The sequence below is a fragment of the Lampris incognitus genome, chromosome 6 (genome assembly GCF_029633865.1).
Source record: "Lampris incognitus isolate fLamInc1 chromosome 6, fLamInc1.hap2, whole genome shotgun sequence".
NCBI classification, from domain to species: domain Eukaryota; kingdom Metazoa; phylum Chordata; class Actinopteri; order Lampriformes; family Lampridae; genus Lampris; species Lampris incognitus.
In genome coordinates, this window is record NC_079216.1 from 57714671 (window position 1) to 57775618 (window position 60948).

Here is a 60948-nt window from a genome sequence, read left to right on the forward strand (position 1 = left end):
AAAAGGACCTTTTTTGTGCGTTTGTACGTGTCCTGTTGAAATGTCCTTGAGCAATACGCTATAATTCCTATGGCTCACTCATTGCAAAGCACCTTGGATAATCTATGGTCATGATCAAGGTGATGGTAGGTATCAATCAGTCTTTTCTCTCTAAACCCTGCTGTACTTGCATTGGGGCAGAAAATGGATCAAAGGCCATGACGTGGGAGCTCTTACTCCCTCTACACCAACATTACCCAATTTCCCCTCGGGGATGAATAAAGTATTCTGATTCTGATTTATTGGGCTGATAACATATTAGCTTAGCACTCCCCTTTCTAAGCAGTGGTTTCGAGGTAAAGGTATATATATTATTTAACTTAACGGACAAAGTTAAGGTTGACCAATAAAACGCTGTTGAAGTGACCGTTAAGCCAATATTACTGAAAACAAATTGCTTGGTGTCCCTCCATCCAATTTCCACACAGCCTCTCTGGGTCTAGGCAGGTTCAATTGGGCTGTGGTGCCGTGACTTCCATGCATGGCACTCACATCGATAACCTCAACACTTCCTGTTGTACTTGTACATCGATCAATATGTGATTCAACCGAAAGAGGCACAGCAGAGTCACAGTAGTGAAAAGCCACACCGTAATCCAGCCCCTTAAACATTTGTTCAGGAGAAAGCAAATTTTGGGCATGCAAACCAGAACCCAGAAATGCAAATGCAGATCACGTGAATGCAGTACCACGTCGCCAACATCTATCAAAAGGAAACGAAGAAAAACTAAGATGCAGCCGCATTGGTAATGTTTTTGGAACATGAGAGAATAACATAAACTATCACCACAGGACTGCATGTGTTAAAATCAAGACAGTAGGTTGAGTTTGATAGGTCTCTAATTTTGATTGTAGGTCAATTTTATTTTGGCTTGCAAATTTTTTTTTTATAAAACTTTGCAACGTTCATATGTGTTCTCAAATTTAGTTTGGCATCATAATTCTTTGTGAGTCAATGAAGTGACAAAATGTATTCCATATAATTGCTTTCTGACCTATGTCAAAGGGCCTATTCAAATGTTTTTGTATTTTTTCCAGTTGTGAATATACATAAAACAAGTGTGAAAGTCAGATATTTGTTTGGTCATACAATTTGCCTACAAATCTATAATGGGTTTGATCTACATTGTACAGCTAAAACTGCTTCAAAAATTACAAGTTTAATCAGTACTGTCAACATCCTATTACCTTACTTTATCTATTTGCAAAGACATTGTAAGATGGATAACCAAGGAGTCATATAACCCCTTTACCCAACCAGCAATTTACTATTTGGCCCTCCAGGCTAAGCCAAATACTGAGCATAATTGAGAGGATTAACATCTTGAGCATTTATCAGTTCCATGTCTGTTAAGACTTTATGACCAACTTGTGAGACAGCTCAACGCTAAAACAAATTTACACACCACTGGCTGAAAAGCTAGATCAGCAAACAAATCCCATAAGCTCTATTGATAGCAAAACAGCCAAACAAAAATGTTGAATCTCCTTGTTGAATTTCCTTTTCTGTGAGGCTTAAAATACTTTTCACTACGTGTTCTACTTACAGAGTCAGGCAAACTCGTGGATACCTTTTTTGTCTGTGTGTGCAGTGTAAGGGTACATTGAAAAGTGGGTTGAGCCTGGCCTAGCTAAATTGCTGGATGCCTACAGGGATCATAAGCAGCTCCTCTCAAAAGCAGGGAAATACACGTTTTTTACTTGATAGCCTAGTGTTAATTGTTCTTTACAATTTCACAATTACCTGCAAAATCCAAAAAGTTACAGTTTTGAACTATCTCTCAGTAATTTGTGTATCCATTGTGTTTCACCATAATGGGTTGGATATGCGTTGTCTTCAGCCATGGAAGAAGACGGATATGCGTATTACAGAAAAAAGGTTAATCGCTATAGTTTAATTTTTAGGATTTTGCATGTACTTGTGAAAATGTTGGTTCAGAAGAATTTTATGCTTGAGCAGCAGGTACAAAGTATTAATGGTTGGTTTCGGAGAAGGTGAATTTCTCTTCTTTTGAGAGGAGCTGCTAATTATCCCGGTAGGTATCCATCAACTGAGCTGAGCGAGGCTCAGCACAACATTCAGTGTACCGTCAAAGTGCCTGCACAAACAAAAAACAAGACTAGATTAAAAACTAGTGTACTATATGACTGAGCCGCAACTACATTTGTTAAACAGACTCAGAATCAGAAATACTTTATTAATCCCCGAGGGGAAATTGGATCCTATTACAGACACTCGTGCACTAGTAAAGAAAAAAAAACTACAATCACAATAACAAGACAATAGAAATAAATAGAAATAGAAGACAAAATAAGAAATAGAAAAAATAAAATAAACAATAAAAATAAAATAAATAAATAAACGTCTGTTTTAGCATGACTACATAAAAAACCCCTCTGTTTTGACATCTGTTCCGTGAACAGCTGATGATGTAATAGAAAACTGTTCACGTGGCCAACTAAACACTCGGCTGTCCGATTAATGGTGAAACTCCATCACTCACTCAGGCACTCACTCACGGACAACCACATATGTAGGGCTGGCCCCGCTGTTGCAGTTCAGCCAAAAGGGTATCCACAAGTTTGGCTGAATGTATGTAAGTAGGACACATGGTAAAAAACCCAGACACCGTTTAATGTCGCACCAACACAGAAAACCCCTTTAGCTGCAAAGGACCTTCTCTTTGGGACGGCATGGCTCAGGAGGTAGAGCGGGTCATCTAGGAAGGTTCCTGGTTCAATCCCTGGCTACTCCAGAGAGCGTATCGAAGTGTCCTTTAGCAAGACATTGAACCCCATTGAAGTCCTGATGAGCATGTTGGTACCTTGCATGGCAGCATCTAACATCAGTGTATAAATGTGTGTGTGAATGGATGAATGTGAGGCATACACTGTAAAGCACTTTGAGTGGTTGGTAGACTAGAAAAGCGCTGTATAAATTCAGTCCATTTAGATTTTGTGGAGTATTTGAGTATCTGAGTGTATCAGTTTAATATTATTTAAGAAACACAACAGATTTAGTTTAATCCGTCTTTATTTTAGTCTCCAGAATAAAAATGAGAAGTCATATAAAAACAAAAAAACCTAAAAGAGAAAGCTGTTACTTAAAAGATAGAGCAGCACAGAAGTTGGCTTATGCTGTATTCTCATGCTCTTTTAGCCCATCTCAATATAGAGACCATTCAGGAAAAAAAATTACCATAATTTTTCAAAGAGTATCTGATGAAATTAATGTCTGTATTGTCGGTATAATGTCTCTGTCTGTACTAACATCTGTTTTCATGATCTATGAAACATATGACTCATGCATCTGAATGGATGGAAACTGCAGTTAGCTCCAACACATGCCCACACTTTAAAATAAGAATGCACTGATGTACTGTGTTGATGTATCGAGGTACTGATTTTTCAGGTCCCTTATCATGCTGCAAGGTTTTTGCCTAAGACACCGACTACATCAAATCTCATGTCTCTTAAAGAACTTCATTCATCATCAGACATCATTTACTTGCAGATTTCTGAAAAGCCTTGGAAGTTTTTGAATTTAAAGAAAAAAAATGCATAAAAAAAAGCTATCAACTTTTGTTGTAAATGAAGTTTGTAGTAAAAGTGGTGATGGGCCAGCAGTGGCTCCATCCGCACAGTATATGTCCTCAGTTAAGAGTTCACAGCGCTCCGCATGCATTGGTTTCATAATTTTGCATAAGGAGTGAAACCAAGGAATTTACGATTGCATGTAAAATTTTCAGTATCAGTGAAATGTTCTAACATCAGAAATGCCATTTCCAGAACTTTTCAGACCACAGTACTCAAAATGGGTGTGAAAAGAGCATGTGAATACGGTTTAAGGCTTAAAGAACGCAACACACTGGAATGTTCATAATAGGGTGGGATCTAAAATACAATATTTAGACGCTCTTTCCTTTCTCCTCTGTCAAACAATGTACTTCTTACATCACTTGCTCTTACGGTAGTTATGACGGACTGGGTGGCTGACTGATATTTATAATTATACAAATAACTTACCGTGTCTACTATTATGACAGTATTTTGTAAAATAACAAAGAGTAATCCATTACAAGTTTAATTTATGAGCCTGCGATGACAAGAATAAGAACGTGAATGGGAAGAATAAGAATCTAAATATGCTGAATTTATAATTTTATATGATCTGAATGGGTAATCCTTTATTAATAAGGGTGTGAAGGAAGGAGGGGAATCCCATGACATCTAATTAGAGGATGGAAACTGAACATCCCATCACACAAGAGACAAAACATAATTAATAATTATAAAAATACACCACCAAGTATCAGCAGACAAAACGAGACATGTAGTAGTCACATCTGAGGGTTTAATAAAACAGAATGCTATGGTTGCGTACAGCTGTAGACCACTCAGCAGCATAAGTTCAAGTCATTGTCAAGGCAACTCAGATTTTTACGTTACACCATCAGCGTTTCAAAATCAGGATGTAAAAAAATACATGATTAAAACTCACAGATGCTGTTCAAATAAATGCCATACACTTTATAATATAAAATGTAAGTTAGGAAAATAGTAATTTCCATATGATTTCATGACATCAGTATCTACCATCTGACCACACAGAGGTGATCTGCAAAAGGCATAAAGTTCACAAGGGTTATGAACTAAAAGAGTCCTGATACAAAATAAATCAAGTGAGCCAAGACTAAACAAGTGTCTTTGCAGAAACACATAGATCCTTTGGAAATAGGGCACTAGAGAAAAGAGATCACTTCTTTATACACTTTAGGGACATGCCATGGGGGGCCAGTTGTTTACCCAAGTAGTTTGGTCATCTGCTTGCCTGTCTGGCACGCCGTTATTGTCCACGGCAACTAAACACTGCTGTTATTTCCCACCTCTAACTCCTTTTTTTTTCAATAGTAAACCTCCCATTTTGCACTCAGGGTAAGTAAAAGACTATTTTCATCCCTCATTGAGGTATTTTATTGTAAATTAAGGCAAAGTTACATCTGGCAACTGCAACAAATAAAAGTGACCTAACTGGATGGAGTGACAACTGATTTAAAACATTGGGAAACAGTCAACAGCTGTTAGGTATATTTGGGACAATGCATCATAATGATAAAGCTCCACTGGGTTATGCAGACGTCATATGAGGTGACTACTACTTTAATTGGGGTTATGTCCATATCTGGCAATAGTTTAAAGCGGATCGGCAACCTATGACATGCGTGCCACGGTGGCATGCGAGGCCATTAACATGGGCACATGGAGCATTCATTCATTCATTATCCAAACCGCTTATCCTTACCCAGGATCGCGGGGATGCTGGAGCCTATCCCAGCAGTCAGTGGGCGGCAGGCGGGGAGACACCCTGGACAGACCGCCAGACCATCACAGGGCCGACACACATTCACACCTAGGGACAATTTAGTACGGCCGGTTCACCTGACCTACATGTCTTTGGACTGAGGGAGGAAACCAGAGCACCTGGAGGAAATCCACACAGACATGGGGAGATCATTCAAACTCCACACAGAAAGGACCTGGGACGGCCTTGGGTTCGAACCCAGGACCTTCTTGCTGTGAGGCAACAGCTAACCACTGGGCCACCGTGCTGCCCGTATGGAGCAATTCAATAAACAAAAAAATTTTTTTGATATCCTTTTTTGATAAAAGCCTTTTAATATAAAATATAGCCTAATTGTGAACTAAGTGAACAATTCGATTTATAATAATATTGAAATGATTAGTCTCAAAATACACCGTTGTTTTTGACAGCAAGAGAGCGCGCACAATTGACGTCTTTCATCCCCCTCCTCCCCCTTTCTGATCCGCCCACGAGCGCAGAATTACAGCGGTAGTGAAAACGTAGCATAGCTAGCTGCTGCTACTACTACTACTTCCGGCGGCTCCCGTTAGGAGTCGCCACTGTGGCGATGCTAGCTAGCGTTCTTTTTTTGCTCTGTCAAGAACAACTGACGATGGCGGAAGCAGTATTGTCTAATGTTCCCTGTTCCAGCCGTCTTGGACAAATGAATTCGGATTTATTTCGCGAAAGGACCGAGCCGTGTGCACTCTCTGCTGCGAAAATGTTGGGTCGAACTTCGTGTAAAACGTCATTTTGAAACATCGCACAAGAAAACCGTCGAAGCTGCGGCTGATAAAGATGACTCGATCAAGAGGGCAGGCAGCGGCCCGGCGCGGGAAGAAAAGCCGCGCGTTTACAACCCGACGTGGCACCAAAGACCAAGCTACAGAGTTAGCTTCCCCGGTGGAGTGTATGGAGGAGACTTTCCTCAGCAGTTCGCAGGCCATGCTTGATGGGTTACCAAACATACACACACGGATCATCAACAGGGTCGAAGAAATGCCCTTTTCTGCAAGAACTGCTGGGAAGCGCATTACAGACGTGGCTGAAAACCTGACATAAGGCACCAGCAAACTTGCACCCAAAGATGCGTCGGTATTCAGCGTAGCTCTTGACGAGTGTGTGGATGTAAACGACGGTCTTAGTCTAGCTGTGGTTGCCAGAAATCGGGACAAACAAGGGTCGCACTAAATCGGTAAGATTGAATTAATTTTCTTTTGTGCCCGAGTAATTTTCATACATTTGTACAAATAGTGTGTGTGCGTGCGCGCGCATGGCGATCTTTTGGCATGCGGAATCTAGACGGGGGAGACAAGCAGCAGCAATAAATAGATAAATGCTCATTATGAAAATGAAATGGCACTTGGGTCTGTGATTTTTTTTTTTTTACTTTGTAAAGTGTAACAGGACTCCAAAAGGTTGCCGAGCCCTGGTTGGAGAACTGTAGAGTGGCCAAGCCGTGCTGCCACTTTTCAGGGCAAAATTAGTGTATCCGGTTATTTTCTTGCCCGGTGCGGGATTCGATACGGGGTGTACTGTACCACAAGGCGACGTCATTAAGCGCTCGACTAAAGGGGCAGACCTGTTAGCTAGGGGCTAACGTGTCTTATTAGTAGTTTACATTAGCTTGCAAGATGGCGGATGGGTTGCGCGCCAAAATCCCCATTATGGTTTCTCGTTTGAAAAAAAAAATCTTCCCAAACAAGATCCAGGCTTTACACGGGGTTAAGTTGCCTACCAACTTTGTTTTATGAGTCAAATATCCTTTCTAATGGTGGCGCTTTTATGAAATTTGAAGCACTAATTTACTCACAACAGCAATGTTGCTAATACAGTCATTAGCAGTCTGGGCCATTGACAAGCTACAATAAGACTCAAAAGTTAGCATATCGTTAGCAATAAGTTTCTTGAAAGTAAATTACCACCTCCAAATTCACGTGTGCTAAAAGCGCTATTAAAAATGCAACTTGATTGATTGATTGATTGATCACACGATATTCAACAGAGGGGGGAAAAAAGTTGATCGATGTTTTTTTGCTTTGTCAACCAGTTTGAGGCGACTTGTTTTTCAGATGTAAAAGTGGAATGTGGTTTGCGACAGTGTAACATCTGCCAGACTGGGCCACTGTGTTTAAAACGACTCAAAGTTAGTATAAAAAAAAAACGAGATCCACCTTGTGAAAAAACAAACTAAACGTGTGTCAAATTCAGAAGTCCAGGTCAGAAATTTTGGTGACATCCCAGATAGCAAAATTGCTGTGGCCCAGACCCGTCCCACACCGACACTTTCATCCGGCCCACATACCGCGTGGAATGATGGCACTTGGGCAGTCCGCTCCTGTTTGCCAGATCTGGGCCAGAACAAAGCCATAGCAATGCCGCATGTGCCACATATTTGAATGGACTATTTGTATATATTCTATTTATTTATTTTATTTTGCACCACTGGGGAGTTGCACTTAGTTTCGTTGTACAGCTGTGCAATGACAAATAAAGGCATTCATTCATTCATATTTGCCAAAGATGGCCCATATTTGTTTTGTGATATTTGTGCCATATTCACCATTTACCACACGGGCCACTTCAGGGTCACATCCAGATTACATGTTGCCAAGAGCACCGCATCTTTGCCAAAAAAAAAGCCCAAATTTGATTTGGCATATTTGGACCATATTTGCTATTATACATGTGGGCCACTTTAGGCTCACGTCCATTTTGTCAGGGCCAGAAGAAGGCCATCAGTGCCGCATCATTGCCTGAAGTGGCCCACATCCGGATGCTATCTGGGATCGCAGCAATAAAAGAATGCAACAAGAAGTGGTGGCATTCGGAATTCATCGAAAGAAAAAAGTGTTTTGCATTTTTATGCATGGTTGGCTGTGTAATTATTTGATATGTGTATCATCTACATTTCGCAATATAGCAAAGTATAAAAGTTAAGATCTTGGCCTTTTTTCTTTTGCCAGCCCATTTAGCTAGATAACGTCAACTTGCTCAAAAATGCTGTATGTAACAGCATCCATCAAAACAGTGTGAACATGTGACTAAGGAAGATGGACATTTCCAACTTCATATACGTGGAGTTCAGAGATGTCTTGGGTACTGGCAGACAGCAGGCACATGTTGTCACAGTCCTCTTACTCCTGTTTCTTAATTTGATTTTAAATGAAATGTGATGAAACAGTCTGCATGCTATTATTCTTTGAAATATCCCTTCTGTTCAAACTCTATTACAAATCCTATGAAATGTGGACAAAATAAATTGTAAGTGGAGACCATCATGTGACAGACTTGGAATGTAGATATACTCAGTTCCCATTTAGAAACTGAATTAAAAGAACAAAAACAAGAAACGTAATTCTGAGAAGTGTTTTGCAACTCAGTTTCTTAAATTTTTCAAATAAAGTCATGGATTATCGAGACTTTTATGGATAGGTCTCAAGAATCTGTCAGAATGTATTGAACATTTTGCCTCATAAGAGTTTACATTTCATTCACATTCACAGCACTTAATGGTGCTTATCAGCTATTTTTATTTATTCAAGAGTACTTCCTTATTAAGGCCAAGGTGGCCAGGTGTAGAAACAAGATTATTAATCCTTTAGGGAATCTATTCATTTGAAAGCGCAAATATGGACTTTGCCCTCCATGATCATGGAAAGAAATGGATGAAGTTTGGATGAAACCTTTATGAAGTAAAATGTTGGGAGCCCTGTTGTATTGGCCTGTGTTAATACACATATGGAGAAAATAAAAATGATACTAGAAAGAAGGTAAGAAAAAATAAAGAGAGCAACAAAATAATATACAGATGAACAAAAGAGTGGAAAAAAATGGAAGATTTATTTGAAAAGCACTTTTAATAAAATGCCCTGTAAAAAATTAGAGACTGATAGTAAACTTTGAAGTTTCCTAACAATAAATAAATAAAACCTCTACAGTTCTATTCAGATTAGTTTCCCACTGACTTCAGCAATGGCTGGAGTGTTAGAACGGTACTACTGCTAAAACATACATGACCACCCCTCATCAATGTTTCCACAGAAACCACACAGCCCCTCCAGGCTGCTCACACTGTCTCTATGGAAACCACATCACACCTCCATGGAAACAACATATGATATGTCATGGTAACATGTAGTTTTGGTCTGTTTCTAAGAGGGTCAACGTTAATAATACAGTAACACTACACAGTTTTAAATTCACAATGTGAAAACAAAATGAAAACAAAAAATGATAAGGCCTACCACTCTGTTAGTCAAACTGACTGCCTGTTCCCAATCACCACGGCCTGTAAATCATTGAAACTACATTGAAATGTCACACAGGACTGAATGAAAAAAGAAAGCAGGTGTTGCCCTGATTGTCTGTTGATTGACAGAGACTCTGAGTTCAGGACTAGAGATGTAAGCTTTGCCTTTTTGTGTCTAGGACACTAACAGAATCCAAAAAGTCATCCAGAGAAGCTGATTGATTCAGTAGCAATGACAACCCAAAGATGGACTAGCGATAATTTGGAATAACTACTAGCCCAGAGAACCCGAACGTATCCACTGCACCAAAAAAGAAGACACCTAACATAGCTGTGACTGCAATTCATTGGTCACACACACAATCACTTTGACCTACAGAAACGTCAGACTCCTCTTAGCACATCTATAATGTCGCCCTTATCTGCGTAGAACAGACAAAAGCACAGAATTCTGGGCTCGAGTCTTCCTTAACCGTTACTACAGTATGTACGCTACAACATTGGTTGTTTAAAAACGCATTTAGCCCAGTTGTCTAGTTTAACAAGTTCAATCTCAGCATTGGAGCTGGGCTCATTTAAACTTTTTTCTGGCCCCTGAGCTACACTGATCAGCCAAAACATTGAAACCACCTGCCTAATATTGTGTCGGTCCCCCTCGTGCCGCCAAAGCAGCTTTGACCCGTTGAGGCATGGACTCCACAAGACCTCTGAAGGTGTCCTCTGATATCTGGCGCCAAGACGTTAGCAGCAGATCCTTTAAGGCCTGTAAGTTGTGAGGTGAGGCCTCCATGGATTGGACCTGTTTTTCAGGCACATCCCACAGATGCTTGATCGGATTGAGATCTGGGGAATTTTGAGGCAAAGGCAACACCTTGAACTCTGTCATGTTCCTCAAACCATTTCTGAAGAATTTTTGCAGTGTGGCAGGGCACATTATCCTGCTAAAAGAGGCCACTGCCATCAGGGAATACCATCGCTATGAAGGGTTTACATGGTCTGAAACAATGTTTAGGTAGGTGGTACGTGTCAAAGTAACATCCACATGAATGCCAGGACCCAAGGTTTCCCAGCAGAATACTGCTCAGCAGATCACACTGCCTCTGCCAGCTTGCATTCTTCCCATAGTGTATCTTGGTGCAACCTCTTTCCCAGGTAAAGGATGCACACACACCCAGCCGTCCACATGATGTAAAAGACAACATCAGACTGGGCCACTTTCTTCCACTAGTCCATGGTCAAGTTCTGCTGCTCACGTGCCCATTGTAGGCACTTTCAGCGGTGGACAGGGGTCATGATGGGCACTCTGACTGGTCTACAGCTACACAGCCCCATACGCAGCAAGCTGTGATGCACTGTGTTCTGACACCTGTCTATCATAGCCAGCATTAACTTTTTCAGCAACTTGGGCTACAGTAGCTTTTGTGTGGGATCAGACCAGACAGGCTAGCCTTTGCCCCCCCCCCCCCCACACACACACACATCAAGGAGCCTTGGGCGCCCATGACTCTGTCACCAGTTCACCAGTTGTCCTTCCTTGGACCACTTTTGGTAGGTACTGACCACTGCATACCAGGAACACCCCACAAGACCTGCCGTTTTGTTGATGCTCTGACCCAGTTGTCAAGCCATCACAATTTGGCCCTCGTCAAGAGTCGCTCAGATCCTTACGCTTTCCCATTTTTCCTGCTTCCAACATATCAACTTCAGTAACTGACTGTTCACTTGCTGCCTAATATATCCCATCCCTTGACAGCTGCCATTGTAACGCGATCATCCTGTCAGTGGTTTTAATGTATTGGCTGATCGGTGTATAATTTAAGAGAAACCAATAATATAACTAAGTTGCATTGATTTCTTCCCGCATCCGAGTCCAATCATATTTAATGATATGACAACTGCATACAACCGCACGCAGGAAAATGTTGTGAAAGGAAGTCAAAAGCCAGTGAGTCTCTGCAGACTCTGGTGGCACAAGCCAATGCAGCATAACCTCTTCCAACAAAAATGTCCTCTTGACTACAAATCGGCCCAATTACATTTCAGCAGCAACTAAGTATAATGTCACTGCAAGGCTTTTCACCAATTTGAGTTCTTAACTTCTCAACATGAGATGACAAAGAAAAAAATCAAAACCATAACTGCAAAGGGAGGGCTCAAGAAAAATGTCAGCCCCATTTTTGATTCAGACTACTGAATGTGTCCTTTTTTTTTTTTTTTACTTGGAGAGTTGGACCTTCAGAAGAAAAACATTTTCAGTTCATAACGTACGTATATCACCATCCCCATTACATATGTTAACACATGAATGATTATCTTTCTTCCAGCTGTTTTTTATGTAGGAATACTGGTTTTGGGAGGTAAGACTCAACAAGGCTAATGGCAAGCTGATATATTTTGCAGACTGTCTGATTACGTCTTGGGAATAGAGACAAAAAAGTTTAAAAAAAAACTTGCCAACACACCAAGATCTCAATTACTCTCTAAAGCACAACAGTAAAGTAAAAGAACTGCACTCAGTCAACAAAAACAAAACAACCCCACCCAAAAAGAACCAAAAAAATAACCCTAAAGGAGTGTGTCCATAGCGTTTTTCTCTGGCAGAAAAGCGCTGTCATGGCTTGTGTGGTGAGAGAGAAAAAAACTGCTGCACGTGAATTTTGTTTCTATGACAATATGTCACCATCCTAACTGCCGTTGTATGATAGACTAGCATTGCCCCTTTGTGTTTTATTATCTGTTATTATTACTATTTGCGCGACACTTTTTCACCATGAGCACCAACTGGAGGATGCTTACCCTCATACTTTGTACGGATGAGCTTATAATGTGATGTCACTGCTCAATCTGTCAGCCGTAGAGCAAGGAGGATGTGGGTGAGGATGTTCATTAATTTCCATCGCTTTTTTTGCGCCACCTTCTGCCCCATTCTCCCACTCAGCCTTTCTCTCTTTTCTATACTTTTCCCTCAAGTATTTCCATTTTGATTAGCAAAGTTCACCTATAATCACATAATTGACAACGTAAAAAGAAGCAGATTGACATTAGCTAGGTAGCTAATTGAACGTTACGTTAACAGAGGGTCGACTACACAGCTAACAACAAACTTACAACGCGTAGGGTAATAAAAGCATAACACTCATCAGCAACATTCAGTGTCTGGTTGATCTGCTCCCACAAATGGGCTTTTCTGTCTTTACAGTGGTTTCTGTTTGACATGTCATAAAGCGCAGAATAGACAGACATGGCCCGAGCAAGCTTCTCCTCCATTTTCTTGTTTACTAGGGTGACGAGTCCTGCCCCATCTAATATATGATTGGTTGCCTGAAAAGGCGCAACAGTGACAACACCAGCACCTTTCTGAAAATTTCAGAGATTTTCAACTAGCAGCGCTTGGAGTGGCTGCACAAAAAAGTCGGAGCACTCTGAAAAATGACAATGGGTGCAGCGCTGTCCTCTAGGCGGCCGCATATGCTCTTTCCTCATTGGGGGGAAAAAAAGACGCTGGCGCTCAGAAAAAAATGCTTAATGGACACAAGCCTTTTAATCCTACCACAACAGAAAGGTAAGAGACAGTAGCATGGACATCTTTGTCCCCAGATACTACAATCAGCCAGTTGTCCCGATTAACCCAACCATTCAAATAACCCACGGCTGAATATCAGGCTACAGCTAGGTCCAAGAATCTCCAACTTGATTTGGAATCTTGAAATGCTGGGCACAAACACATGTTACCAAGTTTCTCTATCTTAAAAAATGTTAACCATTTCAAATTTCAGAGGGGCCAGACATTTCAAATGCAGGGCTTCCTTAATATTTAGTAAGCTCCTCTTGCATGTAAAAAAAATATATACGTTAAACAGAATTCTGTTCAACAGTGGTATCTGACAACGTTTGGTTAAAAAAAAGTTAAACGTAGATCCTCTGAGGCTTATAGAGAAAATCCAAGTTATGCTATTTTTTAAAAGACTGATTTGCATACGACCATATACCTTTAAGGTCAAGAATACCAGCTTTAGACAATTAACACCTACAAGGCTGCCTGGCTGGGAGTGAATTCATCTGAGTTATTTACACTTTAATTTGCCCAATAAGGCACAACTTGCTAAATGATGCAACAGAGCAACGATGACGGAGCACAATACCTTGAATCACACAAATACACACACACACACACAAACACAAAAGAAGAACTTCATAAAAACAAAAACGATTCACAGAAATCCTACGTCAAAAACAAAAATAATCATTGAGCACATGATCCTTGTCAAAGGGAAGTTTGGGTAAGTAAAGAACAGTAAAACTAGCAAACACTTAAAATAAACAGCTAAAAGTTGGATATAACCCAAAGAACCAAATGTTTGAAAGACGTTTGTAGTTTCAGCGCCTTTCTCTCAACGGCCCTTATCAACCCTTAACCACACCCTAATAGACAGGATGGCTCTGGGTCTCTCAGTGCGTGAGTGTCTGTTCATGTTTGTGTATATGAGTGTGTGTCTCTTTTGAAAATGAAGGTTGGGGAAGGGGGTTAAAAGGTCTAGTTGCATGAACTCTGATGTCAGAGGTCACTGGTGGTGCAATTTGATTGGCCACTGGCTGCAACAAAAAACATGGATTCTTTAGGATTCCTGTGGCACCACCTCCATCAGCTTCTGACACAAAGCCGTGGTTGAGACTGTAGACACAGAAAAATATGTTAGGGAGAATAATCTATTTTGCCATAAAATATTTTTGAGCAACTGGTGATTTAAAAAAAGGCACAAAAAAAGAAAGAAGAAGAACATGGTAATAGTCTGTATACAGTCATAAATTGTGGTTGCACAACTTACAGATAGCCTGAAGCAGCCACTTGGGCTTATTCTGCCACCAGACACCGAAGAAATAAACAGGAATTCCTGTACCAATGATGCCGAAGCCAATGGCACACTCTTTTGGAGTCTTCCAGATGGACACCACAATGAGGAAGAGGCAGGCCAGCACAAAACTCACAGGCAATAAGATGTTCACCTAGAGGGCGAAATCAGCAGGGTTTATTATTAATTGAAATATTTTTCCATTAATCATCATCATCATTAGAGGACCCAAGGGTTACTTATGACTGCCACTGGTTTGGTAAGCAGGGTACCTGTGGAAACTATGCTACTGTTGGTTGAAGGAGAAGGAGAGAGGGAAGGCATGTTCAGAGGCAGCGGGAGAGGAGAAAGGGTAGGAGTGTGGAGGTCAGAGTCATAACATTGAATGTTAGCACTATGACTGATAAGGGAGCAAGCTGGCTGAAATGATAGAGAGAAGGAAGGTAGATGTACTGTGTGTGCAAGAGACCAGGTGGAAGAAGAGTAAAGCCAGGAGCATCGGAGGTGGGTTCAAATTCTTCTACCATGGTGTGGATGGGAGGAGAAATGGGGTAGGGGTAATCCTGAAGGAAGAGTATGTCAAGAGTGTTGGAGGTGAAGAGAGTGATATACAGAGTGATGAGTATGAAGCTGGAAATCGAAAGTGTGATGATGAATATTATCAGCGCATATGCGCCGCACGTTGGGTGTGAGATGGAAGAGAAAGAAGAATTCTGGAATGAGTTGGATGAAGTGGTGGAGAGGGTACCCAAGGAGAAGAGAGTGGTGATTGGAGTGGACTTCAGTGGGCATGTTGGTGAATGGAACGGAGGTGATGAGATGATGGGTAGGTATGGTGACAAGGAGAGGAATGTGGAAGAACAGATGGTGGTGGATTTTGTAAAAAGGATGGAAATGGCTGTGGTGAATACGTATATCAAGAAGAGGGAGGAACACAGGGTGACGTATACGAGTGGACGAAGGTGCACACAGGTGGACTATATGTTATGCAGGATGTGCAATCTGAAAGACATTGGAGACTGCAAGGTGGTGACGGGAGAATATAGTTAGGCAGTACTGGATGGTGGTGTGTAGGATGACTTTGAAGATTAAGAACAGGAAGAGAGTAAAAGCAGAGCCAAGGATCAAATGGTGGAAGTTGAAGAAGGAAGACTTGTGTGGAGTTAAGGGAGGAGCTAAGACAGGCACTGGGTGGTAGTGAAGAGATGCCAGATGGGTAGGCAACTACTGCAGGGTGTGGGAGACAGTTATGAAGGTACTTGGTGTGTCATCTGGACAGAGGAAGGAAGACAAAGAGACTTGGTAGTGGAATGAGGACGTACAGGAAAGTATACAGAGGAAGAGGTTGGCAAAGAAGAAGTGGGTTAGTCAGAGGGATGAAGAAAGTAGACAGGAGTACAAGGAGATGCAGCGCAAAGTGAAGAGACAGCTGGTGAAGGCAAAGGCATCTGGTGAGTTGTATGAGAGGTTGGACACTAAGGAAGGAGAAAAGGACTTGTAACAATTGGCTAGACAGAGGAACTGAGCTGGGAATGATGTGCAGCAGTTTATGGTGATGAAGGACAGTGATGGAAATGTGTTGACAAGTGAGGAGAGTGTGTTGAGAAGGTGGAAGGAGTACTTTGAGGGGTTGATGAATATAGAAAATGAGAGCGAGAGAAGGTTGGATGATATGGGGATAGTGAAACAGGAAGCATGGTGGATTAGCAAGGATGAAGTGAGGGCAGCTATGACGAGTGGAAAAGTGGTTGGTCCAGATGATATACCTGTAGCGGCATGGAGATGTTTAAGAGAGATGGCAGTGGAGTTTTTAAATAGATTGTTAAACAAAATTTTGGAAAGTGAGAGGATGCCTGAGGAGTGGAGAAGAACTGGTACTGGTTTTCAAGAATAAGGGTGATTTGCAGAGCTGTATTAACTACAGAGGTATAAAGTTGATCAGCCACAGCATGACGTTATGGGAAAGAGTATCGGAAGCTAGGTTAAGAGGAGAGGTGATGAGCGAGCAGCAAAATGGTTCCATGCCAGGAAAGAGACCTTCAGATGCGATGTGTGCTTTGAGAGTGTTTATGGAGAAGTATAGAGGAGGTCAGAAGGAATTACATTGTGTCTTTGTGGGTTTAGAGAAAGCATATGACGGTGCAGAAAGAGGTGTGGTATTGTATGAGGAAGTCGGGAGTGGCAGAGAAGTATGTAAGAGTGGTGCAGGATATGCACGAGAGCAGCATGACAGTGGTGAGGTGTGTGGTAGGCGTGACGGATGGATTCAAGTTGGAGGTGGGATTAGATAAAGGATTGACTCTTGAGCCCTTGTTTGTAATGGTGATAGACAGGTTGATGTATGAGATCAGGCAGGAGTCTCTGATGTTCGCGAATAACATTGTGAGCTGTAGTGAGAGTAGAGAGCAGGTTGAGGAGAGCCTGGAGAGGTGGAGGTATGCACTGGAGAGAAGAGGAATGAAAGTCAGTAGGAGCAAGACGGAATACATATGCGTGAACGAGAGGGAAGACAGTGGAATGGTGAGGATGCAAGGAGAAGAGGTGGTGAAGGTGGATGAGTTTAAATACTTTGGGTCAACTCAACTGTTCAAAGTAACGGGGAGTACAGAAGAGAAGTGAAGTGAAGAAGAGAGTGCAGGCAGGGTGGACTGAGTAGACAACAGTGTCAGGAGTGATTTGCGATAGAAGGTTACCAGCGAGAGTGAAAAGGAAAGTTTACAAGATTGTAGTGAGACCAGGTATGTTGTATGGTTTGGAGACAGTGGCCCTGACAAAAAGATCGGAGGTGGAGCTGGAGGTGGCAGAGTTGAGATGCTGAGATTTTCATTGGAAATGACAAAGGAGGACAGGATTAGGAATGAGTATATTAGAGGGACACTCAGGTTGGACAATTTGGAGACAAAGCAAAAGGGGCGAGATTGAAATGGTTTGGACCTGCGCAGAGGAGAGATGCTGGGTATATTGGGAGAAAGATGCTGAATATGGAGCTGCCAGACAAGAAGAAAAGAGGAAGGCCAAAGAGGAGATTTATAGATGTGATGAGGGAGGACCTGTAGGTTGTTGGCATGACAGAGGAAAATGCAGAGGACAGAAAGAGATGGAAACGGATGATCCGGTGTGGCGACCCTCAACGGGAGCAGCTAAAAGAAGAGGATCAAGATCATTAGAGGAACCAAGTACGCGCACGCCCAGAAAATATTAATAAGGTAAAAGACAAAAATTACAAAACCAAAATCAGGGTGTAAGGTCTGCACACTAAATTGTTCCCAAAAACTAATTCAGTGGCAATGTTTCAATCAGTCAAATCTTCCTTATGCGCCTGAGGAAGAGCTGACTGACTGAAATGTTGCCAATAAATCAGGTTTTGGGAGCAATTTAGTATGTAGACCTTACCCCTTCAATCATCATCATTGTTGCCATCATCCTTAGACTCAGAGCTCGACCAAAGAAGTGGATGTCACCTGAAGATGAATCATGATTAATACAGTTTAGGGAAGTAAAGAGAACTGTTCATATGATACTGGGGACAGCAGTGGCCTGAATGTCAGATGCTTTAGGCAGGCTGGTGAGCACACAGGTTTCATTATCCAGACAAGTTGGAAATCTATGAGCGGAGTAACTGTCACAACATTCCCCTTCCCTCAGAACTACCATCAAAATGCCCTTGAGCAAGGCACCAAAACCCAAACTGAGAGGGTAAAAGTTGAGAAAAGCCTGGTGTTGGGGGTCCCCTGGTGACTCAACTGGTTAAAGAATAATTCAGTTTTTTTATATATATAACCTGGATCTTATTTTCATAGTTTTTGCCTTTGTACATATCAGTTATAATATAATTTTACCACCGCAGGACCCAGCTTTACAATGGCATCTTTTGGTACCATGGTATATGAATGTCAGACATGTTTCAGCAAGTCCAATTTAACTCAGTTATCTAAACCATATATTAGGAAATGAAGACAAAAGTATAAGTAGTCATTACTCAAAATGTTCAATATTATCAATGGTTGAGCACATTGCTAGGTCAATTCCTGGTTCTACTAGCAGGAATAAGCAGGCTGTACTCACCATCGGTCATAAAGCCATCGATAAACTACTTGGCCAGCACAAGTGAGAAGTCATAGATAATGAGGAATCATGTACACAGCCAAATTGAAGCACTAGGGTTTTTTTTGTTGTTGCCGTTATTGTTGAAAGGACAGGTTTAATAATAATAATAAAAATAATAAACCAATCTTACATAGCGCTTTTCTAACACTCAAAGTCGCTTTACAATAAACGGGGTGAAACAAGACAAGATAAACATAGCACAAACATACAGGGGTGGATGGGAATGGGAGCTACGAGAGGGAGAAGCGGCAGCCAAGGTTTAAGGATTATATTCCATGAGATCATAAGACGTTGTTGTAAAGCTGTGTCCAGCAGTGGTCCCATGTCCAGAATCAGTCCCATGTCCAAGATCTCTACAATGAAGCTACTACTACTACTTTCGGCTGCTCCCGTTAGGGGTCGCCACAGCGGATCATCCGTTTCCATTTCTTCTTGCCCTCTGCATCTTCCTCTGTCACACCAGCCACCTGCATGTCTTCCCTCACCACATCCATAAACCTCCTCTTTGGCCTTCCTCTTTTCCTCTTCCCTGGCAGCTCCATATTCAGCATCCTTCTCCCAATATACCCACCATCTCTCATCCACACATGTCCAAGCTATCTCAAGCTTGCCTCTATTGCTTTGTCTCCAAACCGTCCAAGCTGAGCGGTCCCTCTGATATAATTGTTCCTAATCCTGTCCTTCTTCATCACTTCCAATGAAAATCTTAGCATCTTCAACTCTGCCACCTCCAGCCCCGCCTCCTGTCTTTTCGTCAGTGCCACTGTCTCCAAACCATGTAACATAGCTGGTCTCACAACCATCTTGTAAAGCTTCCCTTTAACTCTTGCTGGTACCCTTCTGTCGCAAATCACTCCTGACACTCTTCTCCACCCACTCCACCCTGCCTGCACTCTCTTCTTCACCTCTCTTCTGCACTCCCTGTTACTTTGGACAGTTGACCCCAAGTATTTAAGATCTCTACAATGAAGCCAGTGAGTAAAATGATATCATAGCTGAAATACACGATGGTATATACTACTAAAATAAGACCCAGGCTGTAAAAAATGGAATCATCCTTTAGATGCAGACCATTACAAAGACTTGGATTCAAACTCTATCATCTGGGACTTCTGTAGTATCCCCCTCCATCCCCCTATCTTTTCTTTTTCATCTTGCCTTACACTGCCCATGTTTCTGTCCAATAAAATTAAGAGCATTTAGGGGAGATGAAAATTGCCCCCCATAAAATAAAGTTAAAAACAAATGTTGTGATGCATGCTCAATAATCCAGGTAAGAAAATCACAGAACGTTGAATCAGTTCATCTGGACACAACGTTTATTGAGTGAGAAACATTTTAAAAAAACTGAGTCTGTGGTCATTGCTGGGATTCTCCCAGGTCCAAGTGTAAAAAATTCCCACACTCCAAAATCTTGTGGAAAGCCTTCCCACAAGAGTGGAAGCTGTTATAGCTGCAAAGGGGGGGGGGGGCAGCTCCATATTAATGCCAATGGATTTAGAATGGGATGTCATAAAAGCTCCTGTAGGTGTAATGCCCAGGTGTCCCAATACTTTCGTCTATATGTATATCCAACCCTTCATCCCCTGCAAGCACTAGCCAAAACTAGTGCTATAAATAATAACTGGTCTTTACTAGTCAGGTTTTTAGCCATTCTGTGGCTTGTCAGGCTCAAAGCCAGCATCTCAGATAGCTTCTGTTTTTCAATGATTTACCATTTGTTTCACTGCCTCCTCACTAATTTCTCTGAATCTAAATAATGTGGTTGGACTGCCAGTTGGGTTAGATGGGAGCTTTAAGATTCCCACCAACTCATATCGATATTCATTTAATAGCAGTATTTCTAAAAGCTACGGTTAACACTCTTCATTTGAAACAATCACGACTTGAAACCATCATGTCAGTTTTCATCATCGTTTACTGTCCTCAGTATCAGTAAATTGAGGGCTTCTGTTTGAAAATCAGTAATTCTTTGGCAGCCTTGTTCAAAGTCTACTGAACAGCAGGAATGTGAGGGAGAGAGAGAGACTTGGTTGTTGTCACACCATGCAGTTATCATGAAAGCACAAATACATTCACAAATATGCACGCACGCGCGCGCGCGCACACACACACACACACACACACACACACACACACACACACACAGTGCTAGAATGCTAGATCATTGTGGCCACTGTCACTTCACTGCGCTAAAAGGCTCCGCCCCCAATCAAAACACATCACCATGCACTGAGCGAACGAGTGGAGTCAGGATGGCCATCAGGCTCTTTATAGGGGAAGGAAGGCGTTATATACACAGACAAGCATACACAGTCACATGTTAGCGCGTGCAAACAGACATACACACACACACACACCACAGATGCACAATGGCCCTCTCTGTGTTCAGCAGGCCTGCCGAAACTAGTCCAGTAAAAGTGGCACACTGCCCTTCCTGTAGTACGCACACACACACAAACACACTCTTTTCAAGCACAGCATCCTTCAGACTTCATCACAGGCTGATGGCCCTCCAGCTTCTCTTGTCTCCTTTCACCTCCTGTCTATTCAGCTGTTCTGAATGGAGTTTTGATGGTTGGAATGAGACAAACAAGAACATATTGCGCTGCCACGGCTAACTTCAGAGAGAAAGAGACCAAATGAGATTTCCAATAATGGAACGTCTCTCCCCCTTCTCATTCTGCGTGTGTTGCTCTTTCCCTTCCCATGTTCATCAGCATCCACTTCCCAGCTCCTCTCACACTATCTCCTCTCACCCTCCGACCTTTCCTTTGCTCATTTATTTATTTTATTTTTTGGATTTCCCCCCCTTTTCTCCCCAATTGTACTTGGTCAATTACTTCACCTCCGAGCCGTCCCGGTCACTGCTCCACCCCCTCTGCCGAGCCGGGGAGGGCTGCAGACTACCGCATGCTTCCTCCGATACATGTGGAGTCGCCAGCCGCTTCTTTTCATCTTACAGTGAGGAGTTTCGCCAGGGGGACATAGCGTGTGGGAGGATCATGCATTCCCCCTAGTTCCCCTGAACAGGCGCCCCAACCGACCAGAGGAGGCGCTAGTGCAGCGACCAGGACACATACCCGGCTTCCCACCCGCAGACATGGCCAATTGTGTCTGTAGGGATGCCCGACCAAGCCGGAGGTAAAACAGGGATTTGGACTGCTTATCCTTGTGTGTTGGTAGGCAACGGAATAGACCGCGCCACGCCACCCGGACGCCCCTTTGCTCATTTATTAACTCACCTGGATCTTGACTCGATCCATATGGTCCATCAGGATTTCAAACTGAACTGTGCAAGCTTTCAGTTAGCAGCAACATAATTTGATAATACTTAATGTTTCTTTAGGTGAGCATTTTGCCCCTAGAGATTTTTCCATCTTATTGAGGCACTAATGTTGTTTCGGTCTCCAACTGCATTTGGACTAACCTTGATTGGTCGCTCCAGCTCAGGCTTCTTATAACGCAGCCACATCATTCCAATGATTGCCATGGCGATGCAGAGCCAGTTAAAGAAGCTGAAGAAGTTGATGACAGAGAAGATGTCATTTGAAAAGGCATAGAGCAGCGTCATCGCACACTGGAGAAAGAAAGACAAGGGGGCAGAGAGGGGGAGAGAAGGACAATGGAAGATGAGATGAAAAGAGAAAAAAGAGATATCAGCCATCCAACCACCTGGTTGTGGGCATACCAAAAATACCAAAATGTTTGGTTTTCACAGCAGGGATGAAAATGTGTTGACCTCATAGACAATATTTAAATATTCCTTATGGACCTTATGGCTTGGAAGAACATAAAATCAAAATCAAAAGGAAGAAAAATTAAGACAGTAGGTGAAATCCTTTTTTTTTTGTTCTTGGCCCTACCAACTGTACTAGGGTACAGTACAGCTTTTGACAGTGGGTCTTTGTAAGCCTCAGCAACTACAGATATAATGCTGACATTATGTCAGTGTGGCAGCGACACTGTCCTAATACTTGTGCCTTTGACCATTTACTCTATGACTCTAGGTAGAGTCCATTGTGATTGTACATATATCACTACTGTTGACATCTGGGGACTAATCGGTTATATGACTGCATTTTGTTCTGGCTCCAGACACAGATTAGGAATCCGTCCATCCATTATCCAAGCCGCTTCTCTGAATTAGGGTTGCGGGATGCTGGAGCCTACCCCAGCAGTCATTGGGCAGCAGGCGGGGAGACACCCTGGACAGGCCGCCAGCCCATCATAGGGCCGACACATTTACGCCTAGGGACAATTTAGTATGGCCGATTCACCTGACCTACATGTCTTTGGACTGCGAGAGGAAACTGGAGCACCCGTAGGAAACCCACACAGACATGGGGAGAACATGCCAAGTCCACACAGAGTACGACCCCCAAGGTTGGACTACTCTGGGGCTCGAACCCAGGACCTTCTTGATGTGAGGCGACCGCACTAACCACTGTGCCACCGTGCTGCCTGTGTATGTCATATAAGTTTAATATTTTATAAATAGTTATTGCAGTCTGTGCACTTTAATGTGATCAGACTTTTATGTTATCAAATTAGTTTTTGCAAAATCAATGAGGGAACCCATTTAATCATTAAACTTCCCTTCAAAGCAGTTTTGGAAGATACTAATAACATTTTTTGTTGGCCTTGGAGTAGACAATAAACAAATTAACAACTACAAGTATAAACAACCATTTGTAAATTAATAATGTAATGGTAAAACTAGCTAAGTAATGAGAGTTCAAATGCTAAGGAAGAAAGAGAAGAAATGTGAGGAACGCATCAGTACTACAGCAATTTCAGCCACAACCACCATAAACTTGCTTATTGACTAGACTAATTTTTAGTTTTTGATTTTATTTAGTAAATTTTATGATTTTGTTATAACTGACACTACAGGTGTCCAAGTGTCTACTATGTGTAAATTTGTCAGATTAGAATCAGATTAGGAATCCATTCATAATCTAAACTGCTTATCTTGCTCTTGAGGTCACGGGGATGCTGGAGCCTATCCCAGCAGTCACTGGGCGGCAGGCGGGAGACACCCTGGACAGGCCGCCAGTCCATCGCAGTTTAGATTATGACACAGATTAGGATTATATCGGATAATTGGGAGTCCAGCAAAGAGACTTGTGCTCCCTCTGGGAGAAACGTGTGGCCCAGAAAGCAAAAGGAATTATCAGCCAGTCTGACTACATCCTGTCCAGTGAATTCACTGTAATGTCCTCAGGCTGGCATTAAAATGCAACACTTAGGGGAACAAACCGCTAGTCCGTATTGCTTTTGCTATCGGCTCACTAAACACCAACAGTAGTCATTTTAAATGAATGCCACATTATTTTAAATTTGTTTGAACTAGAATGGGTGTTTTTATCTTTGGTTTTTCACTGGTTTCCTCATGTAAGCCTGCATATACGGAGCGACCCGAGGGTGCCGGAGTGTCTTTTGCTGCTGGTGTTCCTTGTACCCATGTGCTGATCTGTTGTCTCTGACATGTTGCTTTTAGCCTGTGAGGTTTGTGTGTGTGTGGGTGGACTGGGTTGGCTGTAGAACTGAATTGCCCTTTTGGGATAAATAAAGTCTTCTGAGTCTGGGACAATAGAACATGTACAGTAAATATGAGTGAGGGGAGCGGTGTCATCAGGTTGGGGTGGATCATTGACAGCAGACTTGGCAGATGACCCTCTCTTGAGCCCACAAAGAACAACCTGTGAGAGAGGGAGACAAGAATATATTTTAATAAGATAAGGGGTTCAATTTAATGCATGCCACAACATTAACGTAAGTATGGGGTAGTGAGTGCATGTGTTATATGTGTTTTTGAGTGTTTCTGTGTATTCTGGTAGTTTTCCTGTGTATGCATTACCTGGAAGACGTAAATAGAGAGCCATTGACTGAGCCGAAGCAGGACAGTCCTACAAACACTGGGATGATCCATGCCATAGGACCCAGGTGGTGATTGCCAAAGTCCTGCAAGAGACATACCCCATAAAGTGATGCACTAAGGTGAAGGAACAGAACAGGGATCATTGACAGGTGGAAAAATCTTGGAAATTTTCTGTAATGTTGAGATTATTTCTGTACCACTGTTTTAGGTAAAGAATAGATTGATGCAACGTTCAAGGCAGGCTCTTGGACGTACTGCCCATAATGCACACGAGAGGGTCCAAGAGTATTTTTGTTAAAGCTCTCTAAATGTAGGCTACATGTACGGTTTGTACCAGAGCCATTTTATTTGAGACAGCAGTCACTTACATTAGCAACACACAGTTAAGCAGCACATAGCCGCCGGCTGTTAACGTTGCGATATTTGTGAGGATTCAAGACTTTTGATATGGTGTATCCACAGGGAAAAAGGCTAAGCTAATATTTACATGTGGGTTTGGCAGATTTAGGTTGCCTGAATGACACTAACATGAAGGGTGATGGTTCACTGTGTTGTATTGCACTATACCTGCATGCACTTTCAAAGCTGGTCTTCAACCAGCCCAAAAGTGCACACGTCACTCTGCTGTTTATACCCCTTCACTGGCTCCCAGTTGCTGCCCGCATCAGATTCAAAACCTTGACGCTCGCTTACAAAACAGCAACTAAAACGGCTCTTGCCTACCTGAACTCCTTTATTCAGGTCTACACTCAGTCCCGCTCTCTACGCTCTGCCAATGAAAGGCGCCTGGCACTTCCACCACAACGGGGCCCTAAGTCACTAGCTGGACTCTTCTCTTCTGTAGTTCCCCTGTGGTGGAACGAGTTACCAAACTCCAATCGATCCGCTGAGTCCCTCTCCCTCTTTAAGAAGAAGCTAAAGACACAGCTCTTCCATGAATACCTCCACACCTGATGGTATTTAAAAAAAAAGTGCTTCTATGCACCCTATGCATTGCCTTTGTGCACTGCTTGTTGACACCTATGTCCTATCAGACTTGAACCTCGTTGTTTTTTTGTTACACTTACTTTTGTTGCCGCCTCCTGACTAGAGCCTTGCTTGTGTTGTATTAACTCTCAGATGTACGTCGTTTTGGACAAACGCGTCTGCTAAATGAAACTGTAATTGTAAATTGTATTATATACACTCCTAAACTACTGCCTCTGAGCTGGCCATCTCGCTAGGGGTCTCGTTTATAAAACAGTGCGTAGGAGCCTTACTAAAAGTGCACGTGTGCACAAAAGCCGAAAATGGCGTGCGCTGTACAGGTGCGCACATTCTCCCGTCAAATTTGTTTTTATAGATCACAAATTATGCGTGGGAAGTGGCGTACGCCTCTTTCAGTCTCCGTTTTGTGCGAGCGCAACGGTTATAAATGAGACCCCTGCAGGTCTTTGTACTGCTGAGGTGGACACACTAGGCCTAGCCACAATAGATTTTAGTGAGTAGCACGCATGTATTTTAGATGTAGTGTGTGGTGTTAACTGTGATGTTCGCTCACCACAGCCACAGCCTCTGATTTGAGCATCTCGTCAGGGCTCAGAGTGGTGAAATATGCCAGGTTGGTCAAGACATACACTATGGTTACTATGGGCAGAGAAATAATGATGGCTCGTGGAAGGTTCCTGAAAGGGAGGAAGAGACAGAGAGACATATATATCCAGAAGTAAATCATTAGCGTGAGTAACTACCAGTTTCATGGGAGAGTTTTCTGCCCCTTAGACTTACTAATTTTCTGGGGGGGGGTTAGGATTTTTTTTCCTCCCCAGTTGTATCTGGCCAATTAACCCACTCTTCCGAGCCATTCCGGTCGCTGCTCCACCCCCTCTGCCGATCTGGGGATCTGGGGAGGGCTACAGACTACCACATGCCTCCTCCTATACGTGGAGTTGCCAGGCGCTTTTTTTCACCTGACAGTGAGGAGTGTCGCCAAGGGGACGTAGCGCATGGGAGGATCACGCTATTCCCCCCCAGTTCCCCTCCCCCAAACAGGCGCCCCCGACCGACCAGAGGAGGCGCTAGTTTAACAACCAGGACCCACACCCACATCCGGCTTCCCACCCACAGACATGGCCAATTGTGTCCGAAGGGACGCCCGACCAAGCCGGAGGTAACACAGGGATTCGATCCGGCAATCCCCTTGTTGGTAGGCAACGGAATACACCGCTACGCTACCCAGACGCCCCCATTGATTAATTTTCTATTTGAAGTGATATAAAAAGATTACAGATATGGACAAGCTTACGAATTTTCAAATATCAGTTCACAGTACTCACTTGAAAGGCTCGATCATCTCCTCTGTAACAAAGTTCAGGTAATTCCTAGAAGCACAGAAAGACAAGCGTCCAAGTTTCACTTCCTGTCACGGTTTTTTGACAGTCAAGGTTGGTCAACTGTTTCATAGCATGAGCAACAAAAAAAACTAGTTGTGGGGAAAATAACTTCTGTATAGAGAGAGTCAGTTTAATGGCACAAAGTCCCGTTTAAACATTGATGCTGATGTCAATATGCTGCACTCTTTTCTACTCTGTTACACAACGTTTAGTTTTTTTTCCCACCTGCTACGATAACACCAAGTCACCGGGTTACAGTTGTAGTGCAACTTGGTGGTCGAAGAAACTTTATTGTGACAGGATTGCCACACAGCTCGTTTTAAGCAACATACAAAACTGTCTTTCAATGGTATTGTATTGGGATGAACGTCAGTATTGTCATATCATGATACACAATTTGGTTGTCTAAATTAATGGTAATGAGAACCCCTTTAGTGAAATTTTCTCAAAATTAGATTTTTTACAAAATGAGGTCTGAAATATTTGAGGCAGTTATTTTATTTATTTATTTATTTTGGACCCCTCCCTTCTCCCCAATTGTATCCAGCCAATTAACCCACTCTTCTAAGCCGTCCCGGTCGCTGCTCCACCCCCTCTACCGATCTGGGGAGGGCTGCGGACTACCACATGCCTCCTCTGATACATGTGGAGTCGCCAGCCGATTCTTTTCACCTGACAGTGAGGCGTTTCGCCAGGGGGAAATAGCACGTGGGAGGATCATGCTATTCCCCCCAGTACCCCCCCCCGAACAGGCACCCCGACCGACCAGAGGAGGCGGTAGTGCAGCAACCAGGACACATACCCACATGCAGCTTCTCACCCGCAGACACAGCCAATTGTGTCTGTAGGGACACCCGACCAAGTCAGAGGTAACACGGGGATTCAAACCGCCGATCCCCGTGTTGGTAGGCAACGGAATAGACCACCACGCCACCCACATGCCTTATTTGAGGCAGTTACTATTTGAAAACTAGTTTTGGTTTGATACTTAACATTACCAAATGGATTCTTAAACATGTTATTTTTGCATACGTAAGCAGATATTCTGATATATATATATTCTGTAAACTTCAATAGGACTATTGCATTAATGCTATTTTACATACCAGCCAGCATAATACTTAACCCCTTCTTGGGAATGAAAATTCATCATCCTAATGCATGAGAAATTACACTAGGTGTAACTTCGCAGTTGAGTAGATATACAGACTACCATGACTACCAATCATCTGTTTGCTTCAAATAACGACTACCAGTTATCTGTTAGCTTCACATAACTACTTCATCTCCGGGCTTGTTCCCTGTTTTCCAGGGGTCACCACAGCAGATTTTACAATTTCCATCTGTACCCTGTGAGGGCACACCACCAATGGCGGTCGTTGTTAACGCGGGCCTTGACCGATCAAGTATGGAGCCTCGACCGATCCGGTATGGTCTTGTCAATCCGCATACTGATTCGGCAAAGTTTTACATCGGATGCCCTTCCTGACATAACCACTAGCCCTATGGACAGGGGCACAGGTAAAGCCCTGGAGGCCATCCCACTATTCAAATAATTTACCAACAGTAATTGGGCAGCACAGCTTGTGAATTGAAAGCACTGCAAGGTTGTCGGGCATACTCACCAGCCACCGTAGGCAAATAGGCCGCTGTAGAGCGCCAGACCGATGTTGCCAAAGTCATACTTTGATCCCTCGAAGGAATTCTCCGGAAGCAGTCTGTCCGTATCACCTGTGAGACAAAGAGTTGAAAGTAAAGAAGGAAATAGAAGGGGGAAAGGAAAGAAAAACTAAGTTGTGTTCAGTCAATGAAAAATAAGTGCTGTTCCCTTCCAAAGTGCAACCACGCACACAAAACGTCTTCAAGGTAAAGTAAAAATATTTGGGTTAAACCCATCTCAAAATGTGGACTGTTCAGAAGCTGTACAAATCAAGGAGCTAGACAGGCTGAACTGGTCAGTAACTGACCCAGACTAGAAACACCATGGAAATAAATCTACCTGAGACACTGATGAAGCAGCAGACAAATAGAAGACGGTAGAGATAGAAAATGGAGGCAGGATGGATGGACAGAAATGAAATGAAAACAAAGAGGCAGAGAGAAATGGAAAGGTGTGTTCTGTTGTCAGGCCAGTCCAGTCAATTTTATTTGTATAGCCCAATATCACAAATTACAAATTTGTTGTGAACATGTAAGCTTTTTTTTTCTTCCCTTTAGCCTTTTGCATCAAAAAATTAATTAAGTTATACAATGGCGAGACTAGGGGTTTAAGAAAATATTCATATACTTGAGCGTTGTGATACTTGATCGATTTTTAAAAAACACTGCATCGAATCTTACAGGAAAATGTCATCGATGCTTTGGTGCATGTACAGAACTTATCGGGAACAACTGCAGGGGTTTTTCATGTACTATCCCTTTGGCAGACAGACAAAGGTAAGGCTGAAAAATCAGCACATTTCCCCCCTTTAAGATTACACTAAAAAAAAAAACATGTTGCAGCGCTACTTCATTGTGTAGTTTACATCTCTGACCACTAGGTGGCAGGTGCAGTATTGTAACAGGGCTGCACAGAACCACAACAGCAGGCGTCAACAATGCCACATTAGCTACGGCTCCGATTACTCCAATTTTATGCAGGATGAGGTGTTTTCTTAGTGACTTTCCACATTTTTTGACAAAATACTGCAATTGATCACAATGTTTGTAGTATCGCAATACATCACAACATAGTGAAACATGACACTTGTATCATGATTCGGATCGCATCTCCAAATTCTTGCCAATGATGAACAGCCCTAGGCGAGACTGGCCATTTGAATGCGATTTGGAAACAAAAAATTGAATTGGGGTCCTTGATGAGTGGCAACAGACTGAATATAAGAAACAGCCCACTCGCCACTCTGCACAATGAGGTCTGAGTGGAGAACGCAGGAGAAAGGTTCTAGATTCGGCCATGTGACAAAGTCCGGGTCAGGAGGTATCTGGACTACATTCCTGAAGCACTTCTCCCCCATACCACATAACCACAAAGCCTTGCACACACACGCACACACACAGTCTCAGACACAGATTGTCGCTAAACCAGCAGCCCGGGGCTATGTTGGTAAAGGGAGGGTTCCTGCTTAGCGTGAGAAAAAAATCGGATTGTCCCTCCATCTATCTGACTGCTTCTCACAGGGAGAAGACGTGTCGCACTCACACTGAAACAGGACAGAGACGCTAAGTTTCCGTACTTACATGTCCATACTTAAACACATACAAGAAAGATGGACCAGTTTATAGGAAACAGCTGATCATTTGACAAAATTCCCGTATTGCATTTTTTATTCGACAAAAGTTTCCATTGCCCATTTAGTACATAAACTCTTTATTGACAAAAGCAAAAAACGCCTCAAGTGAGAATTAAAGTTTAACTGTTACTGAAGAAGTTTTTGCTGTTTCCATCCAGTTTTTCCAATGCAATACTTCATAATGTGCATAAAAATGCTCTGATGGAAACGTGTAGAGATACATACAGAGAAACATACAGAAGGACAGATGCAGACAGACAGACAGATAGAGAGACAGACAGGATGTCCCTGAGCACTCTTCTTCCACCTGTCTCTCTCATCTTATCGATCCACCACTTTGTCCCTCACAGCGGTCTGGGGAGGGGCTCTGTGCCGGAGGGTCAGTGGAATCTGTGGAATCCATCCCATACTGTTTTGGCCAACATGCAAACGTCCGTGGAAAACTTTGTTCAGGCAAGCGTGCATCTGACAAATTTAGTTTGTCGCCTTGGGATGTCAGTCTGCAAATAGGTGTTCCATTGTTTTTAGGGGTTTTAAGACTCCAAGGCAAAGGGGAACCCATGAACACACCGACTCTCATGTGACTGGCATCAGCCCAAGCCCCAACACCCCCCCCCGGCCTCTGTCTCACACACATGAGGATTTTCACATTCCTCCTTTTCAACCTCTGATTAAAGGGTATCCAGTAAAAGCATATGAATGCTTGTTAAGTGCCTCACCTTCATACAGTCAGTGAGGTTGAGGTCTCCAGCTAATATGACGGCTGCTTAATATAAGGCTCACCTTGACCTCTGACCTCTCCTTTCCATATCCGCTCTTAGAACATGGAACATGGTTACGTGGTGTGAAGGACTGAAGGTAAATAAATGCTTTGAATTCCAGATATGTGAGCATCCTCAATCCCACTTTCCTCTCTTCTTTTGGTTTAAACCCCCCCCCCAATTCTCTCAATGTAAAGCAAAAGGCTAATTGCCTCTCCCCCCATTGTAGAAGATTATTGAGCTGATGCTGTATTATACGTATGTATATTCGTTTGCGCAGTTACATTAAGCACACTGAATACGTTAAAAGACTATGATGCTGTCCGGGTAGGACAGCGGTCTATTCTGTTGCCTACCAACACAGAGATTAGTGGTTCGAATCCCCATGTTACCTCCGGCTTGGTTGGGCATTCCTACAGACACAGTTGGTTCTGTCTGCAGGTTGGAAGCCAGATGTGGATATGTGTCCTGGTCGCTGCACTAGCGCCTCCTCTTGTTGGTCGGGGCACCTGTTCGGGGGGGAGGGGGAACTGGGGGGAATAGTGTGATCCTCCCACACGCTACATCCCCCTGGTGAAACTCCTCACTGTCAGGTGAAAAGAAGCAGCTGGCGATGCCACATGTATCGGAGGAGGCGTGTGGCAGTCTGCAGCCCTCCCTGGATCGGCAGAGGGGGTGGAGCAGTGACTGAGACAGCTTGGAAGATTGGGGTAATTGGCCAGGTACAATTGGGGAGAAAAGGGGGGGGGGATCCACAAAAAAAGAAGACTATGATGCTTTAATCTTGATACTGTAAGAAGAAAAGAGAAGGACTGAAGTCAAGGAAGGTGAATTAAAAACCCTTTATATGAATGGCTTAGTGGCAGGTACACAAACAGGCTATCATATTTCAACTGAGGGGCCTGGCGGCCTGTCCAGGGTGTCTCCCCGCCTGCTGCCCAATGACTGCTGGAATAGGCTCCAGCATCCCTGCGACCCTGAGAGCAGGATAAATGGCTAAAGACAATGGATGGATGGGTCTTCATCAGGAAGTAAGATACAGCACCAGTCAAAGGTTTGGACACACTTATTCATAGTTGGGTTTTTCTTTCTCCTTCCTCTTCTTTTTTGCTTGTTCTCTTTTTTCTCAGGGGTCGCCACAGCCGATTTTACAATTTCCATCGGTACCCTGTAAGGGCACAGCCCAATGGCGGTTGTTGTTAGCCCGGGCCTTGACCAATCCTGTATGGAGCCTCAACTGATCCGGTATGGTCTTGTCAATCTGCATACTGAGTTGGCAAAACTTTACGTCGGATGCCCTTACTGACACAACCACTAACCCTATGGATGGGGGCACAGGTAAAGCGCTGGATGCCATCCCAGTATACATGGACATGCACCCATGCCTGTTGCCACGGGTTTTTCTTTATTTTTACTAAATTTCACTTAAGAACTAAATGTAACAACTCGTTGGGGATGGGGGGGGCATTTGAAAATGTATAGTTTTTTATTTAAAATAGTTTGAATTTTAATTTTCCTTTTCACTTTGTTCTCCCCAATTGCATCCGGCTAATTACCCCACTCTTCCAAGCCATCCCGGTCGTTGCTCCACCCCCTCTGCCGATACGGGGAAGGCTGCAGACTACCACGTTTCCTCCGATACATGTAGAGTCGCCAGCCGCTTCTTTTCACCTGACAGTGAGGAGTTTCACCAGGAGGACATAGCGCGTAGGAGGATCGCGCTATTCCCCCCAGTTTCCCCTCCCGCCCCGAACTGGTGTCCTGACCGACCAGAGGAGGCATTAATGCAGTGACTAGGACACATACCCACATCTGGCTTCCCACCCGCAGACACGGCCAATTGTGTCTGTAGGGACGCCCGACCAAGCCGGCGATAACACGGGGATTCAAACCGGGATCCCCGTGTTGGTAGGCAACAGAATAGACTGCTACACCACCCGGACGCCCAATTTAAAATAGTTTTGGAAAGACATTCAGAAATAGGCCGTGAATTCAAGATTTTGAAAAATGTCCATTCGGTCAATTGTGTCCAAACATTTGGCTGGTACTGTATGTGTCCTATTTTCGCCAAAGACAAGAGTTGGAGTCCTTAGAAAAAACAATGTTTTAACGTTTGGATTCTAAAGTGGATTGGGACCCACCAGGATTTGGAATCCTACTTTAGGGGAATTATTAAAATTTAGTGTCTCCCCGCCTGCCGCCCAATGACTGCTGGGATAGGCTGCAGCATCCCGCGACCCCGGTTGGGATAAGCGGCTTGGATAACGGATGGATGGATAGTGAAATTATGTACAGTAATACATGAATAAATATCATCTATATGGTATGTATATATCAGGATGATTATTAATATTATCATCAATATAAATTTTGATTTTGACATAGGTTAGTGAAAAATACTAAACTTAATCCTTCCGACTGGGTTTTAGAAAGTTGTCTGATGGTAAACTGTGGCGCTCCCACAACCTGGCGATTTTTAAAAGTCTTCATTTATGGGTTATACTAACTGTTAGAAGTGATAGAGGTTATAGCTGCCTTTTTCCCTCTTCTTTTCTTACTTGGACTGGTTTTCATTGAGAAATGATTGGAGGTGTGGTTAAGCAGGTTTTATAAGAGGATGTCACTGTGAGGTGCGTGTGCGTCTCCTGGAGTTAGTTAATGGCGAGAGGTTGCCTAAACGCCTCAGGATGCGCCACTTTGAAAACGCGGCACAGGTTCACACCATTCCAGCTTTGAAGGACTTTGAAGAAAACCAAGTTTCTTTTATTTTTGAGGATCCATCCGTGATCAACCTAAACTGAACTAAACTACCAAGACGGTGTCCGCCACTTACGGAAGCTGAGACCCACGTGGCCGAGGCCTTTTCGGAGGGACCTGCTAACTGCTAGCCTGCTACCTTGGTAAGCTAGCCCACCTCCGCTATTTCTCTCGTCTTGGAAATCAGTCCTTCTTGTTTCTTCCCTCATTTCCAACTTTTCTACACACTCCAGGTTAGGACTAGTATTGCGTGTTTAACCCTTAACCCCTACACCCGACTAGTCCTTAACATAATTTGAGGCGCTCGTCCGCGATTTATTTGAAGATTAAATGCATAATAATGTTTGATAAAACTGGTTAGCGATTAGACGTCAGTAGCGAGTTACATCCAAGCATTCTGTTTGTGAGAAGAGGCACAATTGAGTTGGATTCAGCTCGGGAAAAGCCGTATGTTGCTAGGTTTGGAAGTAGGCCACGGACATACAGCTATGTGCAGAATAGCTGCACGGTGCTAACTTCTCACTTAAAACAGATGGTTGCATGTGTATGTAAAACTAAGCTAGCTAGAAGGGAAGTTAGTGAATGCATTTATCGTGTGTGTTGAGGTTAAAAACAGGGATATAGGTCTACAGGTTGATAACGGGTTGGTTTGGCTTGTTAGCTGATAGCTACTTGCCCAATGGTGGCAGGTGTTTTGCTGGTGTGTACTGCAGTGTATCGGTTTTCGGTCTTCGAGTAACATCATGAGCGCTCTGTGTGCGGTCTGTTGATATCAATTTCTGGGAATATTCCGATTTATGAGCTACCTCTTTTTGCAGGTTATATGTTTTGTCGGTAAGGCTATTTGGTAATAGTTACCGTAGAGGTAATTTTGTGAGAGTCTTGTCTCTTTTGGTTAGCCTAACTTTTTGAGAGAATTTGATAACGATAACCATGGCAACGTTCAATGTAGAGGAGTTTTGTGGGAGTGATTTTGGCCAAAAGGAGTTGCGTAAGCTTAAAAAGGAAGATTTGCTTGCAGTAGCTCAATATTGTGAGGTAGACGTCACTCCAGAGAGTAAAAAGCCAGAGATTGTGGAGACCCTGATTTCAGTGTTACACCTTAAAGATCACATACATGAAAGAGCAGAGAGAGAGGGGGGGAGTGGCTGTTTCAGCTTGAGTTAGCAAAGCTGACATTAGAGCAAGAGAAGCTTAAAGTGAATAACATTGACTTACAACGTAAGCACCAAGCTTGTTTTGATGTTTCCAGCTGTTTGAGACTCATGCCAAAATTTAATCGAGATGATGTGGGCTCTTTCTTTGATGCTTTTGAGAAAATTGCCAAAGAGCTAGAATGGCCTGAGAATAGGTGGACGTTGCTTATCCAGAGTGTGCTTGAGGGCAGAGCCCAGGACATGGACATGATCTGAGTCATCACCATGAATATCACTAGAAGACAGTCCACAAACCCTGTAATGTCTGGTGCTACGGTGCCAAGCTACAGTGTCATGACTTCTCTTGACAGCATCAAGGATCCCAGCCAAGTGTTTCAGATGCTAGGAAATGAGATGCCGCAAGTGCCTCAGAAAACCAAACCAAACCAAAATCGAGCTGGCTGACTGCGCAGCTCTGAAAAATATGATTTAAAACTCCCCAATGTTAGTGGTATTCCTTATATATGTGATGTTGTCCTACAAAAGGACAAGAAAGGAGAATGTGGCACCGTGTTATTTGCAGAACATGTCTGTATATGTTCTCGCCACAAAACCCCCACTCGTCTGCTCAGGCACGCTCAGATCACCAATGGCAGTGTAAAGGAAATGGGATAAAATTCAGACATGCAGAGTACACACACACACACACACGAAAGCATGCACGCGTACAAACGGAATGACATTTGAATGCGGCATGCACACAGGACCATGCAAGCGTGCAAGGTACATATATTTATATTTTGATATAAACAAATTTAAGTTGGCGTGCGTCTTCACACGTCGAGAATGTGCACACATACAAAAACACATATCTTAACCCACATTTTGTCCACATCCATCAATGGTGCAGTTCTTTGAATGCTCAAAACAACTGAAACTCTTGAAAGGAAAGTATGTCAGCGTGGTATGTCAGGAAGATCTGCATGCTTTTAGAAACCTCCTGTCAACTTTTAACATTTCCTCGTTGACTTCCTTGTTTAGATTTTGGACATTTGCCATCAAAGCCTCAAAACGAATGCTTCCTGTCAGGAAACATTTTTGCAGTGGACGAGACACACTACTAGCTATGAATGAGGAAAAGATGACCATGGAAATTGCAGATGCATTGTTTCTGCAGGTTACTAAATGTCTACACCTTTAGATTTGTATGTGTGTGTGTGTGTGTGTGTGTATGTGTTAGCAAGCTAGTTCACAGTTCAAGTTTTTTTTTGTCTTCTATTCTTCAGAAACGTGCTGTGCTTCTTAAAATAATCATTCTATAAGAAATGTTAAAGGTAAATCTCTAAATCTGAGCACGCAGGAGGATCACACATAAACAGTAACTGAATGTGCTGAGCTTCTACCCAGCTTAAAAAAGGATTTAGTGAAGTGATATACTGAATAAACATTACAGTTCCTTATTGAACCGAGACATAGCAAAGTACCAGACCTACAAATGAGAGGAGTTACTATTCATGCCCCTGCAATACACCCAAACAGATTATTAAAGAGGTACTAAACACTTAAACATGTTTTTTGAGATGTAAACTAAATTATATGGCATACATTTGTATTATCATTATTATTATGTATTGTATTATGGTGTATTATTATTACTGTATGTATACATTGTATTATGAGGCATACATTGTAAAAACACTTTGAGTGGTCGGTAGACTAGAAAAGCGCTATATAAAATGTAGTCCCTTTACATGACTGTATGGTGATGTGATGAAACACATCAATGCTGGTGTTATTACTGATATTTCTTACCTTTATAAAAATCAGCATTTGATGGGTTGAAAATGGCTCAACGCGCCATCTACTGTGGCGTGAAATCAGATCAGTTCAGGGCTGATTTGAGACTCTGCTGTCTCAAATCAGCCCTGAACTTTGCAAGGCCAAAGCTGACATAGAGTCGACCGGTTGGGGTTTAACTTCGTCATGAAAAAAAAAGAGGAATGTTAACGACCTCTAAATCAGAGGTGGGCGACCTATCTCCCCCTTTCGTCTTTGGTACATTCGCGTTGCGGTGGTAGGGGGCATCTTCATGGGGTGTTGCCCTACACTGTGCCGGAAGGCGGGCCGGAAGAGGGGACCATGGCGGTGTGCGGCAGCGACTCTGAACACGTGCCGAGCCCTTTTCCAGGATCTCCCCTTTAAGTCCTGCCTCACACACCCATGCCCCCCACTCTCAGCCCCTTGCCCACTTATTAGCATACTTCAAAATTATGCGGTGGGTGGAATTAGGTTCAGACCTGGGGGAGAAGTTACACTTTAAAAGCTCTTGGCTTGTTGTTAACAAAGAGACGGGCAGCCTAGCCTATGTAAAGTAAGGCTTTACAAAAAGGCCATTAATTTTATACACTGATCTTTTATTTTTACTTGAGAAGAATAAGACTACTTTTCAAACTATAGATTACATGGATTAAGCCGTTTTTTTTATAGTTAAAACAGCATGAAAGATATGTTTTTATAATTAACAACAATAATAAATAATAATGCATTTTATTTATAGAGCACTTTTCAGAGATGCTTTACATAAGTTAAAATGAACATAAAAGCAACACATCAAAAACATAAAACAGCATGAATCATACATTAAAAGCAATTCTGAAAAGATGAGTTTTGATTAATGATTTGAATGTGGACAGACAGGTGCAGTCTCTGATGTGTTGGGGAGTGGGGGTTCCAGAGGGAGGGGGCAGCTATGGAGAAGGCTCTGTCACTCCAGGTTCATTGCTTGGTCTGCGTTGTGGAAACAGGAGCTTGGCATCGGCGGAGCGAAGGCTGCAGGAAGGACTATGGTAGTGGAGCAGGTCGGTGAGGTAGGGGGGGGCCTGTTTATGGAGGGCTTTGTGAGTGAAGATAAGAACTTTGAATTAGATCTGTTGTGGGACAGGGAGCCAGGGGATGTTCTGGAGGACAGGTGTGATGTGGTCACGGGAGTAGGCGAGCAGCAGAGTTCTGGTTGTACTGGCATTTGTTTAAGACTTTGGAAGATGAGCTGTAGAGAATGCTGTTGCAGTAGTCAATTTTGGGTGTGATTAAGGTATGAACAAAGTTTTGGCAGCAGAGAAAGAGTGATGGGCAGAGACGAGCTATGATTCTTAGGTGGAAAAAGGCAGTTCTGATGATTTGATTGATGTGTTCAAAGGAGAGGTTGCTGTTGAAAATGATTCTGAGACTGCGCATGGGTGGGGAGGGAGACAGAGTGGCGTTATAGATGGTGAGGCAGAAGTTTTGCGCCAGAATGCTCACCACACATAAGCTTGAGGGAGGAATCATTGAGCCAATTACATGGGGGGATAATTAGGTGGCCAGATGGAGAGAGCCAGGTAGGGAATTTTGCCAGAACACCAGGGAATGCCCTACTCTTCGTGATAAGTGGCATGGGATCTTTAATGACCACAGTGAGTCAGGACCTCAGTTTAACGTCTCATCCGAAGGATGTTATCTCGTACAACACACCTGTCCCCCTCACTGCACTGGGGCATTGGGATTTGATTTTTTTGTTGTTTGTTTGTTTGGTTTTTGGTTTTGTTTTTTCAGAACCAGAGGGAAGACTTCCCCCTGCTTGCCCAGCAACTCAGTTTTCCTGGGAGGTCTCGTATCCAAGTACTAGCCAAGCCCATACCTGCTTAGCTTCTGTCATTTGGCAGAGCCAGGGTACATGTTGATATGGCTCCCGGCAAATATAAGACGTCACAGCCTCAGTGTACTCATCCAGACTGTTGGTGGCAGTCCTAAAACCATCCCAGTTGGTACAGTCCAAGCATGCACAAAGATCCTCCATAGCTTAACTAGTCCACTTCTTAGATGTCCTCACAACAGGTTTAGAGAGTTTTAATTTCTGTCTGTATGCAGGTATCAGGTGGACCATGACGTGGTCAGGGTGTCCCAGTGCAGGGGACTGCGTGATAGGCACTGTTGATTGTAGTGTAACAGTGATCTAAAGTGGTCTCCTCCCTGGCCGGGCATTTATTCAGCCTAAGGATATTTGGGTAACTCATGGCTGAGATTCCCTTTGTTAAAGTCGTCGAGGACAGTAACGAAAGAGTCCGGGTTTGTCCGCTCCACACACGGTATCTGGTCGGCAACCATGTGCTGTGCCTCTTGGACGTCGGCCTGCGGTGGAATGTAAACACCGGCCAGAGTGAATAAAGCGAACACGGGAGGGAAAAGGTTTGCAGTTGGTGAAAAGAGTTTCCAGAACAGGAGAACTGTGCTGCAGAACCACTGTCACCTCTTCACACCAGCCACTGTTAATATAAAAACAAATACCTCCACCTTCTGTTTTGCCGAAGAGCTCCGTGTCATGATCTGCTATGAGCAGCTGGAAGCCTGCCAGCTGCAGCGCAGAGCCTGGTGTTGATCCACGCAGCCAAGTTTCCATGAAGCGCAAAATGCAAGGTGACAAAAAGTCTGTTCTTCCTGAAGCGATGAAGTGTGTCTAGTTTGTTGTTGCACCGTGATTGCACATTGGAGAGAGATTCCTAGCAGCGGAGTGCACAGTTCATGTCTGCGGAGACACACGGCCGCCCTATCCTCCCCTCTGGCGTTTCGAACACGCACGTGCGTGCACACACACAGAAATCAGAACAGCCATAAATCTAGGTGTAAACTTTAGGCACAGGTCAGTTACACACTGGGTGTTTTCAGTTGTAGAGAAGCTCGTGAGTTGACGCTGTACTGAGAGAGGATAGCTTGGACAAGTGTGTGTGTGTGTTCTGCCACACCTTCTAGTAAATAAGATATTGGCAGATTATCTTTCAACAGGTGAGAGAAAGATAAGCCTCGGGGGGGGGGGGGTGAGACAAAGAGGGGAAAGAGATGAGAGAGGGAGGGGAAGAAGAAAAGAGACAATGAAAGAACAAAACGAGATAGAGACAGAGAAGGTGTGGAGAGTCAGACGGAGAGACAAAAGAAACCGATGATGTCAGAATGAAAGCGAAGAGGAGGCTGGTTTCCAGGCGGTGTGGGCAGGTTTTAGACGGAGAAAACAAGAAGATTACAGGTGCTAATCTGGTTACAGTGGTTTCTAATCTGAGAGACCAAAACAGGCAGCGCAACCAATGGCAATGACCCACTCCAACTGTACTGGCCTCCATGTTGTTGAACTCAACCACACACAGGTGCAGACACGCGCGCACACACACAAGCATGCATGAGCACATACACATTTAAATGCACAGCAGCTCACTCACACACACAGGTTGACTAATTTGTGGTATCTACTAGCTGAAAGGCGGGGCAGTGTGTTAAGTGTTGTATTTCGTCCAGGTCAGGACAGATTAGGCTGATTGGAGTGGAGGTTTTTAGTGTAGTGTCAATATGTCTTATTTCTTCCAGCCACTCCAAGTCATGGATATAACTTCACATGCATACTGCATTTCTTTCTCATTTTTTCCTGCCTCTCTCTCTCTCTCTCTCTCTCTCTCTCTCTCTCTCTCTCTCTCTCTCTCTCTCTCTCTCTCTCTCTCTCCCTCCATCTACAGAACTTAGTGGAGGAGTGCGTACAAATACATGGCGGTCTTGTAGCAAAAATGGCTACCAGTCAACTCCCTCCACAGAGTGATTATAAAAAGCAGCATACATCACTGTACATCTACATACAAAAAATTGGACAATAGTTGTGACAGCCACGAAGATCAGACAGGACAGGGTGCAGCTAGATCCTACGACAGACTCAGTCACATAATCCACACATAAGATTTAGTACTATGGGGGGCATCCGGGTAGTGTATTAGTCTATTCTGTTGCCTACCAACATGGGGATCTCTGGTTCAAATCCCCGTGTTGTCTCCGGCTTGGTCGGGCAGCCCTACAGACACAATTGGCCGTTTCTGTGGGTGGGGAGCCGGGTGTGGGTACGTGTCCTGGTCGCTGCACTAGCGCCTCCTCTGGTCAGGCGGGGATGCCTGTTCGAGGGGGAACTGGGGGGAATAGCATGAGCCTCCCACGCACTACATCTCCCTGGTGAAACTCCTGACTATCAGGTGAAAAGAAGTGGCTGTCGACTCCACATACATCTGAGGAGGCATGTGGTAGTCTCCCTGGATTGGCACAGGGGGCGGAGCAGCGACTGGGACAGCTTGGAAGAGTGTGGTAATTGGCCAGATACAATTGGGGAGAAATAGGGGGAAAGAAAAAAAGATTTAATACTATTGGATACAACTTATTACTATCGCATAATGCATTTAGCCTGGTTCAGTTAAAAAAAACCATCTAACTGTACTGTATTTGGTCTAATTATGGCATTAGACTAAATACACTGTAGAGTTCTTGCAACACTAATGTGTCGGAGGTAATAGAAACCTGTCCAAATGGCTCCTGTTTCTTGTACTGACTTTCCTAAATTGAAGCCTCATCTAACTGAATCTAGACATGTATGCCAACCACTGAGCTCCACCAAGAGAGACTGCCTTTATGGTGATTAAACCTGGTCCAAGACAAAATGAAAGATTGATTTCTTAATTATGCAGAATGACTAGCTAAAGCTTTACTACAAGAAATCACTGACAAAATATCCATCCATCCATTATACGAATGCTTATCCTGCTCTCAGGGTTGCGGGAATGCTGGAGCCTATCCCAGCAGTCATTGGACGGCAGGCGGGGAGACACCCTTGACAGGTCGCCAGGCCATCACACAGGACCGACATACACAGACATTCATACCAAGGGACAATTCAGTACAGCTGATTCACCTGACCTACATGTCTTTGGACTGTCAGAGGAAACCGGAGCCCCCAGAGGAAACCCACGCAGACACGGGGAAAACATGCAAACTCCACACAGAGGATGACCCGGGACGACCCCCAAGGTTAGACTACCCCGGGGCTGGAACCCAGGACTTTCTTGCTGTGAGGCGACTGTGCTAACCAATGTGCCACTGTGCCACCCTTACAAAATATATGGTTCCAAAAAGATATTAACAATTTATTCATCATCAAACTAGGAGCAACTGTTACACCCCACCAATTACCACACCAAAATAAAATACACATGCATGGTGCTTGAAGCATCATGCTTCTGGTGTGAATCAGCAGCCACCTCTTCCAGAAGAATGACTGCCGATTTTGATGTCTTTGTTTGCACATCAGGCACTGAGAACTTAACTATGACAGCACAGATAAGCTTGATGGTACTGGACATCTCTTTTGTCTTGCTTTCTATCAGTCCTAAAGCCCTATCTCGGCCACTCATGACCAGCCATTTCCATCCTCTGGGCTGTTTTCAAGTACTCTTTGTTGGTTTCCCTCCCATTCCCCTCACTTGTTATACAGTCAGCTATTCTCCCCTCTCTGATTCTCAGCCTCCCTCTCTCCATCCTCTCTCTACTCTGGTTTAACAATTCCAGTCAGTGTTAAGGACTTGTTTGCAAACCGGGCAGCCAGTCTGAGACCCTGACCTTTGACCTCCACACAAACAGACAGTCAGCCCTTACCACCTACTATCCCTTTCTGAACCGCCCATGAGAATGGCGCATGACTTTCACCAATACAGTTTGATAAAAAAAGGCTGTTGTGAATAGTGCAGGTCAACGATCTCCAATCCCAGTGACAACATTGAGTACGTTTATACAGTAACCAATAACCAAAGTACTGAAAATAATCTGTTAATGACAATATTTTGATTAAAAGGTTTACATGCTTTGGAATAACCCATTTTCTACATTGGCGGCCTTAGCTATGTTTTCACCTGTTTCAGTTGCAACAGGCCCCGCCCTCCCAAAGGGTCCCCAACTGACACGCAAGAATTGAATAACTGACCCACTGTTGACTTGCCGCACACCTGTTCCGGCTTCCGAAAAACACAACAGTGGCTAGTCAGTCACTGCTAACGTTAGCTCTTGGTAGCCTTTCTAAAAATGGAGCAGCAACAAATTCAGCCAGTCCCATCATCATTGAGGGCAAGTGTTTGGACGCATTTCCCAGATAGCATCCGGATGTGGGCTACTTCAGGCAATGATGCGGCACTGATGACCTTCCTCTGGCCCTGACAAAATGAATGTGAGCCTGAAGTGGCCCACATGTATAATAGCAAATATGGCCCAAATATGCCAAATCAAATGTGGGCCTTTTTTGGCAAAGATGCGGTGCTCTCGGCAACATGTAATCTGGATGTGACCCTGAAGGGGCCGTGTGGTAAATGGTGAATATGGCCCAAATATCACAAAACAAATATGGGCCACGTTTGGCAAATATGTGGCACATGCAGCATTGCTATGTCTTGGTACTGGCCCAGATCTGGCAAACGGGAGCAGACTGCCCAAGTGCCATCATTCCACGCGGTATGTGGGCCTGATGAAAATGTCAGTGGCTGGAAGTGTCGCGATGGGTCCGGGCCACAGCAATTTTGCTATCTGGGTTTGGATTTTATAATTTCCCGGGGGAAGATTAGCTTGACATGACTCATTCAATATGCAAGATTTGCAAAACGAAAGTTAAGTATTTTGGGGCCACTACAAATGTTAGGTCTCACATCATACGCCATCACCCAGAGTTGAAAGATGTGGAACAACGACCTCCTGCAACATTAACAACCAACCAATACACACTGCATCCCCTTACCAAAACTCCCAGCCAATTCTGAATGGGCAAAAAAAAAAAACACTAGATCCATCATCACCTGTTTCATTTCAAATGACCTGCGCCCCTACAATGTATTTGACAATGAAGGCTTGAGATTTATGAGCCAGACAATTGAGCCAAAGTACGACATACCATCGTGTAGGTTTTTTTTTTACTGAGAAAGGTTAGGTTTGCCTTTGTGTGAGTTCACATTATTGCAATCAATTGGTATAACTTTTTCAAATATAAAAACTACGTAATCTTATACACACTTTAGTCTGCTCTCATGCCATAATTTGCCACACCGCCTTTCTTAGTGCACAGCAGACTGGAGTAGATCCTGAAATTAGCACCCCTATGTACCAAATCTAAAATTGATTTTGAATCGGGAATCCTTTTGAATCGAAAATCCATTTTGAATCAAATCGTGACCCCAAGAATCGAAATCGAATCAAATCGTGATATTCCGAAAGATTCCCACCCCTAATATATATTAGAGCTATATATTAGGACACAGGGATCTGCAGTTCGAATCCCCGTGTTACCTCTGGTTTGGTCGGGCGTTTCTACAGACACAGTTGGCCGTGTCTGCGGGTGGGAAGCCAGATGTGGGTATGTGTCCTGGTCACTGCACTAGCGCCTCCTCTGGTCGCTCGGGGCACCTATTCAGGGGGGAGGGGGAACTGGGGGGAATAGCATGATCCTCCCACGTGCTACATCCTCCTGGTGAAACTCCTCACTGTCAGGTGAAAAGAAGTGGCTGGTGACTTCACATGTATCAGAGGAGGTGTGTGGTAGTCAGTCTGCAGCCCTCCCTGGATTGGCAGAGGGGGTGGAGCAGCGACCGGGACGGTTCGGAAGAGTGGGGTAATTGACCAGGTACAATTGGGGAGAAAAAAAAAGGGGGGGTACCAAAAAAAGTTGAACTCCATGGCTGAGCCGAGGTGTCGTGGCTGGGTCAGAGGTCAGACGGGGGTCATGGGGGTGAGGTCAGCACTCCAGACAGAAGAGACTAACAGCTGGGAGAAGCAGACAGGTTTGTTTATCTGGTCACCTGCTCCCCACAATGACATCTGTCCTCCACTTCAAATCAATAGTGTTCAGACTCCGTGTTAACCTCAGTGAACCGAGCGTTTTCAGATCAATTATTTGTGTGACTCCAAATGATTATGTGGGCCATCACAGGCTCAGCTACCAAAACTGACCCTTCGCTATGATACAAAAATAGGTGTGTAATTCATCTCTGAATGGCTGAATCCATTAAGATCCTCAAGAACAAACTTTAAAAAAGTATTTTTTGTTTTTTTTGTTTTAATCTTTGTTTTTGTTTTTTTGCACGGCCAACTGAAATAGCCAGATCCCCAAGAATGTTGTATGCAAATAGGGATAAAAAAAAAGAGTACATCATACAGGTTTAATTATCCGTTTTGTCTGTCTCACACAGGCCCATTACAATTCAGAACACATTTAGCTCTGAATAAGTTGACTTCTCATTCAGCAGACCCCCCCCCCCCCCGCTCGCCTCATGGTTAAGACTTTCACTTATTTGCCTTCTTTTCCCTTTCTTCCCAACAGTCTCTACCAGTCTCTTTATGAAGAGTATAGCAACCGACAGCTTCACTTGGACAGGAAAAGAACCAGCCATAGGAACACCGCAGGCCCTCCACACACACACACACACACACACACAACAGGGGGGATATAAGCCTCCGAGGATATGGTGATAACTGGCTGATGGATTTTTTTCTGCTTGTTTTCTCTCTATGCAGCGGAAGGACAGACCTCGTGTCACCTCTCATATTTAATAAAGGATGGCGAGTTTATAAGTGTTGGTTTAATTTCTGTGACATGAACCCAGTGGACCCCACAATTTAGGCTAAAAATAGGAAGTCTGAACCAGTGTTGACAGAGATCAACTTGTGGAGAGCTGCAGTTGCCTTGAGATTCCTCTAGGGGGACACAATTCAACTTAGCACGTGTGGCTTCCTTCTCCGGTTTTTTGGGTGGTATTTGATAAAAAAAAAAACAGTTCTGCTGGTCTGTGTGTTGAACAACATATTTTCATGATTTAGAGACATATTTATCTATTCTTTTTTTTTAATTCAAGTTTTTATTGAGTTTCTACATTTATCTGTTCTTGTCACCCCTGCGGCGTTGGCTGCTTTAAGTCGTAGGCAGGACTCATCAGGTCTTAACACTAGCCAGGACTAGTTCACGCCATTCTGCGTTTTTAGAACTGCATGCACTTTTAAACCAGAAGGAAGAATGAGAGCAGCGTCAAGGCAGATGGAAAGGGAATGTTTTTAAAAAAGCACCGTGTCTGGCTTTTTCTGTTGTTTTTGTTTGGTTTTTTTTTAAGTTTTTAGGAGCGCGTATGTAAATCAACTGCTTTTCTGTGAGCTGACCGGTTTGTGCTCAGTAAACAGTTGACATCGTACAAACAAACCTAGGCGAATATGGATATGGATGTTGTAATCCCCATGATCGTGTGTCAACACCGACTTCGTCTGTGTTGTGGCAGTTTATGTTCAGGGTTTGAGAGTTGTATAAAGTCGTTTTTGTTGACAGCACCACTAACAGCAGCAAGTGAAGTGCTGATGAAGAATCTACTTTTTCAGGCGTCCGGGTGGCGTAGTGCTCTATTCCGTTGCCTACCAACATGGGGATCACTGGGGTTCGAATCCCCGTGTTACCTCCAGCTTGGTTGGGCATCCCTACAGTCACAATCGGCCATGTCTGCAGGTGGGAAGCCCGATGTGGGTATGTGTCCTGGTCGCTGCACTAGCTCCTCCTCTGGTCGGTCAGGGCACCTGTTCGGGGGGAACTGGGGGGGAGAACAGCGTGATCCTCCCACGCGCTACGTCCCCCTGGCGAAACGCCTCACTGTCAGGGGAAAAGAAGCAGCTGGTTGACTCCACATGTATCGGAGGAGAAATGTGGTAGTCTGCAGCCCTCCCCGGATCAGCAGAGGGGGTGGAGCAGCGACCGGAACGGCTCTGAAGAGTGGGATAATTGGCTGGATACAATTGGGGAGAAAAAATCCACAAAAAAAAAGAAAAGAAAAGGAAAAAGAATCTACTTTTTCATATCATTAGCCCAACTAAAAGGTTGACCAACAAAAAAAAAGGGGGGTGGGGGATAATGTGAAAACAGCCTTTGGATCTGAGCTTTGGAGTTGTACCTCTCCCAATATAACCTGTCCTGTAAAACTTTAACAGACTGGAAACGGTTATGTATATAATGGTGTGCTGACACACATACGCGCCCCGCGTCTTTTTATGAGAAAATAGTCTCCTGCAGCAAATGAGCAGATTCCAAATGAAAAGAGCGCATGTTCAGAGGTTTCTCTGTGCTGTCCTTTCATCTTCTGCTATACTTCACGAAATCCTGTGGCCTTAATGAGGGTTCGGCAAGACTCCAGAGGCTAAACACCAACTAATCCACTCCACTCCAATTCTCTCTAATAGAATACAAAAGAATCTAGACTGTGATAACATTTAGGCAGGATACGCACACAATACAGGATTAACAAAGGACAATTAGATTTATCTAAAGTGACACAGCGCGATACTAATTTAGGGTGACTGGGGTTGGCGTCCCACTCAGTGGCGTCTGTGAATCAGGTGGGAAGCAAGATCAGTTGCAGCCTTGAAGTTGTGCCAAAGAGCATGAATTTTGCATCAACTAATGAATCACGACAGAGGAAGTAAGGTCATCTTCATCAGCATATGTGTGCAAAAATCAAGGATGCAAGGCAATCCCAAATGAGTTCAGTGAACCAAGGATTTATTGCTTAAGCATCATAGGAACAGACGGAGTCAAGACAAAAACAAGAAAGTCTTCCTGCTGTTATGTTACGGCATGAGGACAACAATTTTAATTTATTCCCATTTTAATGTTATTTTTATTTGTTATTTTTATCTGTTTTAATTGCTTTTTGTGTGTGTAATTTGTTAAAATTATTATTTAATTTTCTCAAGTAGGAGTTATGAGGGCGGGCACTCCATCTTTGTTAGACTGGTGGACAGAACAAGGACCAGGCCTTACCACTTCGTCTGGTGAGTCATGTGACCCAAGTCCCATTTTTGAAAAGAAAAGAAAAAAAGAATAATTTCCTTTTATGAATTACAAATCCGTTTCATTGTGAAGGTGTGTGTTAATATTTAAATGTCTGGCACTTCCCGCAGGCTTGTTTGTGCATTTCCATACGTGTCTTGTCAAATCAGACACACCTCTTCACTGGCATTTAACAAAATAATTGGCAGTGTTATCCCAAGAATATGAGTACTATGTTTATAGTCAAGTCTTTTCCTCAGAGCATGCAAGTCCATAAACTGAAAACGTTAAAAGCACAGAAAATCAAGTTAAAGACGCACTATGCTGAATAATTTCAAATTGTTGAAGCTACTTTTTATTCTTCAGCTGCGCAAATGCTTTTTGGAAAGTCTGACTTGACTCAACTGTGTGAATTTAGATCTGGATGCATGTGCTACTAAAGTAATGGCACTTGCACCACCCTGTTGGTGTGTCTGTTAACGTGTGACTGTCTCCATCTTTGTGTGTGCACATCAAATACCTCTGCCGATCTCAACGAAGCCGATGATGATGATGAGTCCGAGCGCCAGCAGTTTGGCTGCAGCGAAGAAGTCCTGGACCCTGGTAGCTGCCTTCACACTGTAGCAGTTAACAAAGGTCAACAGCACTGGAGAAGGAGAGACAGCGACAGAGACGGAGCAAGACAGAGACAGATAGAGAGACAGACAGACAGAGACAGACCGAGCAAGACAAAGACAGATAGAGAGAGAGAATGAGACAAAGACAGATAGAGAGAGAGAATGAGACAAAGACAGATAGAGAGACAGAAAGACAGTGAGAGAGAGAGGGAGAAACAGACAGACAGAGTGAGAGAGACAGACAAGAGAGAGAAACAGAGAGCGAGACAGACAGAGAGAAACAGAGAGACAGAGAGAAACAAACAGACAGATAGAGAGACAGAGAGAGAGACAGAGAGAAACAAACAGACAGATAGAGAGACAGACAGACAGATAGAGAGACAGAGTGAGAGACAGACAGACAGAGAGAAACAGAGAGACACAGACAGACAGAGAGAGACAGACAAGAGAGAGAAACAGAGGGCCACAGACAGACAGAGAGACACAGACAGATAGAGTACAATTGTTAGTGTTGAGCAGCGACTCTCAGAGGGCAATTTACATAACAAGCGTCTTCATGCATGCTCAATAATCCAGGCAAGGAAATCGCAGGAGTTGAATCAGTTCCCCGGTCCTCTGTGAATACAGTACACCTGCCCATTCTAACTCTAGTTAATGGTCACGGAAATGTGCATATGAAACGGAACGTTCAGTCGTGTAGTCTGTATTGTTTATAAGGGCGGGGATGCCTGCCACCAGCCAAGACTGAAGGGGTCACCTAGACGAGTGATGAAACGTTTCTCTCAATAAACGCTGTGTCCAGATGAACTCAATCACCTTTCTGTGATTACACAACAAGCCTGTCCCTCTAGTTTTACAACAACCATGGTGCACAGGCCTCCTCACACTGGTTCAGGTGAATGTTATACCATGTTTAAGGATGCCAATATTCTCAGTTATCCTAACAGACCGACTCGGGACCTCAGACAACACGACCTTGCACTGGCCTTTATGTCCGTGTTGTGTAAAGATTAGGGAAATAACTTCTTCTGCTGCGCAGGCCTTCAGTCAGGTCCCGTCAGCGCCTTTATCAAACCTTTGGGACAGTTACATGCAAAGCCATATTGCCAATTGTACATCCAAAAATTTCCTTTTGACTTGAGTGCAAGTTTATTGTATCGTAATTCTAATATTTACATCCTAACAGTGATTTAATGAACAATATTGTCCTGGGCCCCTTTTGGTTTTGTGTTCCTGGTTGTGTGTGTGTGTGTGTGTGTGTGTGTGTGTGTGTGTGTGTGTGTGTGTGTGTGTGTGTGTATGTGTGTGTGTACTGGTTTACAGCAGAGAGGTTGCACTTGGCACACTGTGAGTGGAGGAGAGTTCACAGAAACGGTAAACAGATTCATGAGGGAATAAAATTGTTCCCAGCCTCGCTCCTTCCCTCCTACACACACACACATACAGTACGACCCCCCCCCCACCAACACCACCACCAGCATTAAACCACCACATGCAAAAACCATGGGCTGTCGAGCCAGCCCCGAACCCAAGTCCCCATTAAAAGTGATTAACTAAAGCAGCAGGTCTCTTCAAAGCTCCTAAATCAGGTTGGGGCCACAATAGAGACGAGAGACAGAGCACAATGAGACTCTGTCTCCGAAAGAGACACAGGGACACAGAGTACATTGGATGCCTACACTAGACTGGGCACACTGGCATGACAGCATGGGCAGGCTCACACATGCACGCACACACACACACACACACACGCACGCACACACACACACACACACAGGTTTATATCCAGACATACACAAGCCTATAAACATACATACACAAATACAGAGCAGCACTAATCAACGCTAATCAAACGTTCACAGAAGTGGGTCAACAGAACAATAACACTCAGCCAGCTCACTCATTCTTACACACACACACTCACATGCACACACATGCGCACACGAAGAAGAAGAAAGATGCACACATTTCTGTTCCCCATATAGTTTCACATTTAAATTGCTACCCCAATAAAAGCTGAAAAAGACTGACTCTGTTTGTGTGTGTGTGTGTGTGTGTGTGTGTGTGTGTGTGCGTGTGTGTGTGTGTGTGTGTGTTTTAGAGACTTGGCTCTCAGCCCCACAATGACCCTGACCACCCCACTGTCTAGTCCACAGCACCCCCATACACTATCAACACATGCGCACACACACACACAAACACACACAAACATACCATGCCTTTCTGTCCAAGGCCTTGTCATGTGGTCTGTCAGGATTTAGTTCTCAGTCAGTTGAAGGATTAGGGCCCAGCACTGAGCATGGCACCACAGACACACACGCCCCCACCTCCCCTATCCCCACCAAGACACACATTCATCATATCATAGACACACACACACACACAGTCATCAATACACAAATAGAACCATCAGCACACACAGTTACGATCACAAAAATTCAATAAAATGTTCCCCCGGCCGCAAAGAAAACATGGAGCCCAGCTAATTAACTCAAAAGAAAAGCAAACCCTGTTTACAATCCAAGGCTAACAAGATAGAGCGGCTAATAATCCAGAGTTAATCTCGTCACGCTAAACTCTTCACACGCGCGCGAACACACACACACACACACAACGCAGAATTTTGCTCATTTTTGTTAAGATACCGTCACTAATACCCAGTTGCCGTGGAAACTGGGTTAGAGGTGAAAGCTGCGCTGCTGCAAACGTCTTGAAGTTATCGTGTCGTTGTAAAAAGTTTGATCGTCTGCAGTGTTGCCCGCTGTACAGCGGTACGGGTGGGACGGGGCGGTGGAGCTGCTCCCGAATTCGGCGGAGCTCTGACGTAGCCCAACGCTTCAACCGCGGGGCTGGTTCCGAGTTCACGGAGCTACCGCTGAGCATTATAAACGGCCAGGTAAAGCACTCGCATAGTTCTGCGTTCAGGTTTACCTGTCGTGGACCTACAGACTTGGGAAACAAACCCAAAACAAATCTCGTTAACGGCCGGGATTTCACGCCTGCCTAAAACGGCCGTGGGCGGTCAAAATGACCGCCGGCTTTTTAAACTCTACATTCTGCCAAGATAAATACCCAATTGAGATATTAACGCATTGCATATATTAGCGTGTCGGTTAGGAAACGACTGACCACCAAATTAACATTTTAACAACTTTAATGCTATTTTTAAACAATTTAAACTTCAGAGAAACATGGTTGAACTTGAATAGCAAAATTGAAAAAGTGAAAATAATTACCCGAAAAACCAAACGGAAAACACGTATTGCTATTCTAACAAACTTAACAAGGCCTGTAAAACTTGAAATGTTAAAGAAAAAAAGAAAGAAAATAAATGTTGACCCGGTCCCAAACAACGACCGGAACTTAAAAACTACTAGCACGAGCGTTTTTAAAGAGGGGGGGAAATGATGGACAGGAAGTTGACAACACAAAACATAAGTCATTTTGACAAATAATGCTGCCTCTATTCCCCCCCCCCCTCCAGTCCAACACGTCACCGATAGTTTCAGTTGTGAGTCGTAACTACACGATGGGGCTCCTTGAGATGCTCGCGGGTCGTTCAGCAGACACGCAGGGGTGTTAACAGCGACGCCTGCACCGAGATTTAAATGAGGAGCCCGGGACTTTTAGGAGGTGTCGCTCAAAATGTACCTAAAAATTTTTTATTTTTTTTTATTTTTACAATACAGCCGCAGCTTACATGGCTGTGCAATCAAGAGTACGAAGGGAAATAAGTTGGTCAATTCATGCACATGACTATTTGGATGTAATAGAATAAAAAAAAAAGTTTGACTGAAAATATTGTGCTCAAGTCATATTTACCGTCTCTTCTGTTACTGGTATTTGCAGACAGCCCTATGGTGGATTAATGAAATATGTGGAGACGAGCTCTGGGTGTATAATAATAATAATAATAATGGCTTACATAGCTGCAAAGTCTCTTGCAAGAATTACACTACGGCTGACATGAGACCAACAAGGCTATCACGAAATCAGCATCTGTTTACATTTTTTGGATGGTTGGGTGGGGAATACAGGGGACGGCTAGGTATTTGCTTAGGGCAGCCTCAGCCCCCCCCCACCATCCCTAATGATTCTAATCTGTAACTGTATGTCTGTCTATAGGAGATAACGTGGGCTGCCATGTCATAACTAACGTGCGTGCAGCTGCTGCTACTACTACTTCCCTCATTTTAACGACCTCAACAATAACAGCAAACATAATAATAATAATAACAGCAAATGAATATAATTACATTATCCTAATTTCATCTGAGCACACACCACGTGGGTGGTGAGCATCCCTCCTCACGAGATGATGAAATAATGTAGCCGTCTTTCACTACACTTGCGTGCGCGTAAAGCACGAAGCGCGGCATTTTCCATGGCGCACGACAGCGAATTATGTCGCTTTTTAGTCAGGTTGTGTTGCGGTGTGACCGCTTAACTAGGGAAGACGTCCCCGAGATGAACGCAGGTAGGGTTAGGCGGCGTCCACCTGGGTGATCTGCACACAACACGGTCTCACATTGCATCAGCTCAGCACAGCACAGCGTGGCCAACTACTTACGGATGCACATACAGGCGACCAGCTTGGCCCCGGTCTCGGGTACCGGGCAGTCGGGGAATATGGGCTTGATGAGGTAGGTGGCGAAAACGTAGGCGACGATGTACTGCGAGGAGGGTCGGATGATAAGCAGTTCGATCCAGAGTTTCAGAAAGGCTGGTAGCGAGCCGTAGACCTCCAGGATGTACGCGTAGTCCCCACCTGACTTGCTGATGGTGGTTCCCAGCTCGGCGTAGCAGAGTGCGCCGACCGTGGAGAAGACGCCGCACACCGTCCACACCACCAGCGACAGACCCACCGAGCCGGCCTCCTTCACCACGCCGGTCGGGGTCACGAAGATGCCCGAGCCGATGATGGTGCCGACGATTATGGCCACGCCGTTGACCAGGGTGATAGTCCTTTTCAGGACTATCCCGTCCTCTCCTCCTCCGCCTCCCTCTCCGTCGTTCCTCGGCGGCGCCTTGTCCCCGCTTCCCCGCTGTCCGCCCCGGCTGGGGTCCCCGTTCTCTCCAGTGCCGCCGCCGCCACCCGGGGAGAGCATCCTCTCCGTGACCTGCTTGTCATCCTCTCTGTCCACCGACGAGTTGGAGTTTCTCTTCTTTAAACTCGACATTGGCGCTGCTCCTCTCCTCTCCTTGTCGGCGGGGGGACGGAGGCGCAGAAAGTCGTCCGTGTTGCGATGCCGCTCCGCCGCCTTTGTCCCTCTTCTGAACCCGGAGCCGCGGCGTGAAACACGAGGAGTGCGGAGGTGAGGCGCCCGGTAGTGAGTCAGAGAGGCGTGCTGTGTGGACCAGCCCACTCGGCCCTGTCGTCACTCTGTGTGTTCAATGGAAGAAGAGGGAAACTGAAAAAGGCTCGAGGCCCGGACGGTCCTCCCCTTGACAAAGCCACCCTCCTTTTCTTCACTCGCCGTTTCAACATCACACGGCCCATGTGATGCTTCCTGGCTGTTTTAAGACGTACTTATCACGGCCGCCGGGTCCAGCTCGCCCTCTACCGGTCAAGCGTGGTACTACTCGACCCGCGGAGGGGTGGGGTAGACCCAGTTGTAGGGAGTACACCTCGCCGTCTGGTTGTTGGTCCAGGCCGTGTGACCGACAGAGCGCCAAAGCAGTTCTTAGTGATCCAGGGTTGAGTGATGTTTTGGGTTTCTCTCCTCACCTCATGAACCTGGCTTCTACCCCCCCCCTCACTCACAAACTGACCTGTTCAGCTGTCGTAAAAAAATCTCTACAGAATATATCAAACTTCCCCTGCTGCCGGAAGCCCTGCCTGACGCAACCCTTCCCATCTAAGAAAGCACTGGCATGTGCATCCTCAGTGGCTGGGTTTTTTCCGCTCCAGCCGAAACATAAATTACACTGGATTTAGGTGGTTTATTTGGACAAAAAACAACATACATGTGTTGATTTACCTAGGATATTTAAGCAAGTAGTGTAGAAACGCGTTTTTAGGGTTGTGTTCAAGGTCAGGAACGTTGCATTCCAGCAGTTTTATACACACACACATACATATATATATATGTATGTGTATATATATATATATATATATATATATATAGCGTTTTTTTCCCAAAACCGTCAATGGTGTTGTGAGTGCTCGACTAATGAGGAGTGGGAAAAAGAAAAGAAAAAAATTATATATGTGTGTGTGTGTGTGTGTGTGTATGTGTGTGTGTATGTGTGTGTGATCTTGTTAAAGTATACAATTTGTTTTTAAGTAATGCTTTATGCATTCAGTGTACCATCGGGATAAAATGGACATGATCCCTGGTAAAATACCAGCTGTCACTGATAACATCTTGGACCACATTTTTCTCCGATGGGTAAAAAACTAACCGCAGGAATAAATAAAACTGTCCCATCACACTACCATTTTAAATCAAAAGAAATGAATAGAAAGTAAAGCCTTTTTTGTCTTTTCCTTTTATTAGGCGACACCGATAGGAAATGACAGAGAGGGGTGTGTGTGCATGCCACAAAGGTTGGCGGCTGGAATCAAACCGGTGACGGTTGCGACCACGTGGCCATGTGGTATGGGGCTGTAACCATTCAGCTATGGAGGGCCCCAAGTAAAGCCATGTTGTCTGTGTAAGTGTAACCTAAAATCTTGTTCAGTTCCACTCTGGAAAATCTGCCAAACTGGCATGACTGGTTTTTATGGCTGGAAATTACATAGTGCTAAAATCTGAAAATAGCATTGGTGTTGTACTGTCAGGAATGGGGTTATAGATCATCCTGTTTCATTTAAAGTCCTAGCCTATCCTATCCTATCCTATCCTATCCTATCCTATCCTATCCTATCCTATCCTATCCTATCCTATCCTATCCTATCCTATCCTATCCTTTTCCTCAAAACATTTTGGGGCCTTTTCCAATGGTGCCATACTTAGAAGCCATAAGTCTTATTGTTTATGAGTAAAGGCGAGGTTTGCTTTGCTGGAAAGGAAAGTTTTGTGGAAAAAAAAGCTGGTGGGACTCATCAATGGCCTGAGGGAAGAGGCATTTTGGTCTCTCAGCAGGTTTGTCCGGTTGTACCAGAAATCTTGAGTTAAATTCCATCAACTGCAAGTAGCCAGTAGAAGGAGTACAAGAAGGGGTTGCTGAGTTTGAGGAAATGTTGCATTGAGGTTGAAGGCAGCAGCAATCTGCTTTAAGAGCAACTGAAGAGAGTACTCTGGGAGGAGGCCAAGAAGGAGCTTCAGCAGCCCAAACGGCAGATGGCCAAAGCTTGGACAAAGAGCTGAACTGAGTTCCCGAGGAAGGCAGTCTGACACTGAAAATGTGCAGGGACTTCATGGAGACTAGCCAGAGGTGTGTTTAGAGATACTGGAATGAAAGGGTACACGTTCAGCGGAAAGCTACATTTGATGCATATTAACTCGGTACTAGCTTGCCAAGCTGTGTCTCCCAATAGAGGTTGTGCTGGGCAGGTGCTAACCGCAGCCTTTACTCTGCCTTTTTCCCCCACATGCCTAATTTCCATTTATGCCCTGTGGTAATGGTTAATATCCCCATGCACACATCTTACCAGAACCACAATGCTTCAAGCAATGCTCCAGTAAACCATACTTTGAGCGGCTCATGGTCTGCTTGCTCCTAGACTAGAGCATACCCCATTTTACCCATACCCTTCTCCAGTGGAGGAGAGATGCTGGGTGTATTGGGAGAAGAATGCTGAATATGGAGCTGCCAGGGGAGAGGAGAAGAGGAAGGTCAAAGAGGAGGTTTATGGATGTGGTGAGGGAGGACATGCAGGTGGCTGGTGTGACAGAGGAAGATGAAGAGGACAGGAAGAAATGGAAACAGATGATCCGCTAGTAGTAGTAGTAGTAGTAGTAGTAGTAGTCTCCAGTGCCAGAGGTGGCAGAACCAGGACCAGAAAGTAAAAGTCCAAACCGTGAATTCACTCCACCCATGTACAATATCAGCTAATTTCACTACCTAGTTTCCCCTACCTAGTTGGAGAGTGGCATTGGTTAGAATCAGCTGGTTTAGTACATGGGTGATACGTGGTTGTGACTTTTTTACTTTGTGGACCGGGTTTTGCCACCTCTGTCCAGTGGGACCCCTCCACTCAGGAGAAGGAGACTGCTGTAACAGTGACCTGTTCCACCTGCCCTACCTCCATCTATGCACACTCCTCGTTCATGTAGCTGGGCCGCACACAACACCTGCACTCCTGCTCAGATGGAGGAGCTCTCAGTGGCCCTTTCCCATTGCCTCGGAAACCAGGACCCTGTGTAGAGGGAGAAAAGAGGGGTTTATTGGGGGACAGCTAGGGGGGAGGGAAGTATTGGTCTGCCTATGAGAGGGACTATGGGGCTGTTATTAACCTGGCTGTCTACTCCTGTAGGCTGGTGTGGAAGAAATTAGGCCGGTGGCTCAGGTGAGGCCCATCATATCAAGATTGCCCTCTGCACATCTGGGTTTGATGACTTTACCAGAGGTGGAAGCAGGCACACAATCCAATCTTCCACCAGACAAAAGCAGGCTTTGGCCGTAACCGGCAGTATTCAAATGTTGCAGGATATGCCTCCACATCATCATCAGATGACATCCTTGACGTCTGCAGGGTGGTGAGTATGGTGTCATATGGCCTAAGCTGCCATTGGGATGTTAAAGGTGTTAAAGATGGTATGTCACATGCATGTCAGCGAATTGGTTAAGTTGACTCTGGCTCCCGTTCGGCCATCCACACCCTTTTCTTCCTAGACTCGCCACCACTGAGACGACTTCTGTTGTTCTGGGCAATGGTCTGTAGTTCTCGAGCACAGAGGCAATTTTGTAAGTGTAACACAACAGGCTGCCAAAACAAGCAGTCACTAATCTTATCACATCCTCTTCAGGACTGCACAACGGCCTCTGTGCCTGGTGTCCTTGACTGAATTCTGGCCAGTATTCTGCAAGCAGACGTAAGTCAGCAATCCTAACTGCCTGCTGCTACTCCCATGTTTCTGGAGTGCAGCCGACTTCCTAACCATACCACACTTCAGCGCACACACACACACACACGCACACATTAAATCTTGTTTTGCTATTTTGTCCCTCCCCCTTTTCTCCCCAATTGTACTTGGCCAATTACCCCACTCTTCCGAGCCGTCCCGGTCTCTGCTCCGCCCCCTCTGCTGAGCCGGGGGGGGGGGTCTGCAGACTACCACATGCCTCCTCCAATACATGTGGCGTCGCCAGCTGCTTCTTTTCACCTGACAGTAAGGAGTTTCACCAGGGGGATGTAGCGTGTGGGAGGATCACACTAGTCCCCCCATTCCCCCCTCCTCCCTGAACAGGAGCCCCCACCAACCAGAGGAGGCGCTACTGCAGTGACCAGGACACATACCCACATCCGGCTCCCCACCCGCAGACACACCAGTTCTATCTGTAGGAACGCCCGACCAAGTCGGAGGTAACACAGGGATTCTAACCCAAATAGCAAAATTGCTGTGGCCCGGACCTGTCCCACACCTGACACCTTCATCCGGCCCACATACCGTGTGGAATGATGGCACTTGGGTGGTCCGTTTGCCAGATCTGGGCCAGAACCAAGCCATAGCAATGCCACATGTGCCACATATTTGCCAAAGGTGGCCCATATTTGTTTTGTGATATTTGGGCCATATTCACCATTTACGACACAGGCCACTTCAGGGTCACATCCAGATTACTTGTTGCCGAGAGCATCACATCTTTGCCAAAAAAAGGCCCACATGTGATTTGGCACATTTGGGCCATATTTGCTATTATACTTGTGGGCCACTTCAGGCTCACATCCATTTTGTCAGGGCCAGAAGAAGGCCATCAGTGCCGCATCATTGCCTGAAGTGGCCCACATCTAGATGCTGTCTGGGAACCGATAAATGGTGTTTTATATTCAGATATTAGGCCTATTAAGAGTGGATCACTAGTTGAGCATTACGAGCTTGTGAATCAGCATCATAAGGAGTTGCCGATACTTAAAAGTGCAGGATTAATGTGTTTTCCCCCGTCTCCCCAGAGTGCTCATGTTATGTTATGTGGAGGAGTCTGGGAGAATGAGGATGGCTGTCGCAGCTTTTCCTCTTGTGTATATTTCTCAGCATCAGCTCATAGTGCATGAGTCATTTCACCATTAGACAAACGCGTCAGCTCTTTTATCCTCATGCCTTAATCCAAGGAAACGTTATCAACCGTCAAAGCCACTCTGAAACCCTGCGACCTCCCTGTATTCTTCAGCGTCTTTTCAGAACAAACGTAGAGGCTTTTATTTTACTTTTTTAAAGATGGAGATACCAGATGAGTTTCAAAATGTGCAAAATGTTCAGATTGGATGCAAACCAATCACTCATAGACTTTTAATGAATTTTTTTTTATTTATCTGACTCATGCTTACTGATGAAAATGAAACAAGAAGGAAACAGAATATATGCATGAGTATGTGACGTTCCGTGTTTTTAGGCAAACTTTGAAAATACAATTTGGACAACTTTTTTTTGTTTCTCGTCAAAATTATTTTCCATCCTGGAAAACTTCTCAAATCAATCCAGGCTTGCATTTATCCCACGATAACAACAAGTCTGTGCCACAAATGAAAGGCGACCAAATGTTCATTGTTGATTACCTAGTTTAAGCAAGATGATTTTCATACCATACAAATTACTGGAAACCCATGGCTGCCTCGGAGGTGTTCAAAACTCCTTCAACAAATCTAAAACACTACAGTAAGCTTTGGTAAATGGGCCAGAATAACGTAGCGTATATGCAATCAGTAGTAAACAGGCTGAAACATGCTGAGATTATACGACGACGATGATCATATGACAAGATTATAGAGTATAGATTATTGACTATTGCAAACTGTTCTCTTCTCTCGCCTCTTTTCTCTCTCTCCGAATGATGTCTTCTCCTTTCTCTTCTCCTGTGTGTGTGTTTGTGGATGACATTGTGATCTGTAGCGAGAGTAGGTAATACCAGAACGGTATTTTCAAATTCATCCACCTTTGAAAGTGTTTTCTATAAGATGTATTTTTGGTGGAGGAAACGGGCTTGTGTGGCTGGAAGGCCAAGACTGGGAGAAAAAAAAACAAAAAACAAAAAAAACCGATGTATTTTCAAATTTTATCCGTATTAGTGTGGACATGGCCACAGACGGACAGTGGGGGGTTCAATAAGAGCGAACCTTGTCTGGGTGACTGGAGTTAGCTCTATAATGTAGGACTCTGAAAGACCCCTTCCCCAACCAGACAGTCAAGACACATTCACCCTATACACACACACACAGACCCACAATACACAGACATAATTTCCTGTGAGAAGCTGAAATCAGGGTTCAACCACCAACTCCAGCCTGAAGGTGTGCTCTGATATTGTCTGTCCTCCATAAACTTTAGGAACGCAGGACCCCTCATCTCATGTTGAGCCAGAAATGATGGGACACAAATATACCTTAATCCTCACCGTGATACTCCGTTAATCGAACTTTGTCTGTCTGTCGTATTTTCTCTCTCACAGTCCTCCAAGGGACCCCTGGGAGAGATGGGAATAAAGTACAGGAACATCCTTGTCCACTTTGTTTTTCCTTCCAATTTTCAATGACTTGGGGAGGGGCCCGATATGGAAAGAGTAATATACTGTATGTAAGGAGCGACATTTATTAAACCACTCAGCCCGCCATTCTGGTTGTTGCTTTTATTTGCTCAGACCTTCATGTGTCTTCCATATCTTCTTTCCTGAGAATTGTTTCGTGTAATTCAACCGCAATGATCCAGAAAAAACAAATCAGAGCAAAAATGCCTCCCGTAAGCACCTCGAATAGAATATATCAGCTAATCCTGACGACATCAGGTGATGTGAGTTACTCTATAACAGTTACATCTATATCTTTCTGCATCTTCATCCATGCCCATATACATGGACCTTAGCTTGGTCGGCGAGTCCCACGGTCAGTCTGATCTGGCTGCAGCAGAGGGCGATAAAAATCAACAGCCGCGAATGGGGACAGAATACCATTTTAAAGGTACAATCCGCAATTGATGCACACAGTCAGTATGTTTACATGATGTTAGAAAAAGTGGATTTATTGTGTTAGTCCGACTAAAACTGGACTTTTAAATATATGTAAACGTGTTAGTCCGACTGAAGTCATACTAAATCGAATTTCTCAAAGTCAGACTAATGCGGCTGGGGATCGATTTACTCTGGCATGTGTTTCGGAACCCAGGAACTCATCTAGAAAGCATGCCACAGGCCCACGCCCCCGAAGAGACTAGAGAAAAAAAAGAAGAAATGAAGGGACTGGCCCAAAACCTCCTCCCCTCCATCCCCGCGTGCCATGCCAGCCCAAAGCTAATTGTAAGGCTGAGGTTGCTGTGAAGATAGCCAAGAACTTATGCAAGAAAGCTCTCCGTGAGGGCAATGATGCCTGGAAAGCAATACTGCCATGGCGTATCACACCAACAGAGGGTATGGACAGCAGTCCGGCCCAGGGCCTGATGTCGAGGCCTTTGAAGACCATGCTGCCTGTGGCCTACAGGCTACTGGCCCCATGAGTGGTGACCGGGGTACTGGACCAGCTGCGTCACGGAAGACAGGTCTCTAAAGTGATCTATGACAAATCAGCAAGGGACCTACCTGAACTCACGGTGGGCGAAGCAGTCCGGACGAAGCCGCTACCAGGAGACCGAACAGGCATTTAGAGACGCGGATTCTGTGTACAGAAGGCCACTCCACGGTCCTCCCTGGTAGAAGTGGAGGGATCATTGTACCACCAACATCAGCTGGTGGCAGGGCCTTTTCCTATCGGGCTC

At 44.3% G+C, this 60948-nt stretch overlaps 1 protein-coding gene and 2 long non-coding RNA genes across 3 annotated transcripts; 2 read left to right on the top strand and 1 right to left on the bottom strand.

The window, feature by feature from the left end:
* Positions 1-9234: 9234 nt before the first annotated feature.
* Positions 9235-53684, bottom strand: slc7a5 (solute carrier family 7 member 5). The gene is made up of 10 exons (XM_056281170.1): positions 52671-53684; positions 48004-48129; positions 28492-28597; positions 26810-26854; positions 26035-26158; positions 24474-24577; positions 24219-24315; positions 22041-22190; positions 14480-14657; positions 9235-14325 (listed from the first exon to the last, which is right to left on the bottom strand). Exons 1-10 carry the CDS (start codon positions 53278-53280, stop codon positions 14270-14272), a joined length of 1596 nt encoding a protein of 531 aa, XP_056137145.1. The 5' UTR covers positions 53281-53684; the 3' UTR covers positions 9235-14269.
* On the top strand, positions 52687-56573 carry LOC130113624 (uncharacterized). The gene is made up of 3 exons (XR_008810343.1): positions 52687-52743; positions 54601-54757; positions 56523-56573. It is a non-coding gene; the product is annotated as an uncharacterized LOC130113624 (long non-coding RNA).
* A 69-nt stretch (positions 56574-56642) lies between these two features.
* LOC130113630 (uncharacterized) lies at positions 56643-59788 on the top strand. The gene is made up of 3 exons (XR_008810344.1): positions 56643-56745; positions 57016-57081; positions 59654-59788. It is a non-coding gene; the product is annotated as an uncharacterized LOC130113630 (long non-coding RNA).
* The last annotated feature ends 1160 nt before the right edge of the window (positions 59789-60948 follow it).

Excerpts from the sequence above, each read along its gene's own strand:
- slc7a5 (XM_056281170.1), bottom strand. The coding sequence starts at position 53,280 with ATGTCGAGTTTAAAGAAGAGAAACTCCAACTCGTCGGTGGACAGAGAG. Across the intron at positions 48,130-52,670 it reads GGTCGCCTGTATGTGCATCC|TGCTGTTGACCTTTGTTAAC; the intron begins GTAAGTAGTTGG and ends CTCCTTCTCCAG. Across the intron at positions 28,598-48,003 it reads CTTCGTTGAGATCGGCAGAG|GTGATACGGACAGACTGCTT; the intron begins GTATTTGATGTG and ends TTTGTCTCACAG.